The sequence below is a fragment of the Pseudophryne corroboree genome, chromosome 10 (genome assembly GCF_028390025.1).
Source record: "Pseudophryne corroboree isolate aPseCor3 chromosome 10, aPseCor3.hap2, whole genome shotgun sequence".
In the NCBI taxonomy this organism is placed as follows: domain Eukaryota; kingdom Metazoa; phylum Chordata; class Amphibia; order Anura; family Myobatrachidae; genus Pseudophryne; species Pseudophryne corroboree.
In genome coordinates this window covers 312261451-312324431 of record NC_086453.1, presented here as the reverse complement: position 1 = coordinate 312324431, position 62981 = coordinate 312261451, and the positions used below count along the sequence as shown (strand labels likewise).

At 48.1% G+C, this 62981-nt stretch overlaps 1 protein-coding gene across 1 annotated transcript; it reads left to right on the top strand.

The window, feature by feature from the left end:
- The first annotated feature begins 10562 nt into the window (after positions 1–10562).
- RBM7 (RNA binding motif protein 7) lies at positions 10563–62597 on the top strand. Its single transcript, XM_063943471.1, has 5 exons — positions 10563–10759; positions 18721–18883; positions 33663–33759; positions 41253–41358; positions 61200–62597. Exons 1-5 carry the CDS (start codon positions 10670–10672, stop codon positions 61515–61517), a joined length of 774 nt encoding a protein of 257 aa, XP_063799541.1. The 5' UTR covers positions 10563–10669; the 3' UTR covers positions 61518–62597.
- The last annotated feature ends 384 nt before the right edge of the window (positions 62598–62981 follow it).

The following is a 62981-nucleotide window of genomic DNA, read 5'->3' as shown; positions in this document are numbered from 1 at the left end:
GGCAAGGTGGGCACATACACAGTATTACAAATTACTATTTTGAATAAGTAGCTGTAGTTTTGCAAGGGTTAACGAGTCTCGGGCAACAATTTTGACAGCTGAAATCAACTGAGTCGGGTCACTTGCATATGACCCACATGGATTTTGCCTTGCCCAACACTGGTTTGGGCATGAAATACGCTGCCCAAGTGGGCACCTTAACACTATCATTTTCCATATGAATAAGTAGCTGTAGTTTTGCAAGGGTTAACGAATCTCGGGCAACAATTTTGACACCTGAAATCAACAGAGTCGGGTCACTTGCATATGACCCACATGGATTTTGCCTTGCCCGACACTGGTTTGGGCATGAAATACGCTGGCAAGGTGGGCATATACACAGAATTATGAATTACTTTTTTGAATAAGTAGCTGTAGTTTTGCAAGGGTTAACGAGTCTCGGGCAACAATTTTGACAGCTGAAATCAACTGAGTCGGGTCACTTGCATATGACCCACATGTATTTTGCCTTGCCCAACACTGGTTTGGGCATGAAATATGCTGCCCAAGTGGGCACCTTAACACTACCTTTCTCTGACGTCCTAAGTGGATGCTGGGGACTCCGTCAGGACCATGGGGAATAGCGGCTCCGCAGGATACAGGGCACAAAAGTAAAAGCTTTAGGATCAGGTGGTGTGCACTGGCTCCTCCCCCCATGACCCTCCTCCAAGCCTCAGTTAGATTTTTGTGCCCGGCCGAGAAGGGTGCAATCTAGGTGGCTCTCCTAAAGAGCTGCTTAGAGTAAAAGTTTTGTTAGGTTTTTTTATTTTCAGTGAGTCCTGCTGGCAACAGGCTCACTGCATCGAGGGACTTAGGGGAGAGAAGTGAACTCACCTGCGTGCAGGATGGATTGGCTTCTTAGGCTACTGGACACCATTAGCTCCAGAGGGAGTCGGAACACAGGTCTCACCCTGGGGTTCGTCCCGGAGCCGCGCCGCCGACCCCCTTGCAGATGCCGAAAAGTAAAGAGGTCCAGAAACCGGCGGCAGAAGACTTTTCAGTCTTCATAAGGTAGCGCACAGCACTGCAGCTGTGCGCCATTGTTGTCAGCACACTTCATAGCAGCGGTCACTGAGGGTGCAGGGCGCTGGGGGGGGGGCGCCCTGGGCAGCAATTATAGTACCTTATTCTGGCTAAAAATACATCACATATAGCCCCTGGGGGCTATATGGATGTATTTAACCCCTGCCAGGTCTCAGAAAAACGGGAGAAGAAGCCCGCCGAAAAGGGGGCGGGGCCTATTCTCCTCAGCACACAGCGCCATTTTCCCTCACAGAAATGCTGGTGGGAAGGCTCCCAGGCTCTCCCCTGCACTGCACTACAGAAACAGGGTTAAAACAGAGAGGGGGGGCACTTATTTGGCGATATGACTATATATATTAAAATGCTATAAGGGAAAAACACTTATATAAAGGTTGTCCCTGTATAATTATAGCGTTTTTGGTGTGTGCTGGCAAACTCTCCCTCTGTCTCCCCAAAGGGCTAGTGGGGTCCTGTCCTCTATCAGAGCATTCCCTGTGTGTGTGCTGTGTGTCGGTACGTGTGTCGACATGTATGAGGACGATGTTGGTGAGGAGGCGGAGCAATTGCCTGTAATGGTGATGTCACTCTCTAGGGAGTCGACACCGGAATGGATGGCTTATTTAAGGAATTACGTGATAATGTCAACACGCTGCAAGGTCGGTTGACGACATGAGACGGCCGGCAAACCAATTAGTACCTGTCCAGGCGTCTCAAACACCGTCAGGGGCGTTAAAACGTCCTTTTACCTCAGTCGGTCGACACAGACACACACACGGACACTGACTCCAGTGTCGACGGTGAAGAAACAAACGTATTTTCCTTTAGGGCCACACGTTACTTGTTAAGGGCAATGAAGGAGATGTTACATATTTCTGATACTACAAGTACCACAAAAAAGGGTATTATGTGGAGTGTGAAAAAACTACATGTGGTTTTTCCTGAATCAGATAAATTAAATGAAGTGTGTGATGATGCGTGGGTTTCCCCCGATAGAAAATTATTGGCGGTATACCCTTTCCCGCCAGAAGTTATGGCGCGTTGGGAAACACCCCTTAGGGTGGATAAGGCGCTCACACGCTTATCAAAACAAGTGGCGTTACCGTCTCCAGATACGGCCGCCCTCAAGGAGCCAACTGATAGGAGGCTGGAAAATATCCTAAAAAGTATATACACACATACTGGTGTTATACTGCGACCAGCGATCGCCTCAGCCTGGATGGGCAGCGCTGGGGTGGCTTGGTCGGATTCCCTGACTGGAAATATTGATACCCTTGACAGGGACAGTATTTTATTGACTATAGAGCATTTAAAGGATGCATTTCTATATATGCGAGATGCACAGAGGGATATTTGCACTCTGGCATCAAGAGTAAGTGCGATGTCCATATCTGCCAGAAGATGTTTATGGACACGACAGTGGTCAGGTGATGCAGATTCCAAACGGCACATGGAAGTATTGCCGTATAAAGGGGAGGAGTTATTTGGGGTCGGTCCATCGGACCTGGTGGCCACGGCAACAGCTGGAAAATCCACCTTTTTTACCCCAAGTCACATCTCAGCAGAAAAAGACATCGTCTTTTCAGCCTCAGTCCTTTCGTCCCCATAAGGGCAAGCGGGCAAAAGGCCAGTCATATCTGCCCAGGGATAGAGGTAAGGGAAGAAGACTGCAGCAGGCAGCCCATTCCCAGGAACAGAAGCCTTCCACCGCTTCTGCCAAGTCCTCAGCATGACGCTGGGGCCGTACAAACAGGTGCGGTGGGGGGTCGTCTCAAGAGTTTCAGCACGCAGTGGGCTCACTCGCAAGTGGACCCCTGGATCCTACAAGTAGTATCCCAGGGGTACAGATTGGAAATTCGAGACGTCTCCCCCTCGCAGGTTCCTGAAGTTTGCTTTACCAACGTCTCCCTCCGACAGGGAGGCAGTATTGGAAACAATTCACAAGCTGTATTCCCAGCAGGTGATAATCAAAGTACCCCTCCTACAACAAGGAAAGGGGTATTATTCCACACTATATTGTGGTACTGAAGCCAGACGGCTCGGTGAGACCTATTCTAAATCTGAAATATTTGAACACTTACATACAAAGGTTCAAATCAAGATGGAGTCACTCAGAGCAGTGATAGCGAACCAGGAAGAAGGGGACTATATGGTGTCCCTGGACATCAAGGATGCTTACCTCCATGTCCCAATTTGCCCTTCTCACCAAGGGTACCTCAGGTTCGTGGTACAAAACTGTCACTATCAGTTTCAGACGCTGCCGTTTGGATTGTCCACGGCACCCCGGGTCTTTACCAAGGTAATGGCCGAAATGATGATTCTTCTTCAAAGAAAAGGCGTCTTAATTATCCCTTACTTGGACGATCTCCTGATAAGGGCAAGGTCCAGAGAACAGTTGGAGGTCGGAGTAGCACTATCTCAAGTAGTTCTACGACAGCACGGGTGGATTCTAAATATTCCAAAATCGCAGCTGTCTCCGACGACACGTCTGCTGTTCCTAGGGATGATTCTGGACACAGTCCAGAAAAAGGTGTTTCTCCCGGAGGAGAAAGCCAGGGAGTTATCCGAGCTAGTCAGGAACCTCCTAAAACCAGGAAAAGTGTCAGTGCATCATTGCACAAGGGTCCTGGGAAAAATGGTGGCTTCTTACGAAGCGATTCCATTCGGCAGATTTCACGCAAGAACTTTTCAGTGGGATCTGCTGGAAATAACCCTGTCTCCAAGGACAAGGGTGTCTCTTCTGTGGTGGCTGCAGAGTGCTCATCTACTAAAGGGCCACAGATTCGGCATTCAGGACTGGGTCCTGGTGACCACGGATGCCAGCCTGAAAGGCTGGGGAGCAGTCACACAAGGAAAAAATTTCCAGGGAGTGTGATCAAGTCTGGAGACTTCTCTCCACATAAATATACTGGAGCTAAGAGCAATTTACAATGCTCTAAGCTTAGCAAGACCTCTGCTTCAAGGTCAGCCGGTATTGATCCAGTGGGACAACATCACGGCAGTCGCCCACGTAAACAGACAGGGCGGCACAAGAAGCAGGAGGACAATGGCAGAAACTGCAAGGATTCTTCGCTGGGCGGAAAATCATGTGATAGCACTGTCAGCAGTGTTCATTCCGGGAGTGGACAACTGGGAAGCAGACTTCCTCAGCACGACCTCCACCCGGGAGAGTGGGGACTTCATCGGGAAGTCTTCCACATGATTGTGAACCGTTGGGAAAGACCAAAGGTGGACATGATGGCGTCCCGCCTGAACAAAAAACTGGACAGGTATTGCGCCAGGTCAAGAGACCCTCAGGCAATAGCTGTGGACGTTCTGGTAACACTGTGGGTGTACCAGTCGGTGTATGTGTTCCCTCCTCTGCTTCTCATACCTAAGGTACTGAGAATTATAAGACGTAGAGGAGTAAGAACTATACTCGTGGCTCCGGATTGGCCAAGAAGGACTTGGTACCCGGAACTTCAAGAGATGCTCACAGAGGACTCATGGCCTCTGCCGCTAAGAAGGGACTTGCTTCAGCAAGTACCATGTCTGTTCCAAGACTTACCGCGGCTGCGTTTGACGGCATGGCGGTTGAACGCCGGATCCTAAGGGAAAAAGGCATTCCGGAAGAGGTCATTCCTACCCTGGTCAAAGCCAGGAAGGAGGTGACCGCACAACATTATCACCACATGTGGCGAAAATATGTTGCGTGGTGTGAGGCCAGGAAGGCCCCACGAAGAAATTTCAACTCGGTCGATTCCTGCATTTCCTGCAAACAGGAGTGTCTATGGGCCTCAAATTGGGGTCCATTAAGGTTCAAATTTCGGCCCTGTCGATTTTCTTCCAGAAAGAATTGGCTTCAGTTCCTGAAGTCCAGAAGTTTGTCAAGGGAGTACTGCATATACAACCCCCTTTTGTGCCTCCAGTGGCACTGTGGGATCTCAACGTAGTTCTGGGATTCCTCAAATCACATTGGTTTAAACCGCTCAAATCTGTGGATTTGAAATATCTCACATGGAAAGTGACCATGATGTTGGCCCTGGCCTCGGCCAGGCGAGTGTCAAAATTGGCGGCTTTGTCTCACAAAAGCCCATATCTGATTGTCCATTCGGACAGGGCAGAGCTGCGGACTCGTCCCCAGTTTCTCCCTAAGGTGGTGTCAGCGTTTCACCTGAACCAGCTTATTGTGGTACCTGCGGCTACTAGGGACTTGGAGGACTCCAAGTTGCTAGATGTTGTCAGGGCCCTGAAAATATAGGTTTCCAGGACGGCTGGAGTCAGGAAAACTGACTTGCTGTTATCCTGTATGCACCCAACAAACTGGGTGCTCTTGCTTCTAAGCAGACGATTGCTTGTTGGATGTGTAGTACAATTCAGCTTGCACATTCTGTGACAGGCCTGCCACAGCCAAAATATGTAAATGCCCATTCCACAAGGAAGGTGGGCTCATCTTGGGCGGCTGCCCGAGGGGTCTCGGCTTTACAACTTTGCCGAGCTGCTACTTGGTCAGGGGCACACCCTGGCTGAGGAGGACCTGGAGTTCTCTCACTCGGTGCTGCAGAGTCATCCGCACTCTCCCGCCCGTTTGGGAGCTTTGGTATAATCCCCATGGTCCTGACGGAGTCCCCAGCATCCACTTAGGACGTCAGAGAAAATAAGAATTTACTTACCGATAATTCTATTTCTCGTAGTCCGTAGTGGATGCTGGGCGCCCATCCCAAGTGCGGATTGTCTGCAATACTTGTACATAGTTATTGTTACAAAAATCGGGTTATTATTGTTGTGAGCCATCTTTTCAGAGGCTCCGCTGTTATCATGCTGTTAACTGGGTTCAGATCACAGGTTGTACAGTGTGATTGGTGTGGCTGGTATGAGTCTTACCCGGGATTCAAAATCCTTCCTTATTGTGTACGCTCGTCCGGGCACAGTATCCTAACTGAGGCTTGGAGGAGGGTCATGGGGGGAGGAGCCAGTGCACACCACCTGATCCTAAAGCTTTTACTTTTGTGCCCTGTCTCCTGCGGAGCCGCTATTCCCCATGGTCCTGACGGAGTCCCCAGCATCCACTACGGACTACGAGAAATAGAATTATCGGTAAGTAAATTCTTATTTTTTCTATTATGAATAAGTAGCTGTAGTTTTGCAAGGGTTAACGAGTCTCGGGTAACAATTTTGACACCAGATCTCAATAGAGTCGGGTCACTTGCATATGACCCACATGGATTTTGCCTTGCCCGACACTGGTTTGGGCATGAAATACGCTGGCAAGGTGGGCATATACACAGTATTATGAATTACTATTTTGAATAAGTAGCTGTAGTTTTGCAAGGGTTAACAAGTCTCGGGCAACAATTTTGACAGCTGAAATCAATTGAGTCGGGTCACTTGCATATGACCCACATGTATTTTGCCTTGCCCAACACTGGTTTGGGCATGAAATATGCTGCCCAAGTGGGCACCTTAACACTATCTTTTTCTATTATGAATAAGTAGGTGTAGTTTTGCAAGGGTTAACGAGTCTCGGGCAACAATTTTGACAGCTGAAATCAACTGAGTCGGGTCACTTGCATATGACCCACATGGATTTTGCCTTGCCCAACACTGGTTTGGGCATGAAATAGCCAAACACTGCCGTGAAAAAATACAAACATAAAAAAAAAGCAGTTTTAAAATAGACCTGCTTTTTTTTTACCGTGTTCTGATAGGCATGCATGGATCTGTGAGATCCGTGCATGTTTATCAGTGGGAAGTGGTGTGAAAGAGGTATAAATCAGGAAAAAAATTGCGTGGGGTCCCCCCTCCTATGTATAACCAGCCTGGTTGTAAAAATACGGGAGAAAAATTGACAGGGGTTCCCCCATATTTGAACAACCAGCACCGGGCTCTGCGCCTGGTCCTGGTTCAAAAAATACGGGGGACAAAACACATAGGGGTCCACTAGTCAGAGAGATAATGCCACAGCAGGGGGACACTTTTATATTGGTCCCTGCGGCCCTGGCATTAAATCACCAACTAGTCACCCCTGTCCGGGGTACCCTGGAGGAGTGGGGACCCCTTAAATCAAGGGTCCCCCCCTCCAGCCACCCAAGGGCCAGGGGTGAAGCCCGAGGCTGTCCCCCCCATCCAAGGGCGGCGGATGGGGTGCTGATAGCCTTCTATGTAAAAATCCATGTGGGTCATATGCAAGTGACCCGACTCAGTTGATTTCAGCTGTCAAAATTGTTGCCCGAGACTCGTTAACCCTTGCAAAACTACAGCTACTTATTCTTAATAGTAAATTATAATACTGTGTATATGCCCACCTTGCCAGCGTATTTCATGCCCAAACCAGTGTTGGGCAAGGCAAAATCCATGTGGGTCATATGCAAGTGACCCGACTCAGTTGATTTCAGGTGTCAAAATTGTTGCCCAAGATTCGTTAACCCTTGCAAAACTACAGCTACTTATTCATAATGGAAAATGATAGTGCTAAGGTGCCCACTTGGGCAGCGTATTTCATGCCCAAACCAGTGTTGGGCAAGGCAAAATCCATGTGGGTCATATGCAAGTGACCCGACTCAGTTGATTTCAGCTGTCAAAATTGTTGCCCGAGACTCGTTAACCCTTGCAAAACTACAGCTACTTATTCAAAATAGTAATTTGTAATACTGTGTATGTGCCCACCTTGCCAGCGTATTTCATGCCCAAACCAGTGTCGGGCAAGGCAAAATCCATGTGGGTCATATGCAAGTGACCCGACTCTATTGATTTCTGGTGTCAAAATTGTTGCCCGAGACTCGTTAACCCTTGCAAAACTACAGCTACTTATTCATAATAGAAAAAAAATAGTGTTAAGGTGCCCACTTGGGCAGCATATTTCATGCCCAAACCAGTGTTGGGCAAGGCAAAATACATGTGGGTCATATGCAAGTGACCCGACTCAGTTGATTTCAGGTGTCAAAATTGTTGCCCGAGATTCGTTAACCCTTGCAAAACTACAGCTACTTATTCATAATGGAAAATGATAGTGTTAAGGTGCCCACTTGGGCAGCGTATTTCATGCCCAAACCAGTGTTGGGCAAGGCAAAATCCATGTGGGTCATATGCAAGTGACCCGACTCAGTTGATTTCAGGTGTCAAAATTGTTGCCCGAGACTCGTTAACCCTTGCAAAACTACAGCTACTTATTCAAAATAGTCATTCGTAATACTGTGTATGTGCCCACCTTGCCAGCGTATTTCATGCCCAAACCAGTGTCGGGCAAGGCAAAATCCATGTGGGTCATATGCAAGTGACCAGACTCAGTTGATTTCAGCTGTCAAAATTGTTGCCCGAGACTTGTTAACCCTTGCAAAACTACAGCTACTTATTCAAAATAGTAATTCATAATACTGTGTATATGCCCACCTTGCCAGCGTATTTCATGCCCAAACTAGTGTTGGGCAAGGCAAAATCCATGTGGGTCATATGCAAGTGACCCGACTCAGTTGATTTCAGCAGTCAAAATTGTTGCCCGAGATTCGTTAACCCTTGCAAAACTACAGCTACTTATTCAAAATAGTAATTCATAATACTGTGTATATGCCCACCTTGCCAGCGTTTTTCATGCCCAAACCAGTGTCGGGCCAGGCAAAATCCATGTGGGTCATATGCAAGTGACCTGACTCTATTGAGATCTGGTGTCAAAATTGTTGCCCGAGACTCGTTAACCCTTGCAAAACTACAGCTACTTATTCAAAATGGTGAATTATAGTGTATGTGCCCACTTTGCCAGCGTATTTCATGCCCAAACCAGCGTTGGGCAAGCCAAAATACATGTGGGTCATATGAAAGGGACCCTACTCAGTTGATTTCAGCTGTCAAAATTGTTGCCCGAGACTCGTTAACCCTTGCAAAACTACAGCTACTTATTCAAAATAGTAATTTGTAATACTGTGTATGTGCCCACCTTGCCAGCGTATTTCATGCCCAAACCAGTGTCGGGCAAGGCAAAATCCATGTGGGTCATATGCAAGTGACCCGACTCTATTGATTTCTGGTGTCAAAATTGTTGCCCGAGACTCGTTAACCCTTGCAAAACTACAGCTACTTATTCATAATAGAAAAAAAAGTGTTAAGGTGCCCACTTGGGCAGCATATTTCATGCCCAAACCAGTGTTGGGCAAGGCAAAATACATGTGGGTCATATGCAAGTGACCCGACTCAGTTGATTTCAGGTGTCAAAATTGTTGCCCGAGATTCGTTAACCCTTGCAAAACTACAGCTACTTATTCATAATGGAAAATGATAGTGTTAAGGTGCCCACTTGGGCAGCGTATTTCATGCCCAAACCAGTGTTGGGCAAGGCAAAATCCATGTGGGTCATATGCAAGTGACCCGACTCAGTTGATTTCAAGTGTCAAAATTGTTGCCCGAGACTCGTTAACCCTTGCAAAACTACAGCTACTTATTCAAAATAGTCATTCGTAATACTGTGTATGTGCCCACCTTGCCAGCGTATTTCATGCCCAAACCAGTGTCGGGCAAGACAAAATCCATGTGGGTCATATGCAAGTGACCCGACTCAGTTGATTTCAGCTGTCAAAATTGTTGCCCGAGACTTGTTAACCCTTGCAAAACTACAGCTACTTATTCAAAATAGTAATTCATAATACTGTGTATATGCCCACCTTGCCAGCGTATTTCATGCCCAAACTAGTGTTGGGCAAGGCAAAATCCATGTGGGTCATATGCAAGTGACCCGACTCAGTTGATTTCAGCAGTCAAAATTGTTGCCCGAGATTCGTTAACCCTTGCAAAACTACAGCTACTTATTCAAAATAGTAATTCATAATACTGTGTATATGCCCACCTTGCCAGCGTTTTTCATGCCCAAACCAGTGTCGGGCCAGGCAAAATCCATGTGGGTCATATGCAAGTGACCTGACTCTATTGAGATCTGGTGTCAAAATTGTTGCCCGAGACTCGTTAACCCTTGCAAAACTACAGCTACTTATTCAAAATGGTGAATTATAGTGTATGTGCCCACTTTGCCAGCGTATTTCATGCCCAAACCAGCGTTGGGCAAGCCAAAATACATGTGGGTCATATGAAAGGGACCCTACTCTGTGAATTTCAGTTGTCAAATGTGATGCCCAAGACTCATTAACCCTTGCAAAACTGAATGATCTGAATAAGAAGCTGGAGCTCGAATAAGAACTGAATAAGAAGCTGGAGCTTGAATAAGAAGTGAATAAGAAGCTGGCCGAATAAGAAGCTAACTTCAGCCTCGTTACGCAGGCCCACATGCTCTACAAAGAAAGAAGAAGAGGAGGAAGAAGCAGAAGAACTATTGCAGGCTGCAAATCATTGCACAGTAGACAGGACACTAATGTCAGCAGGACAGGAGCTGTGGCACTACAAATCCCAGCATGACCCCACAGCAGCCACACTGCACTAAAAAAGGACACACATACACTACAACATGCGTCCACCCTCCCTGTTGCTCCGCCCATTCTCAGGCGCCACGCCCTCTCTGCTGCTCCGTAAGTTAGGTCACGTGGTCCGGTGACGTTACTCCGGTGCGCGCTGCGCGGTCACTTGAGTGGCGGCTTTCAGGCTTCTGCGTCATCCGCCGGTCGCTGCCGCTGTATTATACAGGACGGGAGAGATGGGCGCCGCCGAGGCAGACAGGACGCTGTTCGTAGGGAACCTAGACCCCAGGGCCACCGAGGAGATCTTGTTCGAGTTGTTCCTGCAGGTAAGGGGGGGCGCATACGGCGGCTCTATAGGTGGTCACATATGTCTGTAGTGTTCCGGCTGGGGGTGGGTGAGAATGTTAGTAAGCTACAAATAGGATGCGGGGGAACAATGTGCTAAACGGGCGAACAGGAAGAGAGACGGTAGCGCCATCTGCTGCAGTTTCCCTGTAGGCCGCTAGATGTCGCTGTGTGCAGTGTTCTTCCTGCTACTGGTATGTGGTATTCGTTTGGATGGTCGACAGTTATTAGGTTGACCACTATTGGTTTGACACATGAAAAGGTCGACATGGCTTTTAAATAAAATACAATTAAACAAAATAAATAATAATTAGATTTGTAACTTTCATAATTTACCATCCACGTGGACTAAAGGCCCGTACACACTGGTCGATGTATCGGCCGTTCTCTTGAACGGCCGATACATCGCGGGACTGTCGGCCAGTGTGTACGGGCGAAACGTCTGTGAACTCCGTCGTTCACAGACGTATCGCGTCGGCCGCGCAGCACAGCCGACAGCCAATATATCTAACGATATATTGGCGCGTCGCTGTGTGTGTACGGGGCGGTCGTCCGACCGCCCATACACATGCTGCGGCGGCCGGCGGTGATTGACAGGTGAACTGGGCGGGCGCGAGCGGGCGCCCGCCCAGTTCATGACGTCAGTCCCCCGACGGATCGGGCTGTGTGTATGCACAGCACACTGCCCGATCCGTACATAGATATATCTGCAGATCAATTGATCTGCAGATATATCTAATAGTGTGTACCCACCTTAAGACTGGGAACGGTAAACTGTGCCGAGCAAGGGGATGTGGTACACTAATTGGGGTTCCTGGTCATGTTACGGGGGGAAAAAATACACCAAAAATGTTTAAAAAAAAATAAAAAATCCATGTTGACCTTTCCTGTGTTGACCATTTTCATTTGTCGACTATTAGTCCATGTTGACCAATAGTGGTTGACCTAATGAATGTTGACCTTAACATGGTCGACCATTTATACCCGTACCCTGGTATGTTTTAGTCGGTTTTAAACATAAAGAGGAAGGTGTGAAGCTGCCAGGGATGTTTCATCTGTTTTTTGATATAATGGTTACTCTGAATAATAAACATAGCCGTGAAATCGGAACATTCTAGAAGGTGACACGTGAATATTCAAGGTGTTGACTTTACGATTATTCTAGAATATTCCCCCTCTGTATATAAATATTCGACCATTGGTATTTGGAAAGGGTTCACTTCGTCTGTTGTGACTTTCTTGTTTCTAGTCTGTATCAAAATCTAGTACAGGTATGTGGAATCAGCATGACCGTTAAGCCAAAATCACTCTAATAACATTGGTAATAAAATTATCGTTGATTATCGTTGACGTTTGCCACTAATTTATGTAGCGCTGTACAGAGAATAAATGTAACTCATTACAGTACCTGCCCTGATGGAGCTTACAGTCTACATGGACATGCAAATGTGCTGTCATACAGCGTGGCTTCAGTTGCGCCAACCAGCCCCTCACGGTGCTTTCTTTTTTTTTTTTTTTTTACACTCCCAGCCCCTCACGGTGCTTTCTTTTTTCTTTTCTTTTTACACTCAGGGATCTATTCATGAAGCAGTGAAAAGTGTGGAGAAGTGAGCCAGTGGAGAAGTTGCCCATGGCAACCAATCAGCATTGAAGTAACATTTATAATTTGCATACTTTACAACTGTACGGAGCAGCTGATTGGTTGCCATGAGCAACTTCGCCACAGGCTCACTTCTCCATTCTTTTCACTGCTTCATGAATAGACCCCTCAGTGTGAGTCTTATTTGCATAAGTAAAACAAATGGAAGCTATAGAACGTGCAGAGGCTTCTCTTATGTCCAAGTTCTTTTGTGCTTCATCTGTGACTTTCTCTGACGTTCTAAGTGGATGCTGGGACTCCGTAAGGACCATGGGGAATAGCGGCTCCGCAGGAGACTGGGCACAGCTAAAGAAAGCTTTAGGACTACCTGGTGTGCACTGGCTCCTCCCACTATGACCCTCCTCCAGACCTCAGTTAGAATCTTGTGCCCGGCTGAGCTGGATGCACACTAGGGGCTCTCCTGAGCTCCTAGAAAGAAAGTATATTTTAGGTTTTTTATTTTACAGTGAGATCTGCTGGCAACAGACTCACTGCAGCGAGGGACTAAGAGGAGAAGAAGCGAACCTACCTGACTGGAGATAGTTTGGGCTTCTTAGGCTACTGGACACCATTAGCTCCAGAGTGATCGAACACAGGACCCGACCTCGATTGTTCGGTCCCGGAGCCGCGCCGCCGTCCCCCTTACAGAGCCAGAAGCAAGAAGTGGTCCGGACAATCGGCGGCAGAAGACCTCGGTCTTTAACAAGGTAGCGCACAGCACTGCAGCTGTGCGCCATTGCTCCTCATGCACACCTCACACTCCGGTCACTGATGGGTGCAGGGCGCTGGGGGGGGGGCGCCCTGAGCAGCGATATAAACACCTTGGCTGGCAAATCATCACAATATATAGTCCCAGGGCTATTTATGTGATAAATTACCCCTGCCAGAATTCCTAAAAAAAGCGGGAGAAAAGTCAGCCGAAAAAGGGGCGGGGCTAACTCCCTCAGCACACTGGCACCATTTTTTCTTCACAGTGCAGCTGGAAGACAGCTCCCCAGGCTCTCCCCTGTAGTTTTCAGGCTCAAAGGGTTAAAAAGAGAGGGGGAGCACTAAATTTAGGCGCAATATGTGTATACAAGCAGCTATTGGGGGAAAAATCACTCAGTTATAGTGTTAATCCCTGCATTATATAGTGCTCTGGTGTGTGCTGGCATACTCTCTCTCTGTCTCCCCAAAGGACTTTGTGGGGTCCTGTCCTCAGTCAGAGCATTCCCTGTGTGTGTGCGGTGTGTCGGTACGGCTGTGTCGACATGTTGGATGAGGAAGGTTACGTGGAGGCGGAGCAGAGGCCGATAAATGGGATGTCGCCCCCTGTGGGGCCGACAGAGTGGATGGATAGGTGGAAGGTATTAACCGACAATGTCAACTCCTTACATAAAAGGCTGGATGACGTAACAGCTGTGGGACAGCCGGCTTCTCAGCCCGCGCCTGCCCAGGCGTCTCAAAGGCCATCAGGGGCTCAAAAAACGTCAGTTACCTCAGATGGCAGACACAGATGTCGACACGGAGTCTGACTCCAGTGTCGACGAGATTGAGACATATACACAATCCACTAGGAACATCCGTTGCATGATCTCGGCAATGAAAAATGTTACACATTTCTGACATGAACCCATGTACCACATAAAAGGGGTTTTATGTTTGGGGAGAAAAAGCAGCCAGTGTTTTGTTCCCCCATCAGATGAGTGAATGAAGTGTGTGAAGAAGCGTGGGTTCCCCCGATAAGAAACTGGTAATTTCTAAAAAGTTACTGATGGCGTACCCTTTCCCGCCAGAGTATAGGTCACGTTGGGAGATATCCCCTAGGGTGGATAAGGCGCTCACACGTTTGTCAAAAAAGGTGGCACTGCCGTCTTAGGATACGGCCACTTTGAAGGAGCCTGCTGATAAAAAGCAGGAGGCTATCCTGAAGTCTGTATATACACACTCGGGTACTATACTGAGACCTGCAATTGCCTCAGCATGAATAGTGCTGCTGCAGCGTGGTCTGATACCCTGTCAATATTAATACCCTAGACAGAGATAATATTTTGCTAACATAGAGCATATTAAAGACGTCGTCTTATATATGAGGGATGCAAAGAGGGATATTTGCCGGCTGGCATCCAGAATTAAGGCAATGTCCATTCTGCCAGGAGGGTATTAGAGACCCGGCAGTGGACAGGTGATGCTGACTTTAAAAGGCACATGGAGATTCTGCCTTATAAGGGTGAGGAATTGTTTGGGGATGGTCTCTGGGACCTCGTATCCACAGCAACAGCTGGGAAGAAAATTTTTTACCTCTGGTTTCCTCACAGCCTAAGAAAGCACCGTATTTTCAGGTACAGTCCTTTCGGCTTCAGAAAAGCAAGCGGGTCAAAGGCGCTTCCTTTCTGCACAGAGACAAGGGAAGAAGGAAAAAGCTGCACCTGACAGCCAGTTCCCAGGATCAAAGATCTTCCCCGCTTCCTCTGAGTCCACCGCATGACGCTGGGGCTCCACAGGTGGAGACAGGTGCGGTGGGGGCGCGTCTCGGGAACTTCAGGGACCAGTGGGCTTGTCCACAGGTGGATCCCTAGGTTCTGCAAGTAGTATCACAGGGATACAAGCTGGAGTTCGAGGCGACTCCCCCTCGCCGTTACCTCACATCAGCCTTGCCTGCTGCCCTCGGAGAAAGGGAGGTAGTACTGGCGGCAATTCACAAGCTGTACTTCCAGCAGGTGAAATCAAGGTACCCCTCCTTCAACAAGGCCGGGGTTACTATTCCAAAATGTTTGTGGTACCGAAACCAGACTGTTCGGTGAGACCCATTCTAAAATTGAAATCCTTGAACACTTATATACGAAGGTTCAAGTTCAAAATGGAATCGCTCAGGGCGATTATTGCAAGCCTGGAGAATTTCATGGTATCACTGGACATCAAGGATGCTTACCTGCATGTCTCTATTTACCCTCCTCACCAGGAGTACCTCAAAATTGTGGTACAGGTTTGTCATTACCAATTCCAGACGTTGCCGTTGGTCTGTCCCCGGCACCGAGGGTATTTACCAAGGTAATGGACGAAATAATTATCCCGTACTTGGACGATCTCCTTATAAAGGCGAGGTCCAGGGAGCAGTTGTTCGTCAGAGTAGCACTATCTCGGGAAGTGCTACAACAGCACGGCTGGATTCTGAATATTCCAAAGTCGCAGCTGGTTCCTACGACGCGTCTACTGTTCCTGGGTATTGTTCTCGACACAGAACAAGAAAAAAGGGTTTCTCCCTGGGGGAGAAGTCTAAGGAGTTGTTGTCTCTAGACAGACCTCCTAATATAAATACAGGTGTCGGTGCATCAATGCACGCGAGCCCTGGGAAAGATGGTAGCTTCTTACGAAGAAATTCCATTCGGCAGGTTCCATGCAAGGATCTTCCAGTGGGATCTGTTGGACAAGTGGTTCGGGTCGCATCTTCAGATGCATCGGCGGATAACCCTGTCTCCAAGGGCCAGGGTGTCGCTGTTGTGGTGGCTGCGGAGTGCTCATCTTCTAGAGGGCCGCAGATTCGGCGTACAGGACTGGGTCCTGGTGACCACGGATGCCAGCCTTCGAGGCTGGGGGGCAGTCACACAGGGAAGAAACTTCCAAGGACTATGGACAAGTCAGGAGACTTCCCTACACACAAATATTCTGGAACTAAGGGCCATTTACAATGCCCTAAGTCAGGCTAGACCCTGCTTCAACATCGGCCGGTGCTGATCCAGTCAGACAACATCACGGCGGTCGCTCATGTAAACCGACAGGGCGGCACAAGAAGCAGGATGGCGATGGCAGAAGCCACAAGGATTCTCCGATGGGCGGAAAATCATGTGTTAGCACTGTCAGCAGTGTTCATTCCCGGAGTGGACAACTGGGAAGCAGACTTTCTCAGCAGACACGACCTCCACCCGGGAGAGTGGGGACTTCATCCAGAAGTCTTCCAAATGATTGTACACCGTTGGGAAAGGCCACAGGTGGACATGATGGCGTCCCGCCTCAACAAAAAGCTAAAAAGATATTGCGCCAGGTCAAGGGACCCTCAGGCGATAGCTGTGGACGCTCTGGTAACACCGTGGGTGTACCAGTCGGTGTATGTGTTCCCTTCTCTGCCTCTCATACCCAGGGTAATGAGAATAATAAGAAGGAGAGGAGTAAGAACTATACTCATTGTTCCGGATTGGCCAAGAAGAGCTTGGTACCCAGCACTCCATGAAATGATCTCAGAGGACCCATGGCCTCTGCCGCTCAGACAGGACCTGCTGCAGCAGGGGGCCTGTCTGTTTCAAGACGTACCGCGGCTGCGTTTGACGGCATGGCGGTTGAACGCCGGATCCTGAAGGAAAAGGGCATTCCGGAGGAAGTTATCCCTACGCTAATTAAAGCTAGGAAAGAAGTGAGCGCAAACCATTATCACCGCATATGGCGGAAATATGTTGCGTGCTGTGAGGCCAGGAAGGCTCCAACGGAGGAATTTCAGCTAGGTCGATTTCTGCACTTCCTACAGTCAGGGGTGACTATGGGCCTAGAATTGGGTTCCATTAAGGTCCAGATTTCGGCTCTATCGATTTTCTTCCAAAAATAGAACTGGCTTCACTGCCTGAAGTTCAGACTTTTGTTAAGGGAGTGCTGCATAGTCAGCCCCCGTTTGTGCCTCCAGTGGCACCGTGGGATCTCAACGTGGTGTTGGATTTCCTGAAGTCGCATTGGGTTGAGCCACTTAAATCCGTGGAGCTAAAATACCTCACGTGGAAAGTGGTCATGCTGTTGGCCTTGGCGTCGGCCAGGCGTGTATCAGAATTGGCGGCTTTATCATGCAAAAGCCCTTATCTGATTTTTTTTTTTTTAATATGGATAGGGCGGAATTGAGGACTCGTTCCCAATTCCTTCCTAAGGTGGTATCAGTTTTTCATGTGAACCAACCTGTTGTGGTGCCTGCGGCTACTTGGGACTTGGAGGATTCCAAGTTACTGGACGTAGTCAGGGCCCTGAAAAATATGTTTCCAGGACGGCTGGAGTCGGGAAAACTGACTCGCTATTTATCCTATATGCACCCAACAAGCTGGGTGCTCCTGCTTCTAAGCAGACTATTGCTCGCTGGATCTGTAGCACGATTCAACTTGCACATTCTGCGGCTGGACTGCCGCACCCTAAATCTGTAAAAGCCCATTCCACGAGGAAAGGGGCTCATCTTGGGCGGCTGCCCGAGGGGTCTCGGCTTTACAAATTTGCCGAGCTGTTACTTGGTCGGGTTCATACACTTTTGCAAGAGTCTACAAGTTTGATACCCTGGCTGAGGAGGACCTAGAGTTTGCTCATTCGGTGCTGCAGAGTCATCCGCACTCTCCCGCCCGTTTGGGAGCTTTGGTATAATCCCCATGGTCCTTACGGAGTCCCAGCATCCACTTAGGACGTCAGAAAATAAGATTTTACTCAACGGTAAATCTATTTCTCGTAGTCCGTAGTGGATGCTGGGCGCCCATCCCAAGTGCGGATTGTCTGCAATACATGTATATAGTTATTGCCTAACTAAAGGGTTAAAGTTGAGCCATCTGTTGAGAGGCTCAGTTATATTTCATACTGTTAACTGGGTATAGTATCACGAGTTATACGGTGTGGCTGGTATGAGTCTTACCCGGGATTCAAAATCCTTCCTTATTGTGTCAGCTCTTCTGGGCACAGTATCCTAACTGAGGTCTGGAGGAGGGTCATAGTGGGAGGAGCCAGTGCACACCAGGTAGTCCTAAAGCTTTCTTTAGTTGTGCCCAGTCTCCTGCGGAGCCGCTATTCCCCATGGTCCTTACGGAGTCCCAGCATCCACTACGGACTACGAGAAATAGATTTACCGGTGAGTAAAATCTTATTTTCTATGTTTAAAACTGGTTCCTGTGAAGTCGCAGTCCAGCGTCTCTTCTACACTTTGAGTGGTGTTTTGCTGTGTCTGCAATGTGAATAAACATCTACCGTGCCGTATATCATACAGGCGATAGGTGTATGAGCACACATCTGTATCGCACACATGCAGTACTGTCATTTCATCAGAGGGGGAAAAACCCCAAACATGGAGAGAACATACAAATTCCACACAGATGGGCATTGAATGGTGAGCACCTGACCTGAGTGCTGGGAGGGAGTGATGGTAACTGCTACACTAATTACAGAGCGCTGTACCTAGAATATTTTGCCTGAAATGTGATGGGTACATGGGAGAGAGGAGGGAAACATTACACTGGCATGCCTGAGTAACCTAGCAACCATGTGTATAGTTGCATCTTTTCTGGTGGGCCTAGCTAACTGCATCTTTCTTTATAGGCTGGTCCTGCAACTAATGTCAAAATTCCAAAGGACAAGGACGGCAAGTCAAAGCAGTTTGCTTTTGTCAATTTCAAACATGAGGAATCCGTTCCCTATGGAATGAGTCTGTTAAATGGAATCAAACTCTTTGGGAGGCCCCTGAAAATTCAGTTCAGATCAGGTAACCAAGAAGTTCTAAAAATGATCAAATGTGAAGGTATATGGAGTAAGATTTCTTTAATAGTAGAAGCAGGAAAGGTCTCCTAACTCGTTAGAACTTTTACCCATTGATACAGGTCATCATTGCTACATAAGGTGAAAGATGTCCCTAACGCAAGGGAAAATACTTATCTTAGTTGTATGTATGTAAACGCCAGAAGCATTACTGGTAAAAAGGGTGAACTAGAAATACTTGCAGCAAGCAAACAGTACGATATTATAGGCATTACTGAAACTTGGGGGGGATGAATCTCATGATTGGACAGTCAATCTAGAGGGCTATACACTGTTTAGGAGACAGACTAAATAAAAAGGGTGGAAGGGTGTGTCTTTACGTAAAGCTTTTTTTAAAACCTGATATACGGGAAGATATTCAGGAGGGGACTGTAGACACTGTCGAGACATTATGGGTAGAAATTGCATGCGGGGAAAAAGGAATAAAAAAGTTAGTATTGGGTGTATGCTATAGGCCGCCTGGTATCAACGCATCTGATGAGGAATTGTTACTAAAGCAAATTGAAAGAGCAGCAGGAGTAGGAGACATAGTAGTGATGGGAGATTTTAACTATCCAGAGATAAACTGGAAAAACGATTCATGTGATACTGCTAGGGGCAATATGTTTTTAAACACACTTTCTCTAACGTCCTAAGTGGATGCTGGGGACTCCGTAAGGACCATGGGGAATAGCGGCTCCGCAGGAGACTGGGCACATCTAAAGAAAGCTTTAGGACTATATGGTGTGCACTGGCTCCTCCCCCTATGACCCTCCTCCAAGCCTCAGTTAGATCTCTGTGCCCGAACGAGAAGGGTGCACACTAGGGGCTCTCCTGAGCTTCTTAGTGAAAGTTTTAGTTTAGGTTTTTTATTTTCAGTGAGACCTGCTGGCAACAGGCTCACTGCATCGAGGGACTAAGGGGAGAAGAAGCGAACTCACCTGCGTGCAGAGTGGATTGGGCTTCTTAGGCTACTGGACATTAGCTCCAGAGGGACGATCACAGGCCCAGCCATGGATGGGTCCCAGAGCCGCGCCGCCGGCCCCCTTACAGAGCCAGAAGACAGAAGAGGTCCGGAAAATCGGCGGCAGAAGACGTCCTGTCTTCACCAAGGTAGCGCACAGCACTGCAGCTGTGCGCCATTGCTCCTCAGCACACTTCACACTTCGGTCACTGAGGGTGCAGGGCGCTAGGGGGGGGCGCCCTGAGCAGCAATAAAAACACCTTGGCTGGCGAAAATACATCACATATAGCCCCCAGGGCTATATGGATGAATTTTAACCCCTGCCAGAATCCATAAAAAAGCAGGAGAAAAGTCCGCGAAAAAGGGGCGGAGCCTATCTCCTCAGCACACTGGCGCCATTTTCCCTCACAGCTCAGTTGGAGGGAAGCTCCCCTGGCTCTCCCCTGCAGTCACTACACTACAGAAAGGGTTAAAAAAGAGAGGGGGGCACTAATTAGGCGCAGTATTAACAATACAGCAGCTATAAGGGGAAAAACACTTATATAAGGTTATCCCTGTGTATATATATATATATATATATATATATATATATATAGCGCTTTGGTGTGTGCTGGCAAACTCTACCTCTGTCTCCCCAAAGGGCTAGTGGGGTCCTGTCTTCAATAGAGCATTCCCTGTGTGTGTGCTGTATGTCGGTACGTTTGTGTCGACATGTATGAGGAGAAAAATGATGTGGAGACGGAGCAGATTGCCTGTAATAGTGATGTCACCCCCTAGGGGGTCGACACCTGAGTGGATGAACTGTTGGAAGGAATTACGTGACAGTGTCAGCTCTGTATAAAAGACAGTGGTTGACATGAGACAGCCGGCCACTCAGCTTGTGCCTGTCCAGACGTCTCATAGGCCGTCAGGGGCTCTAAAGCGCCCGTTACCTCAGATGGCAGATATAGACGCCGACACGGATACTGACTCCAGTGTCGACGGTGAAGAGACAAATGTGACTTCCAGTAGGGCCACACGTTACATGATTGAGGCAATGAAAAATGTTTTACACATTTCTGATAATACGAGTACCACCAAAAAGGGGTATTATGTTCGGTGAGGAAAAACTACCTGTAGTTTTCCTGAATCTGAGAAATTAAATGAGGTGTGTGATGATGCGTGGGTTTCCCCCGATAACAACTGATAATTTCTAAAATGTTATTGGCATTATATCCTTTCCCGCCAGAGGTTAGGGTGCGTTGGGAAACACCCCCTACGGTGGATAAAGCGCTCACACGCTTGTAAGGGCTCTACCCTCTCCTGAGATGGCCGCCCTTAAGGATCCTGCTGATAGAAAGCAGGAGGGTATCCTAAAATGTATTTACACACATACTGGTGTTATACTGCGACCAGCAATCGCCTCAGCCTGGATGTGCAGTGCTGGGTTGGCGTGGTCGGATTCCCTGACTGAAAATATTGATACCCTAGATAGGGACAGTATATTTTTGCCTATAGAGCATTTAAAAGATGCATTTCTATATATGCGTGATGCACAGCGGAATATTTGCTGACTGGCATCAAGTCTAAGTGCGTTGTCCATTTCTACCAGTAGAGGGTTATGGACACGTCAGTGGTCAGGTGATGCGTATTCCAAACGGCATTTGGAAGTATTGCCTTAATAAGGGGAGGAGTTATTTGGGGTCGGTCTTTCAGACCTGGTGGCCACGGCAACAGCTGGGAAATCCACGTTTGTACCCCAGGTCGCCTCTCAACATGAGAAGACGCCGTATTATCAGGCGCAGTCTTTTCGTGGACAAGCGGGCAAAATGTTCCTCATTTCTGCCCCGTGACAGAGGGAGAGGAAAAAGGCTGCAGAAATCAGCCAGTTCCCAGGAACAGAAACCCTCTCCCGCCTCTGCCAAGCCCTCAGTATGACGCTGGGGCTTTACAAGCAGAATCAGGCACGGTGGGGGGCCCGTCTCAAATATCTCAGGGGTACAAATTAGAATTCGAGACGTCTCCCCCTCGCCGTTTTCCTAAAGTCGGCTTTATCGGTCTCCTTCTGACAGGGAGACAGTTTTGGAAGCCATTCACAAGCTGTATTCCCAGCAGGTGGTGATCAAGGTACCCCTCCTGCAACAGGTAACGGGGTATTATTCCACACTGTTGTGGTACCGAAGCCGGACGGCTCGGTGAGACCGATTCTAAATCTAAAATCTTTGAACACTTACATACAGAGGTTCAAATTCAAGATTGAGTCACTCAGAGCAGTGATTGCGAACCTGGAAGAAGGGGACTACATGATGTCTCGGGACATCAAGGATGCTTACCTTCATGTAAAAATTTACCCTTCTCACCAAGGGTACCTCAGGTTTATGGTACAGAACTGTCACTATCAGTTCAGACGCTGCCGTATGGATGGTCCACGGCACCCCGGGTCTTTACCAAGGTAATGGCCGAAATGATGATATTCCTTCGAAGGAAGGGAATTTTAGTTATCCCTTACTTGGACGATTCCCTGATAAGGGTAAGATCCAGGGAACAGTTGGAGGTCGGTGTAGCACTATCTCGGGTAGTGTTGCGGCAGCACGATTGGATTCTCAATATTCCAAAATCGCAGCTGGTTCCGACGACTTGTCTTCGGTTCCTAGGGATGATCCTGGACACAGTCCAGAAAAAGGTGTTTCTCCTGGAGGGGAAAGACAGGGAGTTATCCGAGCTAGTCAGGAACCTCCTAAAACCGAGCCAAGTCTCAGTGCATCAATGCACAAGGGTTCTGGGTAAAATGGTGGCTTCCTACGAAGCAATCCCATTCGGCAGATTCCACGCAAGAACTTTCCAGTGGGACCTGCTGGACAAATGGTCCGGGTCGCATCTTCAGATGCATCAGCGGATAACCCTGTCACCAAGGACAAGGGTGTCCCTCTTGTGGTGGTTGCAGAGTGCTCATCTTCTAGAGGGCCGCAGATTCGGCATTCAGGACTGGGTCCTGGTGACCACGGATGCCAGCCTGCGAGGCTGGGGAGCAGTCACACAGGGAAGGAATATCCAGGGCTTATGGTCAAGCCTGGAGACATCACTTCACATAGATATCCTGAAGCTAAGGGCCATTTACAATGCTCTAAGCTTAGCAAGACCTCTGCTTCAAGGTCAGCCGGTGTTGATCCAGTCGGACAACATCACGGCAGTCACCCACGTAAACAGACAGGGTGGCACAAGAAGCAGGAGGGCAATGGCAGAAGCTGCAAGGATTCTTCGCTGGGCGGAAAATCATGTGATAGCACTGTCAGCAGTATTCATTCCGGGAGTGGACAACTGGGAAGCAGACTTCCTCAGCACGACCTCCACCCGGGAGAGTGGGGACTTCACCCAGAAGTCTTCCACATGATTATAAACCGTTGGGAAAAACTCGACAGGTATTGCGCCAGGTCAAGGGACCCTCAGGCAATAGCTGTAGACGCTCTGGTAACACCGTGGGTGTACCAGTCAGTGTATGTGTTCCCTCCTCTGCCTCTCATACCCAAGGTACTGAGATTGATAAGATGGAGAGGAGTAAGCACTATATTCGTGGCTCCGGATTGGCCAAGAAGGACTTGGTAACCGGAACTTCAAGAGATACTCACGGAGGATCCGTGGCCTCTACCTCTAAGAAGGGACCTGCTCCAACAAGGACCCTGTCTGTTCCAAGACTTACCGCGACTGCGTTTGACGGCATGGCGGTTGAACGCCGGATCCTGAAGGAAAAAAGGCATTCCGGATGAAGTCATCCCTATCCTGATCAAAGCCAGGAAGGATGTAACCGCAAAACATTATCACCGCATTTGGCGAAAATATGTTGCGTGGTGCGAGGCCAGTAAGGCCCGACGGAGGAAATTCAACTGGGTCGATTCCTACATTTCCTGCAAACAGGAGTGTCTATGGGCCTGAAATTGGGGTCCATTAAGGTTCAAATTTCGGCCCTGTCAATTTTCTTCCAAAAAGAACTAGCTTCAGTCCCTGAAGTTCAGACGTTTGTAAAAGGGGTACTGCATATACAGCCTCCTTTTGTGCCTCCAGTGGCACTTTGGGATCTCAATGTAGTTTTTTGGGTTCCAAAAGTCACATTGGTTTGAACCACTTAAATCTGTGGAGTTAAAATATCTCACATGGAAAGTGGTCATGCTGTTGGCCCTGGCCTGGGCCAGGCGCGTGTCAGAATTGGCGGCTTTATCCTGTAAAAGCCCTTATCTGATTTTCCATTCGGACAGGGTGGAATTGAGGACTCGTCCTCAGTTTCTCCCTAAGGTGGTTTCAGCGTTTCACCTGAACCAACCTATTGTGGTGCCTGCGGCTACTAGGGACTTGGAGGACTCCAAGTTGCTAGACGTTGTCAGGGCCCTGAAAATATGTTTCCAGGACGGCTGGAGTCAGAAAATCTGACTCGCTGTTTATCCTGTATGCACCCAACAAGCTGGGTGCTCCTGCTTCTAAGCAGACTATTGCTCGTTGGATTTGTAGTACAATTCAGCTTGCACATTCTGTGGCAGGCCTGCCACAGCCAAAAATCTGTAAATGCCCACTCCACAAGGAAGGTGGGCTCATCTTGGGCGGCTGCCCGAGGGGTCTCGGCTTTACAACTTTGCCGAGCAGCTACTTGGTCAGGAGCAAATACGTTTGTAAAATTCTACAAAATTGATACCCTGGCTGAGGAGGACCTGGAGTTCTCTCAATTGGTGCTGCAGAGTCATCCGCACTCTCCCGCCCGTTTGGGAGCTTTGGTATAATCCCCATGGTCCTTACGGAGTCCCCAGCATCCACTTAGGACGTTAGAGAAAATAAGAATTTACTTACCGATAATTCTATTTCTCGTAGTCCGTAGTGGATGCTGGGCGCCCATCCCAAGTGCGGATTGTCTGCAATACTGGTACATAGTTATTGTTACCAAAAAATCGGGTTATTGCTGTAGTGAGCCATCTTTTCTAGAGGCTCCTCTGTTATCATGCTGTTAACTGGGTTCAGATCACAAGTTGTACAGTGTGATTGGTGTGGCTGGTAATGAGTCTTACCCGGGATTCAAAATCCTTCCTTATTGTGTACGCTCGTCCGGGCACAGTATCCTAACTGAGGCTTGGAGGAGGGTCATAGGGGGAGGAGCCAGTGCACACCATATAGTCCTAAAGCTTTCTTTAGATGTGCCCAGTCTCCTGCGGAGCCGCTATTCCCCATGGTCCTTACAGAGTCCCCAGCATCCACTACGGACTACGAGAAATAGAATTATCGGTAAGTAAATTCTTATTTAATGATACCTACTTAGTCCAACTAATTGAGGAACCAACTAGGTACAATGCAATCTTAGACCTGGTATTAACAAACAATGGGGATTTTGGTATCCGGTATTATAGTAGGGGAACCCATAGGAAACAGCGACCACAATATGGTCGCATTCAATATCCGTTTCCATAAACAGCCCTATACTGGCTCAACTAGGACTCTAAACTTTAGCAAAGCAAATTTTGAAAAGATGAGGGTATTTTTCAGGGATATTGAATGGGAAGGTTTGTTTTTAGGAAAAAATACTACGGAGAAATGGGAGGTACTAAAATTCCTGCTAGCTAAAAATACACTCAAATTTATCCCTATGAGCAGCAAAAAAATGAATAAAAATCATAAACCGATGTGGCTTAACAAAAAGATTAAGGAACTTATGGGCAAGGAAAGGCGAGCATTTAAAAAATAGAAATCTGACGGGGAAGCAGAGTCATTTCAGTACTATAAGGAATGTAACAAAATTTGCAAAAAGGAAATAAGAGCTGCTAAAGTAGAAACTGAAAAACTAGTAGCTAAGGAAAGCAAAGCAAATTCCAGAAAATTCTTAAATACATTAATAGCAAGAGATTAAAGAAGGAGAGTATAGGCCCTTTAAAAGACAAGTTGGGAGTCTTAAGCAAAAATGATAATGACATAGCGGACACACTAAATGAGTTTTTTTCAACAGTATTCACTAGAGAGGACCCAATTCAGGGACTGACGCACAATCTCAATAATGAGAATATCCCACTGATAGGTACTTATTTAAGCGAGGAAGTAGTCTGTGACCGATTAAAACATTTAAAGATTAATAAATCACCAGGGCCTGATGACATTCATCCAAGGGTTCTAATGGAGCTTCACTCTGAACTGGCAAAACCGCTATCTTTGATCTTTAAGGATTCAGTTATATCAGGTATGGTTCCCAAAGACTGGCGTATAGCGGAAGTAGTGCCTATATTCAAAAAGGGAAGTAAAGCTGAACCAGGTAATTATAGACCAGTTAGTCTTACATCTATAGTGGGGAAAGTATTGGAAGGTATTCTAAGAGATAGTATTCAGAAGTTCCTTGAAGTCAATAAGGTCATTAAAAGGAATCAACATGGGTTTATGAAGGACAGATCCTGTCAAACCACTTGGCTTTTATGAAACAGTAAGCGCAAACCTAGTTCAGGGTAAAGACGTGGATGTAATCTCTTTTGACTTTGCCAAAGCGTTCGATACTGTACCACACATGAGACTTATCTACAAGCTACAAGAATCAGGGCTAGGAAGCACAATATGCACTTGGGTCAAAAACTGGTTAGATAATGGGGAGCAGCGCGTTGTGGTTAATGGATCTTTCTCTAACGTCCTAAGTGGATGCTGGGGACTCCGTAAGGACCATGGGGAATAGCGGCTCCGCAGGAGACTGGGCACAAAAGTAAAGCTTTAGAACTACCTGGTGTGCACTGGCTCCTCCCCCTATGACCCTCCTCCAAGCCTCAGTTAGATTTTTGTGCCCGAACGAGAAGGGTGCACACTAGGTGGCTCTCCTGAGCTTCTTAGTGAAAGTTTTAGTTTAGGTTTTTTATTTTCAGTGAGACCTGCTGGCAACAGGCTCACTGCATCGAGGGACTAAGGGGAGAAGAAGCGAACTCACCTGCGTGCAGAGTGGATTGGGCTTCTTAGGCTACTGGACATTAGCTCCAGAGGGACGATCACAGGCCCAGCCATGGATGGGTCCCAGAGCCGCGCCGCCGGCCCCCTTACAGAGCCAGAAGACAGAAGAGGTCCGGAAAATCGGCGGCAGAAGACGTCCTGTCTTCACCAAGGTAGCGCACAGCACTGCAGCTGTGCGCCATTGCTCCTCAGCACACTTCACACTTCAATCACTGAGGGTGCAGGGCGCTAGGGGGGGGCGCCCTGAGTAGCAATAAAAACACCTTGGCTGGCGAAAATACATCACATATAGCCCCCAGGGCTATATGGATGAATTTTAACCCCTGCCAGAATCCATAAAAAAGCAGGAGAAAAGTCCGCGAAAAAGGGGCGGAGCCTATCTCCTCAGCACACTGGCGCCATTTTCCCTCACAGCTCAGTTGGAGGGAAGCTCCCCTGGCTCTCCCCTGCAGTCACTACACTACAGAAAGGGTTAAAAAAGAGAGGGGGGCACTAATTAGGCGCAGTATTAACAATACAGCAGCTATAAGGGGAAAAACACTTATATAAGGTTATCCCTATATATATATATATATATATATATATATATATATATATATATAATCTATAGCGCTCTGGTGTGTGCTGGCAAACTCTCCCTCTGTCTCCCCAAAGGGCTAGTGGGGTCCTGTCCTCTATCAGAGCATTCCCTGTGTGTGTGCTGTGTGTCGGTACATTTGTGTCGACATGTATGAGGAGAAAAATGATGTGGAGACGGAGCAGATTGCCTGTAATAGTGATGTCACCCCCTAGGGGGTCGACACCTGAGTGGATGAACTGTTGGAAGGAATTACGTGACAGTGTCAGCTCTGTATAAAAGACAGTGGTTGACATGAGACAGCCGGCTACTCAGCTTGTGCCTGTCCAGACGTCTCATAGGCCGTCAGGGGCTCTAAAGCGCCCGTTACCTCAGATGGCAGATATAGACGCCGACACGGATACGGACTCCAGTGTCGACGGTGAAGAGACAAATGTGACTTCCAGTAGGGCCACACGTTACATGATTGAGGCAATGAAAAATGTTTTACACATTTCTGATAATACGAGTACCACCAAAAAGGGGTATTATGTTCGGTGAGGAAAAACTACCTGTAGTTTTCCTGAATCTGAGAAATTAAATGAGGTGTGTGATGATGCGTGGTTTTCCCCCGATAACAACTGATAATTTCTAAAATGTTATTGGCATTATATCCTTTCCCGCCAGAGGTTAGGGTGTGTTGGGAAACACCCCCTAGGGTGGATAAAGCGCTCACACGCTTGTAAGAACAAGGGCTCTACCCTCTCCTGAGATGGCCGCCCTTAAGGATCCTGCTGATAGAAAGCAGGAGGGTATCCTAAAATGTATTTACACACATACTGGTGTTATACTGCGACCAGCAATCGCCTCAGCCTGGATGTGCAGTGCTGGGTTGGCGTGGTCGGATTCCCTGACTGAAAATATTGATACCCTAGATAGGGACAGTATATTATTGCCTATAGAGCATTTGAAAGATGCATTTCTATATATGCGTGATGCACAGCGGAATATTTGCCGACTGGCATCAAGTCTAAGTGCGTTGTCCATTTCTACCAGTAGAGGGTTATGGACACGACAGTGGTCAGATGATGCGGATTCCAAACGGCATTTGGAAGTATTGCCTTATTAAGGGGCTTTCAGACCTGGTGGCCACGGCAACAGCTGGGAAATCCACGTGTGTACCCCAGGTCGCCTCTCAACATGAGAAGACGCCGTATTATCAGGCGCAGTCTTTTCGTGGACAAGCGGGCAAAAGGTTCCTCATTTCTGCCCCGTGACAGAGGGAGAGGAAAAAGGCTGCAGAAATCAGCCAGTTCCCAGGAACAGAAACCCTCTCCCGCCTCCGCCAAGCCCTCAGTATGACGCTGGGGCTTTACAAGCAGAATCAGGCACGGTGGGGGGCCCGTCTCAATGAATTTCAGCGCGCAGTGGGCTCACTCGCAAGTAGACCCCTGGATCCTTCAGGTGATATCTCAGGGGTACAAATTGGAATTCGAGACGTCTCCCCCTCGCCGTTTCCTAAAGTCGGCTTTACCGATGTCTCCTTCTGACAGGGAGACAGTTTTGGAAGCCGTTCACAAGCTGTATTCCCAGCAGGTGATAATCAAGGTACCCCTCCTGCAACAGGGAACGGGGTATTATTCCACACTGTTGTGGTACCGAAGCCGGACGGCTCGGTGAGACCGTTTCTAAATCTAAAATCTTTGAACACTTACATACAGAGGTTCAAATTCAAGATTGAGTCACTCAGAGCAGTGATTGCGAACCTGGAAGAAGGGGACTACATGATGTCTCGGGACATCAAGGATGCTTACCTTCATGTAAAAATTTACCCTTCTCACCAAGGGTACCTCAGGTTTATGGTACAGAACTGTCACTATCAGTTCAGACGCTGCCGTATGGATGGTCCACGGCACCCCGGGTCTTTACCAAGGTAATGGCCGAAATGATATTCCTTCGAAGGAAGGGAATTTTAGTTATCCCTTACTTGGACGATTCCCTGATAAGGGTAAGATCCAGGGAACAGTTGGAGGTCGGTGTAGCACTATCTCAGGTAGTGTTGCGGCAGCACGATTGGATTCTCAATATTCCAAAATCGCAGCTGGTTCCGACGACTCGTCTTCTGTTCCTAGGGATGATCCTGGACACAGTCCAGAAAAAGGTGTTTCTCCCGGAGGAGAAAGCCAGGGAGTTATCAGAGCTAGTCAGGAACCTCCTAAAACCGAGCCAAGTCTCAGTGCATCAATGCACAAGGGTTCTGGGTAAAATGGTGGCTTCCTACGAAGCAATCCCATTCGGCAGATACCACGCAAGAACTTTCCAGTGGGACCTGCTGGACAAATGGTCCGGGTCGCATCTTCAGATGCATCAGCGGATAACCCTGTCACCAAGGACAAGGGTGTCCCTCCTGTGGTGGTTGCAGAGTGCTCATCTTCTAGAGGGCCGCAGATTCGGCTTTCAGGACTGGGTCCTGGTGACCACGGATGCCAGCCTGCGAGGCTGGGGAGCAGTCACACAGGGAAGGAATTTCCAGGGCTTATGGTCAAGCCTGGAGACATCACTTCACATAAATATCCTGAAGCTAAGGGCCATTTACAATGCTCTAAGCTTAGCAAGACCTCTGCTTCAAGGTCAGCCGGTGTTGATCCAGTCGGACAACATCACGGCAGTCACCCACGTAAACAGACGGGGTGGCACAAGAAGCAGGAGGGCAATGGCAGAAGCTGCAAGGATTCTTCGCTGGGCGGAAAATCATGTGATAGCACTGTCATCAGTATTCATTCCGGGAGTGGACAACTGGGAAGCAGACTTCCTCGGCAGACACGACCTCCACCCGGGAGAGTGGAGACTTCACCCAGAAGTCTTCCACATGATTATAAACCGTTGGGAAAAACTCGACAGGTATTGCGCCAGGTCAAGGGACCCTCAGGCAATAGCTGTAGACGCTCTGGTAACACCATGGGTGTACCAGTCAGTGTATGTGTTCCCTCCTCTGCCTCTCATACCCAAGGTACTGAGATTGATAAGATGGAGAGGAGTAAGCACTATATTCGTGGCTCCGGATTGGCCAAGAAGGACTTGGTAACCGGAACTTCAAGAGATGCTCACGGAGGATCCGTGGCCTCTACCTCTAAGAAGGGACCTGCTCCAGCAAGGACCCTGTCTGTTCCAAGACTTACAGCGGCTGCGTTTGACGGCATGGCGGTTGAACACCGGATCCTGAAGGAAAAAAGGCATTCCGGATGAAGTCATCCCTATCCTGATCAAAGCCAGGAAGGATGTAACCGCAAAACATTATCACCGCATTTGGCGAAAATATGTTGCGTGGTGCGAGGCCAGTAAGGCCCGACAGAGGAAATTCAACTGGGTCGATTCCTACATTTCCTGCAAACAGGAGTGTCTATGGGCCTGAAATTGGGGTCCATTAAGGTTCAAATTTCGGCCCTGTCAATTTTCTTCCAAAAAGAACTAGCTTCAGTCCCTGAAGTTCAGACGTTTGTAAAAGGGGTACTGCATATACAGCCTCCTTTTGTGCCTCCAGTGGCACTTTGGGATCTCAATGTAGTTTTTTGGGTTCCAAAAGTCACATTGGTTTGAACCACTTAAATCTGTGGAGTTAAAATATCTCACATGGAAAGTGGTCATGCTGTTGGCCCTGGCCTGGGCCAGGCGCGTGTCAGAATTGGCGGCTTTATCCTGTAAAAGCCCTTATCTGATTTTCCATTCGGACAGGGCGGAATTGAGGACTCGTCCTCAGTTTCTCCCTAAGGTGGTTTCAGCGTTTCACCTGAACCAACCTATTGTGGTGCCTGCGGCTACTAGGGACTTGGAGGACTCCAAGTTGCTAGACGTTGTCAGGGCCCTGAAAATATGTTTCCAGGACGGCTGGAGTCAGAAAATCTGACTCGCTGTTTATCCTGTATGCACCCAACAAGCTGGGTGCTCCTGCTTCTAAGCAGACTATTGCTCGTTGGATTTGTAGTACAATTCAGCTTGCACATTCTGTGGCAGGCCTGCCACAGCCAAAAATCTGTAAATGCCCACTCCACAAGGAAGGTGGGCTCATCTTGGGCGGCTGCCCGAGGGGTCTCGGCTTTACAACTTTGCCGAGCAGCTACTTGGTCAGGAGCAAATACGTTTGTAAAATTCTACAAAATTGATACCCTGGCTGAGGAGGACCTGGAGTTCTCTCATTTGGTGCTGCAGAGTCATCCGCGCACTCCCGCCCGTTTGGGAGCTTTGGTATAATCCCCATGGTCCTTACGGAGTCCCCAGCATCCACTTAGGACGTTAGAGAAAATAAGAATTTACTTACCGATAATTCTATTTCTCGTAGTCCGTAGTGGATGCTGGGCGCCCATCCCAAGTGCGGATTGTCTGCAATACTGGTACATAGTTATTGTTACCAAAAAATCGGGTTATTGCTGTAGTGAGCCATCTTTTCTAGAGGCTCCTCTGTTATCATGCTGTTAACTGGGTTTAGATCACGAGTTATACGGTGTGATTGGTGTGGCTGGTATGAGTCTTACCCGGGATTCAAAATCCTTCCTTATTGTGTACGCTCGTCCGGGCACAGTATCCTAACTGAGGCTTGGAGGAGGGTCATAGAGGGAGGAGCCAGTGCACACCAGGTAGTCCTAAAGCTTTACTTTTGTGCCCAGTCTCCTGCGGAGCCGCTATTCCCCATGGTCCTTACGGAGTCCCCAGCATCCACTTAGGACTACGAGAAATAGAATTATCGGTAAGTAAATTCTTATTTTTTCAACTTGGACTGAAGTGCTAAGTGGTGTGCCGCAAGGCTCCGTATTAGGACCGCTATTGTTCAATATTTTCATTAACGACCTAACAGAAGGTCTAGAGAGCATGGTGTCAATTTTTGCAGATGATACCAAATTGTGTAAGGCTATAAATACAGAGGAGGATGCCGAGTCTCTTCAGAACGACTTAGTTAAATTAGAAGCATGGATAGCCAAATGGAGAATGCGCTTCAACACAGACAAGTGTAAGGTAATGCACTGTGGTAACAAGAACAAAAATTACACCTACCTACTAAATGGGGTAAAATTAGGGGATTCTGTACTGGACTTGGGTGTCCTCATAGATAGCAAGCTTAAGCAGTATTACCCAAAGTAGGACTGCAGCAAAGAAGGCTAATAAGATATTAGCATGCATAAAACGGGGTATTGATGCTAGGGACGAGAGTATTATACTCCCGTTATATAAATCACTAGTGAGGCCACACCTTGAATACTGTGTACAATTCTGGGCACCGTACTACAAAAAGGATATCCTGGAGCTAGAAAAGGTACAGAGGAGGGCGACCAAACTAATTAAGGGCATGGAGATGATGGAATATAAGGAAAGGCTTGAAAGACTAGGCATGTTTACATTGGAAAAGCGGAGACTAAGAGGGGATATGATCAACATCTACAAATATATAAGGGGACAATACACAGAGCTTGCGCGGGACCTGTTTTTGGTTAGATCAACACAGAGGACTCGTGGACACTCGCTCAGGTTAGAGGAGAGAAGATTCCGCACAATACGTCGTAAAGGCTTTTTCACGGTAAGGACAATACGTGTTTGGAATTCCCTGCCCGAGGGAGTTGTAATGGCGGAATCTGTCAACACCTTTAAGAATGGGTTAGATAAATTCCTAATGGATAAGGATATCCAGGGGTATGGTGCATAGTCATGCATTATAGTTACTATAAATAGGGATAAAATGCAGCGGCTGACAGCAGCATCAATCAGAAATTTTAGTCAAATCATCATGCATAGGAGACCACAAATAGGTTGAACTCGATGGACAATTGTCTTTTTTCAACCTCCGATACTATGTTACTATGTATATAATATACATCAATACCTCTCCCACTAAAATGCCGGGGCCCTGTATCACAGCCAGGGCAGACCCCGTTCACACCGCAGGAGAGAACTGGGTTATTTGCGGGTAGACACACCGGCACTTGGAGAGGTTGACAGAAGAAAACCAGATTTTCCGTATAGATTTAGCGGTATAAGGTGTTAAAGTTATTTCACACTACTATTGTTTAGTTGTCTGTCAATAGGGCTCGTGTGTGTGTGTATATAAAATAATCTCTTAAGTTTATTTTGAGAGCCAGAGAGATGACAGACCAATAGTAGTATTATATTAGAACAGCACGCATGTGTGGCGTACGTGCTCTAACTGTGATAATACAATTTGTATCCAAAGTAGATCTTAAGACATGCGAGGTAAAATGCCCATCATTGTTTACAGTCGTGTTATTATGGAATATGTGCTTTTGTTGCTAGGAAGCAGTCATGGTTCTGGAGACGCAAATAGCGCAGCCTACTCATCGCAAGGAAATGGAAGTTTTGCTGTAAACAGTCCAGCAGCGCATGACCGCAGGTAAATTGGTCCAAGTAATTTGTGTTCTAATAAGAGCCTATTTCCTAATTGCTGTTTGCCACTTTAGTTTTACAATCTTCGAACATTCACCTTGGATAGGCTGAAGTAGGACTGGATGTGTAGAGCGTTCTTTGTAAGGGTGTTTCATGTTACTACTTTATCAGATGCCGTATGGCGAGAAAGCAAATTCACATCAGTGTTAAGGATGGATTTCAGTGGGTGGAGGCTAGAAAGGAGAAGAGGAGTGTGTGGATTTGGATTTTGGTCGCATCTGAAATAAGTAAGGGCCATGTCCTGGAGATGTAACAGAAGTGGATGGGGCAGAACTGGGAGATGGCCTCAATGTGTGGGGAAGAGGAGGAGGGGGTGGCACTAAGGTAGCAGCTATGTGGAACTGAAGAAAGGGTGGTGGTAAGGGAAGGGGCAGTAGACTTGAGTGTTCTCAACATATCACTGGTATTGGAGGCTGAAAGAGAACTTTTCCAAAGGAGAAGTGTTGTCCAAGAACGGACCCTTAAAGGACACTTATATGTAGAGGAAATGAGATGGAGTTGAACTGAAATGAATAGGCAGGAAAAGAACAGAGAGGACATATGTGGAGGGTGTCAAGGAGGCAGTAGGAGGAAAAGACATGTGAAGGGGTACGGTCACTGAGGGAGGGAAAGGCCAAAGGAGAGAAGATAGTGGTTGTAAAGAGTTAGGAGGATGTTCGAGAATTTGGAGTTCGCGACATTAGGAGAAAAGTCCAACTCTTGTGAAATGGGTGGGTCCAGCTCACCATTTATACAGCTATTGAGACTATACATCACTGGCACTGATGTAGCGTGTAAGCAACAATGTACCCTCATTAATTAGAGCGCTTATATATTCAAATTTCTCTGACGTCCTAGTGGATGCTGGGAACTCCGTAAGGACCATGGGGAATAGCGGCTCCGCAGGAGACTGGGCACAACTAAAGAAAGCTTTAGGACTACCTGGTGTGCACTGGCTCCTCCCTCTATGACCCTCCTCCAGACCTCAGTTAGAATTTTGTGCCCGTCCGAGCTGGATGCACACTAGGGGCTCTCCTGAGCTCCTAGAAAAGAAAGTATATTTTTAGGTTTTTTATTTTCAGTGAGATCTGCTGGCAACAGACTCACTGCTACGAGGGACTTAGGGGAGAGAAGCGAACCTACCTGCTTGCAGCTAGCTTGGGCTTCTTAAGCTACTGGACACCATTAGCTCCAGAGGGATCGAACACAGGCCCAGCCTCGGTCGTCCGGTCCCGGAGCCGCGCCGCCGTCCCCCTTGCAGAGCCAGAAGCAAGAAGAACGTCCAGGAAATCGGCGGCAGAAGACTCCGGTCTTCATTAAGGTAGCGCACGGCACTGCAGCGGTGCGCCATTGCTCCCTGTGCACACCACATACTCCGGTCACTGATGGGTGCAGGGCGCTGGGGGGGGGCGCCCTGGGCAGCAATTAGAGTACCTTTAAGAGTGGCAAATCACACATAATCTAGCCTAATAAGCTATATATGTGTAAAATACCCCGGCCACATTATGATTATAAGAGCGGGAAAAGTCCGCCGAAAAAGGGGCGGGGCTATCTCCCTCAGCACACTGGCGACATTTTCTCTTCACAGTGCAGCTGGAAGACAGCTCCCCAGGCTCTCCCCTGTAGTTTTCAGGCTCGAAGGGTTAAAAAGAGAGGGGGGGCACTAAATTTAGGCGCAAATCTGTGTAATATCAGCAGCTATAGGGGAAAAATCACTGTGGGTAGTGTGAATCCCTGTATATATAGCGCTCTGGTGTGTGCTGGCATACTCTCTCTCTGTCTCCCCAAATGACTTTGTGGGGTCCTGTCCTCAGTCAGAGCATTCCCTGTGTGTGTGCGGTGTGTCGGTACGGCTGTGTCAACATGTTTGATGAGGAGGCTTATGTGGAGGCGGAGCATATGCCGATAAATGTGATGTCACCCCCTGCGGGGTCGACACCTGAGTGGATGGACATGTGGTAGGAATTACGTGACTGTGTCAACTCCTTACATAAAAGGTTTGACGACATAGCAGATGTGGGACAGCCGGCTTCTCAGCCCGTGCCTGCCCAGGCATCTCAAAAGCCATCAGGGGCCCTAAAATGCCCACTACCTCAGATGGCAGACACAGATGTCGACACGGATACTGACTCCAGTGTCGACGACGATGAGACTACTGTACATTCCAATAGAGCCACCCGTTACATGATTACGGCAATGAAAAATGTGTTGCACATTTCTGATATTACCCCAGGTACCACAAAAAAGGGTATTATGTTTGGGGAGAAAAAAGCTTCCAGTGGTTTTTCCCCCATCTGATGAACTAAATGTGTGAAGAAGCGTGAGTTTCCCCCGATAAGAAACTGGTAATTTCTAAAAGGTTACTAATGGCGTACCCTTTCCCGCCAGAGGATAGGTCACGTTGGGAGACATCCCCTAGGGTGGATAAAGCGCTCACACGTCTGTCAAAGAAGGTGGCACTACCGTCTCGGGACACGGCCGCCCTAAAGGAGCCTGCAGATAGAACGCAGGAGGCTATCCTGAAGTCTGTATATACACACTCAAACATTATACTGAGACCAGCTATTGCTTCAGCATGAATGTGCAGTGCTGCAGCTGCGTGATCAGATTCTCTGTACCTTAGACAGGGACACTATATTGCTAACCATAGAGCATATTAAAGACGCAGTCTTATACATGAGAGATGCACAGAGGGATAATTGCCGACTGGCATCTAAAATAAACGCAATGTCCATTTCCGCCAGGAACTCGGCAGTGGACAGGTGATGCTGATTCTAAAAGGCACATGGAAGTTTTGCCTTACAAGGGTGAGGAGTTGTTTGGGGATGGTCTCTCGGACCTCGTTTTCCACAGCTACAGCTGGGAAATCAACATTTTGCCCCATGTTCCCTCACAGCCAAAGAAAGCACCGTATTATCAGGTACAGTCCTTTCGTCCCCAGAAAGGCAAGCGGGTTAAAGGCGCGTCCTTTCTGCCCAGAGGCAGAGGTAGAGGGAAAAAGCTGCAGCATACAGCCAGTTCCCAGGAACAAAAGTCCTCCCCCCGCTTCCTCTACGTCCACCGCATGACGCTGGGGCTCCACAGGCGGAGCCAGGTACGGTGGGGGCCCGTCTCAAGAATTTCAGCGACCAGTGGGCTCGCTCACGGGTGGATCCCTGGATTCTACAGGTAGTATCTCAGGGGTACAAGCTGGAATTCGAGACGTCTCCCCCTCGCCGTTTCCTCAAATCTGCCTTGCCGACAGCTCCCTCAGACAGGGAGGCAGTGCTGGAGGCAATTCACAAGCTGTATTCGCAGCAGGTGATAGTCAAGGTACCCCTTCTTCAACAGGGATGGGGTTACTATTCCACAATGTTTGTGGTACCGAAACCGGACGGTTCGGTGAGACCCATTTTAAATTTGAAATCCTTGAACACTTATATACGAAGGTTCAAGTTCAAAATGGAATCGCTCAGGGCGGTTATTGCAAGCCTGGACGAAGGGGATTACATGGTATCACTGGACATCAAGGATGCTTACCTGCATGTCCCCATTTACCCCCCTCACCAGGAGTACCTCAGATTTGTGGTACAGGACTGTCATTACCAATTCCAGACGTTGCCGTTTGGTCTGTCCACGGCACCGAGGGTATTTACCAAGGTAATGGCAGAGATGATGATACTCTTTCGAAGGAAGGGAGTTATAATTATCCCGTACTTGGACGATCTCCTTATAAAGGCGAGGTCCAGGGAACAGTTGTTGATCGGAGTAGCACTAGCTGGGGCAGTGCTACAACAGCACGGCTGGATCCTGAACATTCCGAAGTCGCAGCTGGTTCCTATAACGCGTCTACTGTTCCTGGGGATGGTTCTCGACACAGAACAGAAAAAAGTGTTTCTCCCGGAGGAGAAGGCCAAGGAGTTGTCATCTCTAGTCAGACTAAAACCAAAACAGGTGTCGGTGCACCATTGCACGCGAGTCCTGGGAAAGATGGTGGCTTCTTACGAAGCAACTCCATTCGGAGGGTTCCATGCAAGGATCTTTCAGTGGGATCTGTAGGACAAGTGGTCCGGATCGCATCTTCAGATGCATCGGCTGATAACCCTGTCTCCAAGGGCCAGGGTGTCGCTGTTGTGATGGCTGCAGAGTGCTCATCTTCCAGAGGGCCGCAGATTCGGCATACAGGACTGGGTCCTGGTGACCCACGGATGCCAGCCTTCGAGGTTGGGGGGCAGTCACACAGGGAAGAAACTTCCGAGGACAATGGTCAAGTCAGGAGACTTCCCTACACATAAATATTCTGGAACTAAGGGCCATTTGCAATGCCCTAAGTCAGGCAAGACCCCTGCTTCAGAACCAGCCGGTGCTGATCTAGTCAGACAACATCACGGCGGTCGCCCATGTAAACCGACAGGGCGGCACAAGAAGCAGGATGGCAATGGCAGTAGCCACAAGGATTCTCCGATGGGCGGAAAATCATGTGTTAGCACTGTCAGCAGTGTTCATTCCCGGAGTGGACAACCTCCACCCGGGAGAGTGGGGACTTCATCCAGAAGTCTTCCAAATGATTGTACACCATTGGGAAGGGCCACAGGTGGACATGATGGCGTCCCACCTCAACAAAAAGCTAAAATGTTATTGCGCCAGGTCAAGGGACCCTCAGGCAATAGCTGTGGAAGCTCTGGTAACACAGTGGGTGTACCAGTCGGTGTATGTTTTCCTTCCTCTGCCTCTCATACCCAAGGTACTGAGAATAATAAGGAGGAGAGGAGTAAGCACTATACTCGTGGTTCCGGATTGGCCAAGAAGATCTTGGTACCCAGAACTTCAAGAAATGATCTCTGAGGACCCATGGCCTCTGCCGCTCAGACAGGACCTGCTGCAGCAGGGGCCCTGTCTGTTCCAAGACTTACCGCCGCTGCGTTGACGGCATGGCGGTTGAACACCGGATCCTAAAGGAAAAGGGCATTCCGGATAAAGTCATTCCTACGCTGATTAAGGCTAGGAAAGATGTGACCGCAAAATATTATCACCGCATATGGCGAAAATATGTTGCTTGGTGTGAGGCCAGGAAGGCCCCAACGGAGGAATTTCAACTGGGTCGATTTCTGCACTTCCTACAGTCAGGAGTGACTATGGGCCTAAAATTGGGTTCCATTAAGGTCCAGTTTTCGGCTCTGTCCATTTTCTTCCAAAAAGAACTGGCTTCATTGCCTGAAGTTCAGACTTTTGTTAAGGGAGGGCTGCATATTCAGCCCCCGTTTGTGCCTCCAGTGGCACCGTGGTATCTCAACGTGGTGTTGGATTTCCTAAAGTCGCATTGGTTTGAACCACTTAAAACCGTGGAACTAAAATATCTCACGTGGAAAGTGGTCATGCTGTTGGCCTTGGCTTCGGCCAGGCGTGTGTCAGAATTGGCGGCTTTGTCTTGTAAAAGCCCTTATCTGATTTTCCATATGGATAGGGCGGAATTGAGGACTCGTCCCCAAGTTCTCCCAAAGGTGGTTTCAGCGTTTCATTTGAACCAGCCTATTGTGGTGCCTGCGGCTACTCGTAACTTGGAGGAATCCAAGTTGCTGGACGTAGTCCGGGCCCTAAAAATCTATGTTTCCAGGACAGCTGGAGTCAGAAAGACTGACTCGCTATTTATCCTGCATGCACCCAACAAGTTGGGTGCGCCTGCTTCAAAGCAGACTATTGCTCGCTGGATCTGTAGCACGATTCCACTTGCACATTCTGCGGCTGGACTGCCGCATCCTAAATCTGTAAAAGCCCATTCCACAAGGAAGGTGGGCTCTTCTTGGGCGGATGCCCGAGGGGTCTCTGCTTTACAACTTTGCCGAGCAGCTACTTGGTCGGGGTCAAACACATTTGCTAAATTCTACAAGTTTGATACCCTGGCTGAGGAGGACCTAGAGTTCGCTCATTCGGTGCTGCAGAGTCATCCGCACCTGCCCGTTTGGGAGCTTTGGTATAATCCCCATGGTCCTTACGGAGTTCCCAGCATCCACTAGGACGTCAGAGAAAATAAGATTTTACTCACCGGTAAATCTATTTCTCGTAGTCCGTAGTGGATGCTGGGCGCCCGTCCCAAGTGCGGATTGTCTGCAATACTTGTATATAGTTAGTTATTGCCTAACTAAAGGGTTATTGTTGAGCCATCTGTTGAGAGGCTCAGTTCTATTTCATACTGTTAACTGGGTATCATATCACGAGTTATACGGTGTGATTGGTGTGGCTGGTATGAGTCTTACCCGGGATTCCAAAACCTTTCCTTATTGTGTCAGCTCTTCCGGGCACAGTATCCTAACTGAGGTCTGGAGGAGGGTCATAGAGGGAGGAGCCAGTGCACACCAGGTAGTCCTAAAGCTTTCTTTAGTTGTGCCCAGTCTCCTGTGGAGCCGCTATTCCCCATGGTCCTTACGGTGTTCCCAGCATCCACTACGGACTACGAGAAATAGATTTACCGGTGAGTAAAATCTTATTTTTTCCAAGAGCTTATTTTTTTTATTTTTTATTATTATTTTTTGAAATATTTGCCTTTGAAAAAAAAATAACAAATTAAAATCCATTTTAAATCCTGAAGCAGCTTAAAATTTGTAGTTTCTAATAAGGGAAACCAATTTCCAAAATGACCTCCGATAGCCTTAGGCTGTTATTGAATGAAATAGTAATAGGCATCTTGGAGATTTGTTTCCTTTATAAAAAGTCAATTGAGGCCTTTCTTTTTACTGCCTATATTAAGTTGGTGACTTCACTTTGCCCAATGGGTCACACTTTTTATATACGTAAAAGAAATGGAGCCTTAGACTTAGTATGTTTAAAAGAATTTCTTAACGCACACAGAAGGGATGATTCAATTGTTGTACCCGCTGCTGGCTGTCTAAACGAATGGGTGTCTATCAGAGCTATTCAATTGTTTCCATCAGACACCCATTAACCGAGGCGCACACATACTTTCTCAGAGCCACCGGAGGTGTGATAAAAAATGTATAAAAGTCTGTAGTGTGGGTGCCTATAGTGCCCAAACACTGACTTTAAGAGGCCAATACAATGAGCGGGATGTAACTGCGTCTGAGATCGCCAAAGGGGCAGGATGCCGACCGATTTCAGATATTTTTTTAAAGGGGTAATCACTTACATGGTTTTGTCTTGTAAGTGATTGCCCCTTTAAAAAAAAAACAAACGTCTGAGATTGTCCGGTGATCTCAGATGCTATTCCATCCCGCTGGAGAACTGTTGACGGGTTTAGCCGATTTTTACGCGGCTAACCCTGTAGCTGTCAGTTGCATTAAATGCTAATGGGCATCTGATCGGAACAATTGGATAGCTCCGATAGATGCCCATTCATTTAGACGGCCAGCAGGGGGTGCATGCCACAATTGAATTGGCCCCAGAGTTTGTTAATAAGTACTGAAATAATGGACGGCTGAAATATTTGCTGAACTTTATTAATGTCACTTTGTGCTATATTTTTTCCAGACATGATGGCAATGGGGAGTATGTGAAATACTCTGAACACTCGCCTGCTGTTCCAGTCTATCAAAGATCCTACTCTTCTCTGGACAGTCTCCAAAGACAAGCAATGGTGAGCTTACAATGCTGTATAACCATACATCCATTTGCACACTTGCACATGGGTTTTCTTTTTTTTCAGATTCCCGGACAGGGGGCATGGCCAACACAGCAGTAGGTTTAGAACCATTGGTCACCTTTTCTTACCACTCTAGAACAATGTATTTACAGCATCAGATTCGCAGGTATGCCAGTCACAACAGTCACCGTGAGAGGAGAATACCACACAATACTAATAGTGCTGTTTATTAGAGTGCTGACCAGCAACATAGTTATTGGTTACTCACATATCGATCAATCGAGTGCTACCAGTGACATACAAGGCCAGTAGCAGACTCTGGGGAATATCTATCATTTATAGATGCTGGCCTAATATGTGGATATCTATAAAAGGAGAACACTAGCCAGCAGTACATACAACTACGTGATATTACAGTGCAATAAAGCATAAATATGGAGAACTTTTCTGTTACGGCAAACGTCTTATAATTCAATAGAAAGTTTGAATTGGTGGAAACAAATACAAGTCACTGCGACATGAGGAGTGCAGAAAATCTTTATTAAATAGGCAGTACACACAATAACAAGAGAGGTCATAGTACCCATTAATTAAATTTATAGGCAGTGCGCGACACTCCGGATATGGTGTGCATTTTTAACACTATATGTCACACCTTGTTTTGTCATTGCATGTTGGTTTTTAATATTTCACAGTTACAGGCCTTTTAATAATACTATAATAAAAGCTATATTTCTCTAACGTCCTAAGTGGATGCTGGGGACTCCGTCAGGACCATGGGGATTAGCGGCTCCGCAGGAGACGGGGCACAAAAATAAAGCTTTAGGATCAGGTGGTGTGCACTGGCTCCTCCCCCTATGACCCTCCTCCAAGCCTCAGTTAGGTTTTTGTGCCCGTCCGAGCAGGGTGCAATCTAGGTGGCTCTCCTAAAGAGCTGCTTAGAAAAAGTTTTTAGGTTTTTTATTTTCAGTGAGTCCTGCTGGCAACAGGCTCACTGCATCGAGGGACTTAGGGGAGAGAATTTAGGCTACTGGACACCATTAGCTCCAGAGGGAGTCGGAACACAGGTCTCACCCTGGGGTTCGTCCCGGAGCCGCGCCGCCGACCCCCCTTAAAGATGCTGAAGATTGAAGGTCCGGAAACAGGCGGCAGAAGGCTCTTCAGTCTTCATGAAGGTAGCGCACAGCACTGCAGCTGTGCGCCATTGTTGTCACACACTTCACACCAAGCGGTCACGGAGGGTGCAGGGCGCTGCTGGGGGCGCCCTGGGCAGCAATATTTAATACCTTTATGGCAAAAGAATACATCACATATAGCCATTGAGGCTATATGTATGTATTTAACCCATGCCAGATATCTAAAACTCCGGGAGAAAAGCCAGCCGAAATAGGGGGCGGGGCTTATTCTCCTCAGCACACAGCGCCATTTTCCTGCTCCGCTCCGTTGTGAGGAAGGCTCCCAGGACTCTCCCCTGCACTGCACTACAGAAACAGGGTAAAACAGAGAGGGGGGGCATTTTTTGGCGATATTTTGATATATTTAAGCTGCTATAAGGAACAACACTTATATAAGGTTGTTCCCATATATATTATAGCGCTTGGGTGTGTGCTGGCAAACTCTCCCTCTGTCTCCCCAAAGGGCTAGTGGGGTCCTGTCTTCGATAAGAGCATTCCCTGTGTGTCTGCTGTGTCGGTACGTGTGTGTCGACATGTATGAGGACGATGTTGGTGTGGAGGCAGAGCAATTGCCGATAATGGTGATGTCACCCCCCAGGGAGTCGACACCGGAATGGATGGCTTTGTTTATGGAATTACGTGATAATGTCAGCACATTACAAAAATCAGTTGACGACATGAGACGGCCGGCAAACCAGTTAGTACCTGCCCAGGCGTCTCAGACACCGTCAGGGGCTGTAAAACGCCCTTTACCTCAGTCGGTCGACACAGACCCAGACACAGACACTGAATCTAGTGTCGACGGTGATGAAACAAACGTATTTTCAAGTAGGGCCACACGTTATATGATCACGGCAATGAAGGAGGCTTTGCATATCTCTGATACTGCAAGTACCACAAAAAGGGGTATTATGTGGGGGGTGAAAAAACTACCTGTAGTTTTTCCTGAATCAGAGGAATTAAATGATGTATGTGATGAAGCGTGGGTTAACCCAGATAGAAAAGTGCTAATTTCAAAAAAGTTATTAGCATTATACCCTTTCCCGCCAGAGGTTAGGGCGCGCTGGGAAACACCCCCTAGGGTGGATAAGGCGCTCACACGCTTATCAAAACAAGTGGCGTTACCGTCTCCTGATACGGCCGCCCTCAGGGATCCAGCTGATAGGAGACTGGAAACTACCCTAAAAAGTATATACACACATACTGGTGTTATACTGCGACCAGCCATCGCCTCAGCCTGGATGTGCAGTGCTGGGGTCGTCTGGTTGGATTCCCTGACTGAAAATATTGATACCCTGGATAGGGACAGTATTTTATTGACTATAGAGCAAGTAAAGGATGCTTTCCTTTATATGCGAGATGCTCAGAGAGATATTTGCACTCTGGCATCGAGAGTAAATGCGATGTCCATATCTGCCAGAAGGAGTTTATGGACGCGACAGTGGTCAGGTGATGCGGATTCCAAACGACATATGGAAGTATTGCCGTATAAAGGGGAGGAATTATTTGGCGTCGGTCTATCGGATCTGGTGGCCACGGCAACTGCCGGAAAATCCACCTTTTTACCTCAGACCCCCTCCCAACAGAAAAAGACACCGTCTTTTCAGCCGCAGTCCTTTCGGTCCTATAAGAACAAGCGGACAAAAGGACAGTCATATCTGCCTCGGGGCAGAGGAAGGGGTAAGAGAGGGCAGCAAGCAGCCCCTGCCCAGGAACAGAAGCCCTTTCAGGGTTCTGCAAAGCCCTCAGCATGACGCTGGGGCCTTACAAGCGGACTCAGGAGCGGTGGGGGGTCGACTCAAGAATTTCAGCGCACAGTGGGCTTGCTCACAGGTGGACCCCTGGATCCTGCAGGTAGTATCTCAGGGTTACAGGTTGGAATTCGAGAAGTCTCCCCCTCGCAGGTTCCTAAAGTCTGCTTTGCCAACGTCTCCCTCAGACAGGGTGACGGTATTGGAAGCCATTCACAAGCTGTTTTCTCAGCAGGTGATAGTCAAGGTACCCCTCCTACAACAGGGAAAGGGGTATTACTCCACGCTATTTGTGGTACCGAAGCCGGACGGCTCGGTAAGACCTATTCTAAATCTGAAATCTTTGAACCTGTACATACAAAAATTCAAGTTCAAGATGGAGTCACTCAGAGCAGTGATAGCGAATCTGGAAGAAGGGGACTTTATGGTGTCCCTGGACATAAAGGATGCTTACCTGCATGTCCCAATTTGCCCTTCACATCAAGGGTACCTCAGGTTCGTGGTGCAAAACTGTCATTATCAGTTTCAGACGCTGTCGTTTGGATTGTCCACGGCACCCCGGGTCTTTACCAAGGTAATGGCCGAAATGATGATTCTTCTGCGAAGAAGAGGCGTATTAATTATCCCTTACTTGGACGATCTCCTGATAAGGGCAAGGTCCAGAGAACAGCTGGAGGACGGAGTAGCACTAACCCGACTAGTGCTGCAACAACACGGGTGGATTCTGAATTTTCCAAAATCTCAGTTGACCCCGACGACACGTCTGCTGTTCCTGGGAATGATTCTGGACACGGTTCAGAAAAAGGTGTTTCTTCCGGAGGAGAAAGCCAGGGAGTTATCCGAACTTGTCAGGAACCTCCTAAAACCAGGGAAAGTGTCTGTGCATCAATGCACAAGAGTCCTGGGAAAGATGGTGGCTTCTTACGAAGCGATTCCATTCGGCAGATTCCACGCACGAACTTTTCAGTTGGATCTGCTGGACAAATGGTCCGGATCACATCTGCAGATGCATCAGCGGATAACCTTATCGCCACGGACAAGGGTGTCTCTTCTGTGGTGGTTGCAGAGTGCTCATCTGTTAGAGGGCCGCAGATTCGGCATACAGGACTGGGTCCTGGTGACCACGGATGCCAGTCTGAGAGGCTGGGGAGCGGTCACACAGGGAAGAAACTTCCAGGGAGTATGGTCAAGCCTGGAGATGTGTCTTCACATAAATATACTGGAGCTAAGAGCGATTTACAATGCTCTAAGTCTGGCAAAACCCCTGCTTCAGGGTCAGCCGGTGTTGATCCAGTCGGACAACATCACGGCAGTCGCCCACGTAAACAGACAGGGCGGCACAAGAAGTAGGACAGCAATGGCAGAAGCTGCAAGGATTCTTCGCTGGGCGGAAGATCATGTGATAGCACTGTCAGCAGTATTCATTCCGGGAGTGGACAACTGGGAAGCAGACTTCCTCAGCAGACACGATCTACACCCGGGAGAGTGGGGACTTCATCCAGAAGTCTTCCACATGATTGTGAACCGTTGGGAAAAACCAATGGTGGATATGATGGCGTCCCGCCTCAACAAAAAACTGGACAGGTATTGCGCCAGGTCAAGAGACCCTCAGGCAATAGCTGTGGACGCTCTGGTAACACCGTGGGTGTTCCAGTCAGTGTATGTGTTCCCTCCTCTGCCTCTCATACCAAAAGTACTGAGAATTATACGGCAAAAGGGAGTAAGAACGATACTAGTGGCTCCGGATTGGCCAAGAAGAACTTGGTACCCGGAACTTCAAGAGATGCTCAAGGAGGATCCGTGGCCTCTACCTCTAAGACGGGACCTGCTTCAGCAGGGACCGTGTCTATTCCAAGACTTACCGCGGCTGCGTTTGACGGCATGGCGGTTGAACGCCGAATTCTAAGGGAAAAAGGCATTCCGGAAGAGGTCATTCCTACACTGGTAAAAGCCAGGAAGGAGGTGACTGCACAACATTATCACCGCATTTGGAGAAAATATGTTGCGTGGTGTGAGGCCAGGAAGGCCCCCACGGAGGAATTTCAACTGGGTCGATTCCTACATTTCCTGCAAACAGGATTGTCTATGGGCCTCAAATTGGGGTCCATTAAGGTTCAAATTTCGGCCCTGTCGATTTTCTTCCAGAAAGAATTGGCTTCAGTTCCTGAAGTCCAGACTTTTGTAAAAGGAGTACTACATATACAGCCCCCGGTTGTGCCCCCAGTGGCACCGTGGGATCTTAATGTAGTCTTGGATTTTCTCAAATCCCATTGGTTTGAGCCGCTCAAATCGGTGGAGTTGAAGTATCTTACATGGAAAGTAACCATGCTACTGGCCCTGGCTTCAGCCAGGAGAGTATCAGAATTGGCGGCTTTATCATATAAGAGCCCATATCTGATTTTCCATACGGACAGGGCAGAACTGCGGACGCGTCCTCATTTTCTGCCTAAGGTGGTGTCAGCGTTTCACCTGAACCAGCCTATGGTGGTGCCTGCGGCTACTAACGATTTGGAGGATTCCAAGTTGTTGGACGTGGTCCGGGCATTGAAAATATATATTTCAAGAACGGCGGGAGTCAGAAAGTCTGACTCACTGTTTATATTGTATGCACCCAACAAGATGGGTGCTCCTGCTTCTAAGCAGACGATTGCTCGTTGGATTTGTAGCACAATTCAACTTGCACATTCTGTGGCAGGCTTGCCACAACCTAAATCTGTCAAGGCCCATTCCACAAGGAAAGTGGGCTCATCCTGGGCGGCTGCCCGGGGGGTCTCGGCATTACAACTCTGCCGAGCTGCTACTTGGTCAGGGGCAAACACGTTTGCAAAATTCTACAAATTTGATACCCTGGCTGAGGAGGACCTTGAGTTCTCTCATTCGGTGCTGCAGAGTCATCCGCACTCTCCCGCCCGTTTGGGAGCTTTGGTATAATCCCCATGGTCCTGACGGAGTCCCCAGCATCCACTTAGGACGTTAGAGAAAATAAGAATTTACTTACCGATAATTCTATTTCTCGTAGTCCGTAGTGGATGCTGGGCGCCCATCCCAAGTGCGGATTGTCTGCAATACTTGTACATAGTTATTGTTACAAACAAATTCGGGTTGTTATTGTTGTGAGCCGTCTGTTCAGAGGCTCCTACGTTTGTCATACTGTTAACTGGGTTCAGATCACAAGTTATACGGTGTGATTGGTGTGGCTGGTATGAGTCTTACCCGGGATTCAATATCCTTCCTTATTGTGTACGCTCGTCCGGGCACAGTATCCTAACTGAGGCTTGGAGGAGGGTCATAGGGGGAGGAGCCAGTACACACCACCTAATCCTAAAGCTTTATTTTTGTGCCCTGTCTCCTGCGGAGCCGCTATTCCCCATGGTCCTGACGGAGTCCCCAGCATCCACTACGGACTACGAGAAATAGAATTATCGGTAAGTAAATTCTTATTTTTATGTATCCATTTATTTTTGTGCGCCACTCAAGACCAATCCCATTCCCCCTTTTTTGCAAATTTGTAACAGGTTGTGACTGCCCATCTGCTGCATTATAACTAGCTGCTCTATGCTTCTGTATAATCTTGGTGATTAGTGACCTGTGCCTCAGGGCCACAGGAGTATTTATCACTATTACCTTTTGTTCGTAGATGGCAAGTATACTGTAGATGATGCTTTGTAGTGTTTGTGGCTCCAGAAGATCCGTTCTGCAGAGTCCGATTGTGAGGAGCGATCCAAGAGCCCCAATATCCGGCCAGGCTGCCTGTAGTAGGGAGGACAATCACTGGATCAGCGGGGGAAACTTTGGGATTTGGCCAAAAACGCTGTGTTTTGAGTTCCAGGATTGGCGCCTCAAATCCCGGTATTACAGTGTGCATGTGCAGAAATGTTTTCACGGAGTACTTGGCTCAGAAGCTGCCCTGGCAGGCTGTGCAGCTGCGCGTGGTGTCAGAGATCACACTGTGCAGTGCCACCCCATCCCACCCATTAAACAGCTGCGATCGCCCCTTAACAGGAGCGATCTCGTCTGTCTGCCAAGTCAGTGCTGCGGCCGCACTGAGGCAATGGCGCCTGCGACTGGAGTGGGATTGTCGCAGCGCTCCATGCCGTGCTGAGTGGTCTGTCAGATTACTGAACGCAGGCTGTGTGCTGCTGCAGACGTGCTGTCCAACTGGAGTGGGCTCTGGAGTTGATTGATTTATTTTTTGTGTGTGGGTGGCTGGGGAGGTCCATAAGTTTTATTTCTCTAACGTCCTAAGTGGATGCTGGGGACTCCGTCAGGACCATGGGAATAGCGGCTCCGCAGGAGACAGGGCACAAAAAGTAAAAGCTTTTGGACCTAGGTGGTGTGCACTGGCTCCTCCCCCTATGACCCTCCTCCAAGCCTCTGTTAGATCTTTGTGCCCGGCCGAGAAGGGTGCAATCTAGGTGGCTCTCCTGAGCTGCTTAGAAGTAAAAGTATACTTAGGTTTTTTTTATTTTCAGTGAGTCCTGCTGGCAACAGGCTCACTGCAGCGTGGGACTAAGGGGAGAAGAAGTGAACTCACCTGCGTGCATAGTGGATTGGGCTTCTTGGCTACTGGACATTAGCTCCAGAGGGACGATCACAGGCCCAGCCATGGATGGGTCCCGGAGCCGCGCCGCCGGCCCCCTTACAGATGCTGAAGCAAGAAGAGGTCCATAAATCGGCGGCAGAAGACTTTCCTGTCTTCATAAGGTAGCGCACAGCACTGCAGCTGTGCGCCATTGCTCTCAGCACACTTCGGTCACTGAGGGTGCAGGGCGCTGGGGGGGGGGGGCTCCCTTGGAAGCAATGAATTTACCTTATTTGGCAAAAAAATACATCACATATAGCTCCTGGGCTATATGGATGTATTTAACCCCTGCCAGTTTTCCAGAAAAAAGCGGGAGAAGAGCCCGCCGTGAAGGGGGCGGGGCCTATCTCCTCAGCACACAGCGCCATTTTTCCCACACAGCTCCGCTGGTAGGAAGGCTCCCAGAATCTCCCCTGCATCCTGCACTACAGAAACAGGGTAAAAAAGAGAGGGGGGCACTTATTTGGCAAAATAACAGATATAAGCAGCTATAAGGGATAGACACTTATTGTAAGGTTGTCCCTATACATATATAGCGCTCTGGTGTGTGCTGGCAAAACTCTCCCTCTGTCTCCCCAAGGGGCTAAGTGGGGTCCTGTCCTCTATCAGAGCATTCCCTGTGTGTGTGCTGGGTGTCGGTACGTGTGTGTCGACATGTATGAGGAGGAAAATGATGTGGAGGCGGAGCAATTGCCTATAATGGTGATGTCACCCCCTAGGGAGTCGACACCTGAATGGATGGCCGTAATTAAGGAATTACGTGACAGTGTCGGCACGTTACAGAAAACTGTTGAAGACATGAGACAGCCGGCAGCTCAGTTAGTGCCTGTCCAGGCGTCTCAAACACCGTCAGATGCTATAAAACGCCCGTTACCTCAGTGGGTCGACACGGACCCAGACACAGACACTGACTCCAGTGTCGACGGTGAAGAAACAAACGTATTTTCCAGTAGGGCCACACGTTACATGATCACGGCAATGAAGGAGGTTTTGCACATCTCTGATACTGCAAGTACCACGAAAAGGGGTATTATGTGGGGTGTGAAAAAACTACCCGTAGTTTTTTTTGAATCGGATGAATTGAATGAAGTGTGTGATGAAGCGTGGGTTACCCCTGACAAAAAACTGCTAATTTCTAAAAAATTATTGGCACTATATCCCTTCCCACCAGAGGTTAGGGCTCGTTGGAAAACACCCCCTAGGGTAGATAAGGCGCTCACACGCTTATCAAAACAAGTGGCGTTACAGTCTCCAGAAACGGCCGCCCTTAAGGAGCCAGCAGATAGGAGGCTGGAAAATATCCTTAAAAGTATATACACACATACTGGTGTTATACTGCGACCAGCAATCGCCTCAGCCTGGATGTGCAGTGCTGGGGTGGCGTGGTCGGACTCCCTGACTGAGAATATTGATACCCTGGATAGGGACAGTATTTTATTGACTATTGAGCAATTAAAAGATGCATTTTTATATATGCGAGATGCACAGAGAGATATTTGCACTCTGGCATCAAGAGTAAGTGCGCTGTCCATTTCTGCCAGAAGAGGGTTATGGACGCGACAGTGGTCAGGTGATGCGGATTCAAAACGGCACATGGAGGTATTGCCGTATAAAGGGGAGGAGTTATTTGGGGTCGGTCTATCAGACCTGGTAACCACGGCAACGGCTGGGAAATCCACATTTTTACCTCAAGTCACCTCTCAACAGAAAAAGACACCGTCTTTTCAGCATCAGTCCTTTCGTTCCCATAAAGGCAAGCGGACAAAAGGACAGTCATATCTGCCCCGGGGTAGAGGAAGGGGAAAAAGACTGCAGCAGACAGCTTCTTCCCAAGAACAGAAGCCCGCTTCTGCCAAGTCCTCAGCATGACGCTGGGTCCTTACAAGCAGACTCGGGTACGGTGGGAGGTCGTCTCAGAAATTTCAGCGCGCAGTGGGCTCACTCGCAAGTGGACCCCTGGATCCTGCAAGTAGTATCTCAGGGGTACAAATTGGAATTCGAGACGTCTCCCCCTCGCCGGTTCCTGAAGTCTGCTTTACCAATAGCTCCCTCCGACAGGGAGGCAGTATTGGGAGCCATTCACAAGCTGTACTCCCAACAGGTGATAATAAAAGTACCCCTCCTACAACAAGGGAAGGGATATTACTCCACACTGTTTGTGGTACCGAAACCAGACGGTTCGGTGAGACCGATTTTAAATCTAAAATCTTTGAACACTTATATCAAAAGGTTCAAATTCAAGATGGAATCACTCAGAGCAGTGATAGCGAACCTGGAAGAAGGGGACTATATGGTGTCTCTGGACATCAAGGATGCCTATCTCCATGTCCCGATTTGCCCTTCTCACCAAGGGTATCTCAGGTTCGTAATACAGAACTGTCATTATCAGTTTCAGACGCTGCCGTTTGGATTGTCCACGGCACCCCGGGTCTTTACCAAGGTAATGGCCGAAATGATGATTCTTCTTCGAAGAAAAGGCGTATTAATTATCCCTTACTTGGACGATCTCCTAATAAGGGCAAGGTCCAGAGAACAGTTAGAAGTCGGAGTAGCACTATCTCAAGAAGTACTACAACAGCACGGGTGGATTTTAAATATTCCAAAATCGCAGCTGATTCCGACGACACGTCTGCTGTTCCTAGGGATGATTCTGGACACAGTCCAGAAAAAGGTGTTTCTCCCGGAGGAGAAAGCCAGGGAGTTATCCGAGCTAGTCAGGAACCTCCTAAAACCAGGAAAGGTGTCAGTGCATCAATGCACAAGGGTCCTGGGAAAAATGGTGGCTTCTTACGAAGCGATTCCATTCGGCAGATTCCACGCAAGAATTTTTCAGTGGGATCTGCTGGACAAATGGTCCGGATCGCATCTTCAGATGCATCAGAAAATAACCCTGTCTCCAAGGACAAGGGTATCTCTTCTGTGGTGCAAAGTGCTCATCTCCTAGAGGGCCGCAGATTCGGCATTCAGGACTGGATCCTGGTGACCACGGATGCCAGCCTGAGAGGCTGGGGAGCAGTCACACAAGGAAGAAACTTCCAGGGAGTGTGGTCAAGCCTGGAGACTTCACTTCACATAAATATACTGGAACTAAAGGCAATTTACAATGCTCTAAGCCTAGCAAAGCCTCTTCAGGGTCAGCCGGTGTTGATCCAGTCGGACAACATCACAGCAGTCGCCCACATAAACAGGCAGGGCGGCACAAGAAGCAGGAGGGCAATGACAGAAGCTGTAAGGATTCTGCAATGGGCGGAAAATCATGTGATAGCACTTTCAGCAGTGTTCATTCCGGGAGTGGACAACTGGGAAGCAGACTTCCTCAGCAGACACGACCTACACCCGGGAGAGTGGGGACTTCATCTGGAAGTCTTCCTCATGATTGTGAACCGTTGGGAAAAACCAAAGGTGGACATGATGGCGTCACGCCTCAACAAAAAACTAGACCGGTATTGCGCCAGGTCAAGAGACCCGCAGGCAATAGCTGTGGACGCTCTGGTAACACCTTGGGTGTTCCAGTCGGTGTATGTGTTCCCTCCTCTGCCTCTCTTACCCAAGGTACTGAGATTGATAAGACTGAGAGGAGTAAGAACTATACTAGTGGCTCCGGATTGGCCAAGAAGAACTTGGTACCCGGAACTTCAAGAGATGCTCACAGAGGACCCGTGGCCTCTGCCGCTAAGAAGGGACCTGCTTCAGCAGGGTCCCTGTCTGTTCCAAGACTTACCGCGGCTGCGTTTGACGGCATGGCGGTTGAACGCCGGATTCTGAAGGAAAAAGGCATTCCAGATGAAGTTATTCCTACCTGATTAAAGCTAGGAAGGATGTAACCGCACAGCATTATCACCGTATTTGGCGAAAATATGTTGCGTGGTGCGAGACCAAGAAGGCCCCGACAGAGGAATTTCAACTAGGTCGTTTCCTACATTTCCTGCAAACAGGACTGTCCATGGGCCTAAAGTTAGGGTCCATTAAGGTTCAAATTTCGGCCTTGTCGATTTTCTTTCAGAGAGAATTGGCTTCATTTCCTGAAGTTCAGACTTTTGTAAAAGGGGTACTGCATATACAGCCTCCCTTTGTGCCCCCAGTGGCACCTTGGGATCTCAATGTAGTTTTGGGATTCCTAAAATCACATTGGTTTGAGCCACTTGCCACGGTGGAATTAAAATATCTCACATGGAAAGTGGTAATGTTGTTGGCCCTGGCTTCTGCCAGGCGAGTATCTGAATTGGCGGCTTGATCCTATAAAAGCCCTTACCTGATATTTCATTCGGATAGGGCGGAATTGAGGACTCGTCCTCAATTTCTTCCTAAGGTGGTTTCAGCGTTTCACCTAAACCAACCTATTGTGGTGCCTGTGGCTACTAGGGACTTGGAGGACTCCTCCAAGTTGCTGGACGTAGTCAGGGCCCTGAAAATATGTTTCCAGGACGGCTGGAGTCAGGAAATCTGACTCGCTGTTTATCCTGTATGCACCCAACAAGCTGGGTGCTCCTGCTTCTAAGCAGACTATTGCTCGTTGGATTTGTAGTACAATTCAGCTTGCACATTCTGTGGCAGGCCTGCCACAGCCAAAATCTGTAAAAGCCCATTCCACAAGGAAAGTGGGCTCATCTTGGGCGGCTGCCCGAGGGGTCTCGGCTTTACAACTTTGCCGAGCAGCTACTTGGTCAGGGGCAAACACGTTTGCTAAATTCTACAAATTTGATACCCTGGCTGAGGAGGACCTGGAGTTCTCTCATTCGGTGCTGCAGAGTCATCCGCACTCTCCCGCCCGTTTGGGAGCTTTGGTATAATCCCCATGGTCCTGACGGAGTCCCCAGCATCCACTTAGGACGTTAGAGAAAATAAGATTTTACTCACCGATAAATCTATTTCTCGTAGTCCGTAGTGGATGCTGGGCGCCCATCCCAAGTGCGGATTGTCTGCAATACTTGTACATAGTTATTGTTAACAAAATCGGGTTATTGTTGTTGTGAGCCATCTTTTCAGAGGCTCCTCTGTTATCATGCTGTTAACTGGGTTCATATCACAAGTTGTACGGTGTGATTGGTGTGGCTGGTATGAGTCTTACCCGGGATTCAAAATCCTTCCTTATTGTGTACGCTCGTCCGGGCACAGTATCCTAACTGAGGCTTGGAGGAGGGTCATAGGGGGAGGAGCCAGTGCACACCACCTAGGTCCAAAAGCTTTTACTTTTTGTGCCCTGTCTCCTGCGGAGCCGCTATTCCCATGGTCCTGACGGAGTCCCCAGCATCCACTACGGACTACGAGAAATAGATTTATCGGTGAGTAAAATCTTATTTTTATTCTTGTCTGGAGGGGAAAAGGGGGTTGGGACATGATCAACTCGATCCCTGGACTGAGATTTTTTTATTTTCAGTCCCGAAACCTGGGATTTAAAAAAATGACTGGCTTGGCTTCTCTAGCTTGCGGTGAGTTTCAGTAGTTATCGAGAAGCAGCTGTCGCTGCAGCAGAGGAGGCGGGCTGCACTGTGCCATCCCTACACACTGCACGATGCAGTGGATGACTGCATGGTGTATCATTGTCTGGTGCATTTAAAATGCATGCCCTTGTTCATCTCATTGGGCATGGAGCACGCTTGACAGGATGCCCCAGGGAACGACCCATGAGAGCACGTGATTGCAGGTACACATAGTGATCTGTCCGTTATATAATTCGGAGCCACGCCAGAATATTATTTATATACGATTAATTGCCTAGTGTGTACTTGGATGAACGCCCCGAGATTGACAGCACCTTGTAACATGTTAATATCTAGACCAGTTGTTTCCAAACTTTTTTTATATCACGGCGCCCTAGATTATCAGAATTTGTTTCACGGCACCCCTAGGCCAAAAATGTCTTATTGAGAAATTTAGATCGCGTTTATATGTCATCCTTAGGGTCAGTTGTGTGGTGAGTGACGAGATTTGCTTCTGTTTGGCCACATGTTTTATGACTGGCAGCCACCAGCACTGGTTTTGCCTATTGACGATAAATAATTTGAATTGGTCCTGGATCACCAACCCAGGGCACCCCTGCAAGTGTCCCGAGGCACCCCAGGGAGCCACGGCACACAGTTTGGGAACCTCTGATCTAGACACTGCTGGAGCAGAGGTGGAGCATTGAGAGCCAGCTGCCAAGACAAAGCTGTGAGTAGAGAAGGTTGGGGACTAGGCTGAGTATTGAGAGCTGGCTGCTAACACAACGCAGATTGGATCGGGAGAGAGGTGGTGGCAGTGGCCGAGCACAAAGTGATTTCCAGACTCCGCCCTCTCAGGTTGGCTAAAGGAACCCACACAGTGCATGTTTTACAGGTCTCACAGAATCACAAGGGAAATGATTAGCTCCACCTGTGGATCTGACTACACCTGTGACCCTGCTGGGTGACTTGGAAAACGTTTGGACAGAGAGCAAGAACCATGATGTATTTGCTATGCAGCAGCCATACAAAACCTATTTTCTCTGACGTCCTAGTGGATGCTGGGAACTCCGTAAGGACCATGGGGAATAGCGGCTCCGCAGGAGACTGGGCACAAAAGTAAAAGCTTTAGGACTACCTGGTGTGCACTGGCTCCTCCCCCCATGACCCTCCTCCAAGCCTCAGTTAGATTTTTGTGCCCGAACGAGAAGGGTGCACACTAGGTGGCTCTCCTGAGCTGCTTAGTGAAAAAGTTTAAGTATAGGTTTTTTATTTTCAGTGAGTCCTGCTGGCAACAGGTTCACTGCACCGAGGGACTAAGGGGAGAAGAAGCGAACTCACCTGCGTGCAGAGTGGATTGGGCTTCTTAGGCTACTGGACATTAGCTCCAGAGGGACGATCACAGGCCCAGCCATGGATGGGTCCCAGAGCCGCGCCGCCGGCCCCCTTACAGAGCCAGAAGACAGAAGAGGTCCGGGAAATCGGCGGCAGAAGACGTCCTTTCTTCAATAAGGTAGCGCACAGCACCGCAGCTGTGCGCCATTGCTCTCAGCACACTTCACACTCCGGTCACTGAGGGTGCAGGGCGCTGGGGGGGGGGGGGGCGCCCTGAGATGCAATAAAAACACCTTAGATGGCGAAAAATACATCACATATAGCTCCTGGGCTATATGGATGCATTTAACCCCTGCCAGTTTTTCCTTAAAAAAGCGGGAGAAAGGCCGCCGAGAAGGAGGCGGAGCCTATCTCCTCGGCACACAAGCGCCATTTTCCCTCACAGCTCCGCTGGAAGGACGTCTCCCTGACTCTCCCCTGCAGTCCTGCACTACAGAAACAGGGTAAAACAAGAGAGGGGGGGCACTAATTTGGCAGATAAATCAATACAGCAGCTATATAAGGGAAAAACACTTATATAAGGTTATCCCTGTATATATATATATATATATAGCGCTCTGGTGTGTGCTGGCAAACTCTCCCTCTGTCTCCCCAAAGGGCTAGTGGGGTCCTGTCCTCTATCAGAGCATTCCCTGTGTGTGTGCTGTGTGTCGGTACGTTGTGTCGACATGTATGAGGAGGAAAATGGTATGGAGGCGGAGCAATTGCCTGTAATAGTGATGTCACCCCCTAGGGAGTCGACACCTGACTGGATGGTCTTATGGAAGGAATTACGTGATAGCGTCAGCACTTTACAAAAGACTGTTGACGACATGAGACAGCCGGCAAATCAGTTATTACCTGTACAGGCGTCTCAAACACCATCAGGGGCTCTAAAGCGCCCGTTACCTCAGATGGTCGACACGGACACTGACTCCAGTGTCGACGGTGAGGAAACAAACGTGTTTTCCAGTAGGGCCACACGTTACATGATCACGGCAATGAAGGAGGTTTTGAACATTTCTGATACTACAAGTACCACAAAAAAGGGTATTATGTGGGGTGTGAAAAAACTACCCGTAGTTTTTCCTGAATCAGATTAATTAAATGAGGTGTGATGAAGCGTGGGTTTCCCCCGATAAAAAACTGCTAATTTCTAAAAAATTATTGGCATTATACCCTTTCCCGCCAGAGGTTAGGGTGCGTTGGGAAACACCCCCTAGGGTAGATAAGGCGCTCACACGCTTATCAAAACAAGTGGCGTTACCGTCTCCTGATACGGCCGCCCTCAAGGAGCCAGCTGATAGGAAGCTGGAAAATATCCTTAAAAGTATATACACACATACTGGTGTTATACTGCGACTAGCAATCGCCTCAGCCTGGATGTGCAGTGCTGGGGTGGCTTGGTCGGATTCCCTGACTGAAAATATTGATACCCTGGACAGGGACAATATATTATTGACTATAGAGCATTTAAAGGATGCATTTCTATATATGCGAGATGCACAGAGGGATATTTGCACTCTGGCATCAAGAGTAAGTGCGCTGTCCATTTCTGCCAGAAAAGGGTTATGGACGCGGCAGTGGTCAGGTGATGCGGATTCCAAACGGCATATGGAAGTATTGCCGTATAAAGGGGAGGAGTTATTTGGGGTCGGTCTATCGGACCTGGTGGCCACGGCAACGGCTGGGAAATCCACCTTTTTACCCCAGGTCACCTCTCAGCAGAAAAAGACACCGTCTTTTCAGGCTCAGTCCTTTCGTCCCCATAAGGGCAAGCGGGCAAAAGGCCACTCATATCTGCCCCGGGGCAGAGGAAGGGGAAAAAGACTGCAGCAGGCAGCCTCTTCCCAGGAACAGAAGCCCTCCCCCGCTTCTGCCAAGTCCTCAGCATGACGCTGGGGCCTTACAAGCGGACTCAGGTACGGTGGGGGGTCGTCTCAAGAATTTCAGCGCGCAGTGGGCTCACTCGCAAGTGGACCCCTGGATCCTGCAGGTAGTATCTCAGGGGTACAAATTGGAATTCGAGACGTCTCCCCCTCGCCGGTTCCTGAAGTCTGCTTTACCAACGTCTCCCTCCGACAGGGAGGCGGTATTGGAAGCCATTCACAAGCTGTATTCCCAGCAGGTGATGATCAAGGTACTCCTCCTACAACAGGGAAAGGGGTATTATTCCACGCTGTTTGTGGTACCGCAGCCGGACGGCTCGGTGAGACCTATTTTAAATCTGAAATCCTTGAACACTTACATACAAAGGTTCAAATTCAAGATGGAGTCACTCAGAGCAGTGATAGCGAACCTGGAAGAAGGGGACTATATGGTGTCTCTGGACATCAAGGATGCTTACCTCCATGTCCCAATTTGCCCTTCTCACCAAGGGTACCTCAGGTTTGTGGTACAGAACTGTCACTATCCGTTTCAGACGCTGCCGTTTGGATTGTCCACGGCACCCCGGGTCTTTACCAAGGTAATGGCCGAAATGATGATTCTTCTTCGAAGAAAAGGCGTCTTAATTATCCCTTACTTGGACGATCTCCTGATAAGGGCAAGGTCCAGGGAACAGTTAGAGGTCGGAGTAGCACTATCTCAAGTAGTACTACGACAGCACGGGTGGATTCTAAATATTCCAAAATCGCAGCTGATTCCGACGACACGTCTGCTGTTCCTAGGGATGATTCTGGACACTGTCCAGAAAAAGGTTTCTCCCGGAGGAGAAAGCCAGGGAGTTATCCGAGCTAGTCAGGAACCTCCTAAAACCAGGCAAAGTGTCAGTGCATCAATGCACAAGGGTCCTGGGAAAAATGGTGGCTTCTTACGAAGCGATTCCATTCGGCAGATTCCACGCAAGAACTTTTCTGTGGGATCTGCTGGACAAATGGTCCGGATCGCATCTTCCGATGCATCAGCGGATAACCCTGTCTCCAAGGACAAGGGTGTCTCTCCTGTGGTGGTTGCAGAGTGCTCATCTTTTAGAGGGCCGCAGATTCGGCATTCAGGACTGGGTCCTGGTGACCACGGATGCCAGCCTGAGAGGCTGGGGAGCAGTCACACAGGGAAAAAATTTCCAGGGCTTGTGGTCAAGCATGGAAACGTCATTTCACATAAATATCCTGGAACTAAGGGCCATTTACAATGCCCTAAGTCAAGCAAGGCCTCTGCTTCAGGGTCAGCCGGTGTTGATCCAGTCGGACAACATTACGGCAGTCGCCCACGTAAACAGACAGGGCGGCACAAGAAGCAGGAGGGCAATGGCAGAAGTTGCAAGGATTCTTCGCTGGGCGGAAAATCATGTGATAGCACTGTCAGCAGTGTTCATTCCGGGAGTGGACAACTGGGAAGCAGACTTCCTCAGCAGACACGACCTCCACCCGGGGGAGTGGGGACTTCACCCAGAAGTCTTCCACATGATTGTGAACCGTTGGGAAAAACCAAAGGTGGACATGATGGCGTCCCGCCTCAACAAAAAACTAGACAGATATTGCGCCAGGTCAAGGGACCCTCAGGCATAAGCTGTGGACGCTCTGGTAACACCGTGGGTGTACCAGTCAGTGTATGTGTTCCCTCCTCTGCCTCTCATACCCAAGGTACTGAGAATCATAAGAAGGAGAGGAGTAAGGACTATACTCGTGGCTCCGGATTGGCCAAGAAGGACTTGTTACCCGGAACTTCAAGAGATGCTCACGGAGGACCCGTGGCCTCTACCTCTAAGAAAGGACCTGCTCCAGCAGGGACCCTGTCTGTTCCAAGACTTACCGCGGCTGCATTTGACGGCATGGCGGTTGAACGCCGGATCCTGAAGGAAAAAGGCATTCCGGATGAAGTCATCCCTACCCTGATCAAAGCCAGGAAGGATGTAACCGTGCAACATTATCACCGTATTTGGCGTAAATATGTTGCGTGGTGTGAGGCCAGGAAGGCCCCTACAGAGGAATTTCAACTGGGTCGTTTCCTGCATTTCCTGCAAACAGGACTGTCTATGGGCCTAAAATTAGGGTCCATTAAGGTTCAAATTTCGGCCCTGTCGATTTTCTTCCAGAAAGTTCCTGAAGTTCAGACGTTTGTCAAGGGGGTACTGCATATACAGCCTCCTTTTGTGCCTCCAGTGGCACCTTGGGATCTCAATGTAGTTTTGGGGTTCCTAAAATCACATTGGTGAACCACTCACCACTGTGGACTTAAAATATCTCACATGGAAAGTGGTAATGCGGTTAGCCCTGGCTTCAGCCAGGCGTGTCTCAGAATTGGCGGCTTTATCCTATAAAAGCCCTTACCTAATTTTTCATACGGACAGGGCAGAATTGAGGACTCGTCCTCAATTTCTCCCTAAGGTGGTTTCAGCGTTTCACTTGAACCAGCCTATTGTGGTACCTGCGGCTACTAGGGACTTGGAGGACTCCAAGTTGCTGGACGTAGTCAGGGCCCTGAAAATATGTTTCCAGGACGGCTGGAGTCAGAAAATCTGACTCGCTGTTTAAGCTGGGTGCTCCTGCTTCTAAGCAGACTATTGCTCGTTGGATTTGTAGTACAATTCAGCTTGCACATTCTGTGGCAGGCCTGCCACAGCCAAAATCTGTAAAAGCCCATTCCACAAGGAAAGTGGGCTCATCTTGGGCGGCTGCCCGAGGGGTCTCGGCTTTACAACTTTGCCGAGCAGCTACTTGGTCAGGGGCAAACACGTTTGCTAAATTCTACAAATTTGATACCCTGGCTGAGGAGGACCTGGAGTTCTCTCATTCGGTGCTGCAGAGTCATCCGCACTCTCCCGCCCGTTTAGGAGCTTTGGTATAATCCCCATGGTCCTTACGGAGTTCCCAGCATCCACTAGGACGTTAGAGAAAATAAGAATTTACTTACCGATAATTCTATTTCTCATAGTCCGTAGTGGATGCTGGGCGCCCATCCCGAGTGCGGATTGTCTGCAATACTTGTACATAGTTATTGTTACAAAAATCGGGTTATTATTGTTGTGAGCCATCTTTTCAGAGGCTCCTCTGTTATCATGCTGTTAACTGGGTTCAGATCACAGGTTGTACGGTGTGATTGGTGTGGCTGGTATGAGTCTTACCCGGGATTCAAAATCCTACCTTATTGTGTACGCTCGTCCGGGCACAGTATCCTAACTGAGGCTTGGAGGAGGGTCATGGGGGGAGGAGCCAGTGCACACCAGGTAGTCCTAAAGCTTTTACTTATGTGCCCAGTCTCCTGCGGAGCCGCTATTCCCCATGGTCCTTACGGAGTTCCCAGCATCCACTACGGACTATGAGAAATAGAATTATCGGTAAGTAAATTCTTATTTTCTTGTACATCAGAAGGTTATTTTCATTATTTCAGCCTGCGAGAGCCCTAACATTAACCATGTTTTATCTATGGTTCCCTGAGGTAGTGAGGTGTCTTTTCCTCTTTACATTGATGATATTGCATAAGGGTAGTAAGTATATAAAGGTTCCCCTTACCATCAGTACAGAGTTTCTTTAAAATAATTATTAAAATAATAAAATAAATTTACAATAAATGCATTATTTTTATATTTCAGATGAATAACTTCTATAGGTCAGAAACCCCTCATGGATCCAGCCCAGCAATGATGGCCCAGCCCAGTTTCTCGCCGTCAAATTATACACCTACCCAGAGTCGCTACAGTGGATCCGAGCATTCTCCCCCACACAGATACGATTCCTCTTCCAGCCACCGAAACAGAAGCCATGGCTCTCACCCTTACCAAAAGGAAAGTTACCACAGCAATAGAGACGCACACTACAGAGGAGGTCAGGAGGAGCACTATTATCATGACAATGAGGGTCAGAGTCCAAACCATAGAAGAGAACCTAGGTGGCATTCATCTCGCCACTGAACTCCCATGTCAAGTCTCCTTTTTATGGGCTGTCTGTCCAGAAGTCCCTCTTTGTTTTACTTACACACTATCTGATCAGTCCTTTCCTTGAGCGGTTAGATGTCTTCTAAAAGACCAGAGAATCAGCCTGCAGCAGTATATTGTAATATTATGGGCAGATGGATATATTGTCACATTTTATAATCTGGCACGCAGTGTGGGGGTTTTTAAACATATTTTTTTTTTTTAACTTTTTATTTTTTTATAGAAAACATAATAACTGTAAAGTGAGGTATATACGCTGTTTCAGAAGAACAAAGTCTAATTTTCAGGCACATAGAAAAAAAAATATCAAAGCAAATCTACAACTACACGCATTGACGGCAGGCTTTATGTGAGCTGAAAGGTCCTCATTCTCTATTGGTATCGCCATGTCTTAGTGGATAGGTGTGCTGAATATAGGCTGTATCCACACATTTTATCTCCTTAAACCACTTACGATGGGACAGAACTAACTGAAACATTGGCCTCCGTTGGTTGAATAGTTCCTGAAACGGTCATTCCTTTATAGTGGCGTCACACTGTGTACTTATTTGGGAGTATCTTTTAAAAGAAATGTGTTTTGTTCCCCACTTGATTTTGGAATGGAGGAAGTTCTAAAATGAAGAACTAAAAAAAAAAAAAAATTCTGGAAGTGTTAAAATCTACAAAATGTTACTGTTTGACATTTTGCTAAAACAATTGGATTTATCGTTTATAAAATGTTTTGATACCTGTCATTCCAAGTGGGTCAGTCTTATGAGCGAGCATGGTCAGTATTTCAAAGTGTCCTGTATGTAACACAGATTCGGGAGCTCTAACAAAATCCTGCGTTGTGCAATGCTGTGTGAAGGTATTGTAGAATGTTGTAGCGTTTGTGGTTTTTACAATGCATTAAAAAACTTGATTTAATTTGCGATTTTGTTAAAAAAAAAAATGTAACTCTGTTTAGGACTTGTCTATAACAGCTGAAGGTATAATATTTTAAAAATGCATTTTATCATTGTGCAAAACATGGTGGATTGGTCTTTTAAAAATCAGAATAAATCCATGTGTATTGTTTATCTCGTCTCAAATTCATTGGTTTACTGTATATGTATGCGTTGTATATTTATATGTGGGTGCCTGATTTTCTAGGATCAGCCTCTACTGTAGATGGTGCTTGAATAGGGGCGAGTTGTGGCTTTTATACAACACACAGTTCAGCACAAGCAACGCTCGCACTGTGCTACCCCACATCTACCGTGTACCTGATTATTCCACTCAGAGCCCTGTTTATGCTGGTGCACACTTGTGATCCGTATGATGCTGTGCACCAGGGTCACTACATTCAGTGGTCATCTTCATTCCTACATTTAAGGGCTATGACTGTTGTTTTCAGTCTTCCCTTTGCTAGTGAATAGGCAAATATAATATGGGTGTTTTGTGCTGCCTGCCATGGTGTTG

What these genes read in the sequence shown, in the direction of transcription:
- RBM7 (XM_063943471.1), top strand. Translation starts at nt 10,670, where the DNA reads ATGGGCGCCGCCGAGGCAGACAGGACGCTGTTCGTAGGGAACCTAGAC. An exon ending in CCAGCAGCGCATGACCGCAG is followed by an intron (nt 33,760 to 41,252) that starts GTAAATTGGTCC and finishes TATTTTTTCCAG; the next exon opens with ACATGATGGCAATGGGGAGT. An exon ending in GTCTCCAAAGACAAGCAATG is followed by an intron (nt 41,359 to 61,199) that starts GTGAGCTTACAA and finishes TTTATATTTCAG; the next exon opens with ATGAATAACTTCTATAGGTC.